Raw genomic sequence first — 60948 nt, 5'->3', positions numbered from 1 at the left:
TGCCTTTTCCTGTTGTGATGAAATAACATTCCCTGTTTTGACAGTCTCTAGCTTTGTGGAATGGAAAGTCAAAATAAACAATGAAGACCACATTGAACATGCTAATACACCACCTCAAATGTTTCCTTAATTCCTAGGCCTCAGCTAGACAGCTTATCCAAACATTTCCTCCTGTTGACTCCCCCTGTCTCCCACACCATCCTAGGTTACTAGTTTTTAGATAGGAACTTGCAATACACATCATACAGATTGAAAGTGGAATTTCATTAGCACAAACTCCACTATCATAATTGTAATCTACAGCAAATGAATACAATTAAGCACACTACGGTCTCCTCTGAGCTCCCCCCTCCTCTTGGCACACAAACTTAAGCTGACACCAGGCTCCTGTATAAAACTAGCACACTGTTCAGTGCAATAGAAGCAGGTCTACAGGGCTACACTCAGCAGGACCATGTCACTGCTTCTCCTTCAGCTGCTAGTGCTCTCACATCTTGGAGCCACAGAGCCACAGGTAGACTCACAGCAAAGGAAAAGCAGAAGGCCATTTCAGCGGCTTTTCTACCTGGACAAAAAGCTGCTTGAGAGTCAAAGTTTTCGTGAGCTGGTGGGGGAAAACCCAGTAGCTGTTGAGGAAACCCAGGGACAACCAAGTTTTTTTGTAGCAATTCCACAGACAGCAGGAGAGAGTCAGAAGCAAGGGGAGAAAAAAATGTCCAGATTCATCCTTCCTAATGCAGAACTCTATGCAGACCAAGATGTTAGAACCTGGACAGCACCCAGAGAGGTCTCTCCCATGGAAAACGTCTCTCCATCCCACTATTCCAGCAAGAGGGAGGTTGAACATACCTATAGAAAAGATGCCAAGAAATTCTGGGACCACTTCATGTTAAGGAAAAATTCAGCTTCAGAAGAGGTTGTCCTGCCAATCAAGACTAATGAAATGCACCAAGAAACCTGCAGAACCCTGCCTTTTTCTCAGGTAAGAACAGGTGTCCAAGGTCAATAAATGTGTCCTTTTTCCTGCCTCTTATAATCAGCAAGTAAACATGCATGGGTTAGTTCATTTGCTAAGACAAAGGGCCACACACTCCATAAGCTCTGAGAAAGACTAGAAGCTTTATTTTGATGAGGCAGACTGTGAAACCGCAGCACTGGAAAGCCACACATTGTTTTCAGAGTTATTTATTCTCTTTTTGCAATGATGTTCTGACCTAGCCTGAGCAAGCAGGGAGGTGGTCTATACAACACATATACATCTATAATGTTTCTATACATGAGTTGCTATACATCTCTCTATATATGTACATATGTATAAAAAATGTGTCCCAGAACAACAATTGACAGGAGAAGCTGGTTGATTTCCTACAGCTAAGCAAATTTTCCTGTCTACTGTATTAATTGAAAGACTGATGCATATATCTAATTCCATACTAAGAATGTTGGAGAACAGGTAAATTGTCCCATTCCCAGATGAAGCCATTCAGTCATGCTGTAATATCAAGGCAAGTAAGCAGTGTAGACAACAGTGCTGTTTTCCTCATAAGGCCGTATGTATTCTGAGCATTCTATCAACACTGTGACTATAAGTTAAGGATCACTTTTTTTTTTTTCTTTTTTTTTTTTTTCTTTTTTTACATCCCTAAATTTATTTCCTTGGCAGACATATATGGCCTAGGCACATGTACTGTTTTACTTTTTGTGTCAGCGTAATATGGCAAGCTTTCTCCATGATGGCTGCAGTTATGCCAATATCAAAGAGCTAACTTCAGTCTAGCTTTTCCTGGTTTGGGAATGTGACATAGTCCCTCCTGATACAAGCAATTATTACTCTTGCAAATCAAGAAAATTACAGAACTTGAATTACACTTTAAATATTTTATATATTTATTTTTTAACTGCTAAATAACATTATATTCATCTCCCACATCAAAATGAATCAGGATTACAGCTGAATTTAGCTTGTGGTTTATCTGAAATAATATTGGTACAAAATGATGTTTTAAGTCCTGCAAGTGGGAAAGACTGCTTAACCATGTTGGAAATGCAGAACTCAGAGACCAATTGAAAGGTAAATCCACCTATTGGATTTCTCCCACCAGTTCACAAAGGCTCTGAGTTGAGCAGAATTTTTTTCCTGTGTTGTTCAATCTAAAAAGTGCCCATAGGAGTTCCAAAGTTTGGTCTTTGTTATTTTTGTTTTGTAAAACAGAAATCAGTCTTGTATTTTACTGCTTGATTGCCATCAAAAATAAACATTTTTAAAGTAAATGTTCAGAGAAAAAAAATGGTTCTTATAGAATAGTAGTTTGGAGTTATGCTTTTTGATTTGTTTTGTTATTTTTGCCTTCATGCTTTCAAGTAAATCCCACTGGTCACTCATGTACCAGAAATATAGACTTAGTACTAAATTATATTAATGTATCACTGCTAATACTGTGATCTTCAAACTGTTTTCTGTTTCAGGGTATAGCTCATGAGAGCTGTGAGAAGGTGATAGTACAGAATAATCTGTGCTTTGGAAAGTGTAGTTCCTTTCATGTTCCTGGTCCAGAAGATCGTCTTTATACCTTCTGTTCTCAGTGCATGCCAACCAAGTTTTCCATGAAGCGCTTGGATCTCAACTGCACCAATTCTGTCCCAGTGGTCAAAGAAGTCATGATTGTGGAAGAGTGTAAATGTGAGATTCAGAAGATTAAAGATCCTGTGCTTGAATCTCGACAGTCAGATTTGCATGAAAATGCACACGAGCACAACTAACCTGTTCAAGGTACCTCTCAAGTCCCTGATCATAAGAATTTGCCAATGGGAAAAAAAAAATAATCAAAGAACTTCAAAGGCTTTCATCACACAGTTACACCAAAATATTAAAGATGTAAATTTCTACATAAACTGCCTCTTTGCTTCAACAATAACTTTACCTAAAATTTAACAGATGTTTCCTTGCAGTTGTTAAAGAAATGGAGATGGAATTTTTGGGTTTGTGCATAAAGTTTTTACTTTAACAAGGGAAACCTTCTAAAGTTTTCCAACCTTCCTATAACTACTAGCATCCTAGGATGCTAGCAAACAACAGCTGAAGAACTAGCATGATGATTTATCTCTACAAAAACCTAATGTAATGGCTGTTCTACATTGCCTTTGCTTGCAGAGACTGCCAGTATTGTTCTACTGAGAACACATAGGAGGCTTTAGTCTCTTCATTGCAAAAACAGGTCCGTTTTTATATCAAGATAGTGACTGGAGAGTGTAAAATATAAATGGATATAAGGCAAAAAGAGAGCTGTGATGAGTTAGGGTCATTCTGATTGCTCCCAGCTGGAGTTCAGTTTCCAGCAAAAACTAACACACCTCACAACTTACATGCTTAGTAGTTGCGAATGGTTTGCAAGTGGTTTGCCATAGAAACCCCTTACTCTCTTTTTACACACCTGCAGTTCCTCTGCATGTATTTTTCTTGAAACTTTCATACAGTAGAAGGAGGAAAAAAAAAAAAAAAGAAAAATATAGACTTCCACAGAAAGCACCAGAAATTAATGTATTTCCACTGTTGTTATTATTTAAGTTCACTGTGGAAAGGCAATGCATATTTTCCTGTTAGATGAATTTCAGTGTTGGTGGTGACAGCCAGATAAAGTTTAAGTAGCATTCTCAACAGCTAAACTAAAGCAGAAAACACATTTGTGTGATCGAAAATCTGCAAAAGGATCTTATCAGCATGCTGATACCTGTATAGGTTTATAGGAACACCAGAGAAGGCCTTCTGTTAGAAAAGGTCTGATTCCAGTCCTAGCCAGTACAGACAGCATGAGTAGCTGTTAGCTGAATTGCTGTCTTTGCTGCTTTCTCCAGTTGCTTCTCCCTGGACTTGTCTGGCATCCCAGATTCCAAAAACTGGACCATACTACTTCTAACCAGCTCCTGTAATCCTCTGGGAATCTGCTCTAGTGCTACTGCCACACTGTCAGACCTGGGCCCCTCTTATTAAACTATCCACAGCTCTTTCTTTGGGTATTGGAAATCAGTATTTGTATAACTGGTGAATTCAAGGGTTTGGTAAATGATTCCTTTGTGTATGAATTGTGCTGTGACCAGAAGTATCTTAATATTTTGTCCAAGTTCATTGTGGATTTAGAGTGATCCGCTCATTTTTAATTTTACTGAAAATTGCATCTGAATGATATTCTGGTACTGAGTCTGAATGGCCGCAGTAGCAGTTTGCATGTTACATGCAGTGACAGAACTGAAGACTAGTATATAGTTATATTTCACTGTATATAAACCTGATTCTAAATAATAAAAATTGCCCATTAAAACTAAGCAAAGCCTTCTGTCTGTCCTTTTGCACTAAAGACTAATGTGTAAACTGTATATAGCTGTTTGTATGTTACAGTATGATATATAATGTTATTTCAAATAACAATCTGTTAAGTTTTTACCATCCTTGTATTGAATGTATTACTCCCAATAAATACTTATTTTTAACTTATTTTAATATATATTCTAGCTTTATAATACTGATCGATATTCTTAGGATGCCAGCTGGTGAAAGGATTCAGAAATCTGCCATCACATGCTGGGCTGCATGGAGCATAAATGGGCTGAGATTATGAACAACTTTACTATTTAACCTGAAAAAGCTAAATTTTCTGAGGCTTCTAATTACTGACATTTAAAGCTGCATGAATATACAGGAATCTTTGTCTGCATTTTCTCTTTTTCTTTTTTTTAACGCAAGTATGTTTCAGACTTGATACTTACAGAGAACCACTTTGAAGGTAGGACCTATGCTTCCAATAAGAAGGTAATTAAAAAGAAAAGTCATCTAGTCTTTTAATTTTGACATGATTGACTGCTAAAATGTGACTTTTGCATATATGAATGGCAGAACTGAAGTTATATTTTAGACTGTAAAGAATTCAGCCTGATTTTTAAAGCTCCTTCTGTGTACTGAAGATTACTGTAGTCAAAGAAAGCTATTCATGTAAAGAGTCTGAAGGAGTAAATTCTTAGTGTGAATTTGCACAGCTTAAAAGGAGGTGAAAAGAGGTAATGACAGCTGTAGTAATTGCTAATTAGATTAGTGCTGTAGGTTTTTTTGGATGAATGTTTAATTAACCCAGCAATGACTGGTTGCATGTAATTAGCACAGCATTCTGCAAAATCAAGAATGTGTTAATTGGATAAGACTTCTCAGCCTCTAAAAATTCATTATTAGGAGTAAGTTGTGCCTCAAGCTAACAAGATTTTGTTCTCTCAGCACAACTGTGATGGCCTCTACTAGTATAATGATGTGGGTCAGAAAGGTGAGGGGAATGACCCGTATCTGTATATGGATCCTTCCTGCGGTAATGCTATTATAGCAGCAAACCTGCATGACTTCACTTCAGTTGTGTGCACTAAGAGGTTGCACGCTTCCTGTAATTAAAACTTTCCCACTGTATCTATGCTTGCAGTGGAGTACTGTAATGTGACCTCTACGGTTCAAACCTAACATACAGAACAAGACTAAGCTATAGCTACAGAGCTGTCAGAAAGCTCACCTCAATCTGAAGTGAAGTCTGTGCATTTCTGACATTTTATTTGACCTCCTGGACATTTTGAAATGGATGTGGAGTTTCTGTTCTTTACATTGGAAATAATTGAGGAAAAATGCTGTTTATTCTTATTGCTTAAGAAAATTATATCTTCGCTGTATGTTATTCTTTATAATAAGTGTTTTACAAGGTTGGCTTTAATGCCTGTAACTACATCAAACACCAGAGGGTAGCTCTTAATGAATTCTACTGAACCATAATTTCCAGGAAAAAAAAAATCTCTGAAGTTGCACTCAGTACTTTGTGGTTGGTACTTTGTCCACTACACTTAAGAAATGTTCACAGCAAACCTCATGGCTGTCAGCTAACAAGCTTTAGCATGTTTCACTGACAGGTGGTGAAATCTCACGCCGTACTTTCTCCTAAATTTATGAGCTCCTCACTGGAATCACAAGACAACAAGATTCCTTGCTCCGGGAAGAGCCCCCTGCCAGTCTCTGCAGCTGGATAACCACATTGTATGGGGCAACTGGGAATGTGTGCTGTGCACGGGAAAAGGTGTGGGGTTGAGGCTACCTGGGGTCCCCCATCAGCAGGCCTGTGTTTTGGGACTTTGCCAGTGGAAACAGAAAATACGTACTGATAGTGAATTACAAGTATTTCACATTTTCTGTCTTGCTAACCAATCCTAACGCCTTGAACATCTGGTAGGCAGCTACTGATTTCTGCTCCCTTTAAAGCTCACCCTGTCAGCTGCCAGTATTCCCTTTCCTCAAATGAGAAAGGAGATAAAAAGATGCTGCATTTGGCCCACTGCAAGAGTATTGCTAAAAACACTAAATCTCTATATTGAGAACAAAGTCATCCTGTTTACAGTGCCTCATGATCCATGGCACCAGCAAAACGCACTTCAATTTAAACAGTGAAGAACAGATCAAAAGCTAAATGGAATCCAAAACAAACAACCCCCTCCCCCAAAAACCAACCAACCAAAGCAACCCCCCCAAAAAACACCATGACAAAACAAAAACAAAAAGATGCCAGCCTTCACGATGGCCTTTTCTGGGGAGTTCTTCTTTTGCCGGTTTAGGATTTTGCTATTAGCAGCCATTTACTCTCTGCTGAAGCTGGTTCAAATGCACCTCACAGTCTAATAGCTATGGAGACATTCATCCCTCCTGTCACCCTGCCTGAACTCCTAGCAGTAAGCCCTGGAGGGAGAGAGGGCTTAGAAGAGCTAATGTTACAGCAGGGGAGCTCCTGAGGGGAGCTCCTCATGCCTTCGGAGGGCTGGGTGAAAATTAACCCCCTAAATTAGACTACTGCCTGGTTTAGTATAGACTTCATTTAACCTCTCTAGGCTGGGGGATTCACCGTGCCTACAACTGAGGCAGAGGGATCAGAAAATGAATCTGGCCTTTCATTTCCCTTGCGATTAGGTCAGAAATGGAGAGAAAATGGAGTCCCTGAAATGCATGACTAAAATATTCCAAGGGATGCTGAGTGGGAATAATTGAAAAGGTTTTTGTTTGTTTGTTTTTGAAAATGGCAAAAGGAAAAGAAAAAAATGCATTGTGCAAATTTATAAGATATATTCTTTTAACTTTTAATGCTTCATCCTCAGTATGTGACATTGTGACTGACAAAAGCTTCTGGGCCAGGATCAGGGCAGGTTTCATTTCAATGTGGCATGTGACTAATAAGGACCTCTGTCATGCACCAGAAATGTGGACCTTCACGACATAAAGAATTTGGCTCCTTCTGAAGTTTACAAGAGTCTCCAATTTATACTAGCAAGGTTTCCAAGGAAGTGAGCAACAAAAATGGTGCCAAAGAAAAGAAGTGGCAGTAACAAACTGCACAATTTAGGAGGATCCAGGAAGGTATGTACTGTTGAAAAGGCTGATTTATTCAACCCAGGAGATACCTGAACACAGATAGCCCCTACTGCACATCGATCATAGGGTACAATTGGACACAAAATGAATCCTGGAACACAGCCTTATGAAGCAAGGGACTTGTAAGCTGTAAGAATCCAGGGAGTCATAGTGCATACCTCTCTCTTGCATGTGCTCTCCGTAACAGAGCATCAGCTGTTCCTGCACATGGCTTGATTTTAGCATGCTGATTTAATATTTACAGAGTGCCAATAAAATTTTTATGATGACAGCTGGTGGCTCCTGTGGTAATTTATAAACAGCAACAACAACACAACACAGACATCAGAAACTCCAAGAGGAATTCTACACTATTGTGCAATATTCTCCACCAAAGAATATATTTCTTATTTCACAGACTTTTAATAATCTATGTGTAATATGTCCATGTTGGACTTTATGTAAAGTCCGCATTATGCAGTTAATATTTCCCCTAGGTTTAATTTTTTTTTTTTTCTTCAGAATGGACTTGGCTATAAAGACTCATCATTACCTATCACAGCATCTGAAATAAAATGGATCTAGATTTGCTATTGTGGTAACAGTGTTGGGTAATTTCTGCATTTGGAGCCTTTGCAAGTCAAACTGGGAAGTCAAGCACATGATTGCCTGCTTTTCTACCTGCATTGTGCTACCCCAAAAGAAGTATTAACAAATGGGAATTGTGCTGATGGCTGAGCTTGAACAGGCTACTGTTTCAGTACATGTTTACTCTGAAAATGCGTATGTAGAAAAAATACAAGTTGCCTGACCAGACTACAGATCCAGTGACTGGTCATTATCAGCGTGTCATGACAGATCTGCCAGTAACTGGTACTTGATTAGGAGATGCTACTATTATTTTTTACTCTACAGAAAACTTCCAGCTGTTCAACTTTTCCTCTGTTAATCCTTCCATTTTATTTCCCAAGTTGTTTTCCTTTCCTCTCCGTGTTTTTCCTCCCATCTACATTCATCCTTCAAAACACTGGAATGTTTCCATAAACCATTTATTATGTCTTTTCCACATATATCCCTGAGCGAAATCTGTAATGGAATTTACGAGGTCTTTTATATACAAGTGAAATCCGTGATGGAACAGACAACAACCTTTCCAGAAATTGTTATCAACGTCTTATTCAACATTGGCCGAATGAATCAGCCAATTTTCAGTGTGGCCTGTTCCTATGGCTGCCTTTATTTCACCTCTGTTATCAAGTTTTAGGAAACAAAACAAAACAAAACAACAAAAAAAAACACATTATTAAGAGCAACCTCTTCTCACAGCACTACCCCCCCCCCCCCCCCCCCCCCCCCCCCAAGGCGCGCATGCGCGGCGGCGCTGGCGGCGGAAGCGGAAGGTGGCGCTCCCGGCTGGCGGCGGCGGACCCCCGCGGTTGCCATGGAGAGCGGGAGAGCGGGGGGCGCGTGAGCCCCTCTCTCCCCCCCCCTCCCTCCCCCCCTTCCCCGCGCGGCCTCACCCGACGGTTGGTTCCGGTGGTGGGGGGGAGGAGGGGGGTCCGCCGCGGCCGTTACGGCCGTTAGGGAACGTTACAGACCGGAGGGTGGCCGCTTGGGGGTCCCGGTGGCCCGCGGAGCCGTTGGGGGGGGGGGGGGGGGGGAATGAGGGGCGACCGAGGCTGGCGAGGCTGGGCTGTCGGCGGCTTTACGTGGGGTGCGCCCCGTGCTACCGGCCCCGGACGGCGCTTGTGCCGGGGTTAAAGTGGTTTTTATTTATTTATTTAAATTATTTATTTATTTTATTCATTTATTTATTTTTGCGAAGCGATGAGGGTGCCTCTTGCCCTTGAGGTGGTAATGGAAGAGGTGCTTGGGTTTTGTTAGCCGGCAGGCGAAGGCGCAGTGCCCTCCGACCCCGTCTGGTTTCACGCTTTCAGTTTCCATCAGCAGTGATTTGTAGAGTGAGATTGTAGGTCTTCAGACACAGGACCTGACCAGTGATGTGCTAAGTAATACGTATTATCTAAGAAATTGTATATAATCTGTCCATATGAGGCTGTTTGGTCAGCAGTAGGTGAAGATAATGTCCTCGTGTTTGTGGTAAGTAAGGGTGTAGTGCGTATATACCGACAGCCCAACCCCATGTGGTGCTTGGCAATCGCTTAATGAATGCAGTATATGTTTACAGAAACACCTTGCAAGGTTTTATCAGTAGTAAAGAACTAGCTGGGAATGTCATGCCTACCTTAACCAACCTATCAACAGCCACCAAGTAACTGTATGGTGCAAAGGCCTCTCTTAACAGTCATTTATTGCATGAATGCGCAACAATAGGTATGTGGGGTTTTGTCACGGCAAGAATATGCTGCTGCTTTTGTTAGCTGGTTATTCAGATACTAGTTTTGTTAAGCTGAAGAGCTGCAAAAACAAATCTTGTCTGATGCAACTCTTCACAAAACTGACTTCTTAAATATATAGTTGAAAAGTAATTTAGTCATTTGGTTCATGTCCATGTTTTTTTTTTTCTGGTGAATTGTATTTTCAGTTTTGTAATAGTTATTTTAGACAGTAATTCTTGTAAACTACAGAAGATGTTTGGAAAAGTTGCAGATGTAAAACCACAGGTGGATCCACAAGCTGGGGGGGAGCCTGTTGATTGGCACATCCTTGCTTTAGCTATCACAGATACTGTAGGAAGTTTCTACTCTCTGTTCCTTTTTCTATGTAAATGGCTTAAAATACACTCTTTAGAAAGCAGTGTTTTTCTTACTCTGAAAGGGTATTTTATAAAGGTTGGTTTGTATGGGGTCTATTAAATCTCATTCTGCAGTGAAAAATACTATGAGATACTGACCTGTGTGAACGTTTGTTTAAGCATTTGTGGAAAAGTTCTGGAAGTGATTTTTCACAAGTCTTACTTTTTATACTGAAATAGAAGTCCAGTGCTACTTGTTCAGCTGAAATGAGGCAGAATGTACAGGATCTTGGTGCATCAATGCAACAGCCATAAAACCTGCAAGAAGCAGGTTATCACCAGAGCTGGGTGTCATGCTTCTTGAGATGAGAAATTGAGCAGTACTTGTTTCAAGTTTATTTATGAAACTTTTCTAAATAGGTGTTGGGACAGTCTTGGTGCAAAACTTTATACTTTTTTTTTGGAGGGGGGAGTTTGCATTCAGGTGAGCCTGTTAGAGTAATCTCTACTTAATGTTTCTGATTTGTGCAAAGCTTTCTCTTTTTTGGGGGAGTGACTTTCTGCCTTTCTGATTCATTTTGTAGTCTATTACTGAGCGGACATCACAGTACAAGTCGTACTGTGAGCAAATACTGAATTTATGGTACTGTTAACTGAACTGGGAAGAAGGAAGAGGGTTAGGAAAAAATGCTCTAAAGGCATCATTTAGTAAAAGTGTTTGGAAAAGCAAAACAATTCTTGACTGTGTAGGAAGGACTTAGTCATCTTTTGATAAATTTTGATAAATCTGAACCTTTTTACAGCCACAGATACTGTTTTCTTTCAAATGTTTTGTGTCTGAGACATTTATTTAGAAAAGATTGTTATAAATTCTGGTAAAAAAAGAAGAACACAAAGCCTCCAGTGTAAGTGCTGTGTTTTATCCTAAATTATTTTGTTGGAAAAGTTTTAGGCATGAATACTGGATTTCTAGATGTAAATCAATTGTTTCTTTTCGAATGATTTTTTTCAAACCAGCTCATAAAACTTTTTTTCCTCTACGTACTCTAATTATTCTTCTCAGAAATGGTGCATTCTAAAGAACTGGCACAATTGTTTGTGATCAGTCTTCCTTCATTTGGATATAATTTTTAAGTGAAAGAATGAATATATTTTTTTTAAAGTATGTTTTAGGAGTGAAGGCTACAAATTTACCTTGTCTCTGAACTGAATTAAAATCTTACCTTTTCTACCTAGTCACTGGAATACACATGTGTTTAATACTTTTCCGCATACAGGTTAATGTATATATGGTACATCAACAAAGGGGAAGAAAGGAAAAAGCTCACTTTGCTAGAGGAAGTCTTTATATTAACATCATTTATGCAGGATTGCTGAAAGAAGTATAAAGAAAAATAGGAAACTTAATTTGTCATTATAATAGGCAAGCAGGAAGCAAGTGTATGACAATTTAATGTAACTGAGATATATTGACAGTAGTGCAGTTTTCCGTAGAAATGTATCTGAATTCTACCATCTTAAAATCTGTGCTAAAATTGGGAAATAGCCTAGAACTGAAATTAGAAGAAAGCTATTTAGAATCAGTGTATCAATTCAGACAAGAGAGGCAAAGGATCTGCATATCTGTGTAAGTAGCTTGAAAGGAAGCTCTGTTCAATGATGAGAGGTATGAAGAACAGTGTAGAAGGTAATCCATTATATTCCACCTTTCAAAACAGTGATGAGGGTCATCTGAGTATCGCTCTCTTTTCTGTGTTTATTTCAGAAAAGATAGAGAAGAGAAGGAATCCAGAGATAGATGATGAAAACTGTCTCTTCTTTTACTGAGAATGGGTCCTTCTTTTGCATAGTTCCAAATTCGTGAAACTTGCTGACATCGAAGGTATGGTTTTGTCATTGCTTGTTTTTATTTATTTAATACAAAATTAAATAATGTCATGCATGCGACAATTAAGTCATTGAGCAGTAAGAATTTGGGACCATTTTCCATTATAGGCATTTCTATTGTTTTCTCTAGAGCATCTCTCATGTTATACTTAGTAGGCCACTCAGAAGCAAATATTTCTGTTGTTTTATCTGTCTATTTTGTTCCCTGAGATGTTATTTCCTCTTCTGAGGATAAGCCATGAAGTTCTGGAATATCTACTGTTCTGGTAAGATGGAAACTGAATGGATTCCTTTGCAGTCAGCAACGTTTCAAGCTGCCTGCGGTTTTATTGGCCTCTGTTTTTCTGTCTACATGATTTCCCCTTTGTAAATCCATTCTGACTACCACCAATCACCTTCTTGTCCATCCTGTGTTTAGAAACAGTTTCCAGGACTATTAGCTCCACCTTCCAAGGGATCAGGGTGAGGCTAAAAAGCTTGTGGTTTCCTGAATCTTTCTCCTTGTGTTTAAAAATAGGAACGTCACTTGCATTTTTGAGTCCTCGGGAACCTCTCCCATCAGCTCAGACTTTCACAAGCGATTGGGCATGGTCTCACAATGACACAGGACTACCTCCCTCAGCACGTGTAGTTGCATCCTATCAGGTCCCATGCAGTTTGTTTAAAGGTTTCTTAATCTGATCCTCCCTCCCTAAGGGTAAGTCTCTTTGGATCTGTACTTTCCTGCTGCTCTTAGAGGCCTGGGATTCTGGAAAGCAGGTCTTACTCATAAAGACTGAAGTGAAGAAGGCAGTTGGACTTTTTCTGTGGCCTCTCAGCAGGCACCCTGCCCCATTCAGCAGCAAGCCCACATTTACCCTGGCCTTCCTTATGCTGCTGATGTACTTGTAGAAATCCTTCCTGTTGACCTTCACGTTCATTACCAGATTCAGCACCAAATTCAATTCCAGTTCGCTTTCCTAATCCCAGCCCTGTATACTCAAATGTTGTTTCTGTATTCTTCATGGGACACCTGTTCTTACTACCCCTTCATATGTGCTTCATTTTTATATCTGAGTTTTGTCAGGTACTCCTTGTTCATCTGTGGAAGCTTCCTGCCACTTATGACTGGGCTCCTGCACATGGGACTGGACCATTCTAGAACCTGGAGGTGATTCTTGAACCTGGACTCCTCTTCTCTACAGGATGGTCTCCCAAGGGGTATAAGGTCCCTATGCAGTCCAAAGTCTGTTTTGAAGTCTGGGATTGTGATCTTGCCGTTTGCCATATTCCCTCCTTTAAAGTCATCAATGCCACCATCTCTTGGATATCATACCCAAAGCCATGCCTGACCTTCACATTCCCAACTACTTCTTTGTGAATATGAGGTCCAACAAAGCTTCTCCCAAAGTTGGGTCCTCAGTTGACCGTGCCAGGAAGTTGTTGCCAGGACACTCCTGAAACTCATACATGTAAAACTGCTGCTTCACCCTTCCAGTATATACCAGGATGGTTCAAGCTGCCCATGTGGACAGGGATTTGTCAATGTGAGAGCTTCTCTCAGCTTTCTGGAGAAAGCTTCATCTGTTTCTTCTTCTTTATCAGGCAGTCTTTCATAGACACCTTCCTGAATGTCACCCATCTTGGTCTTCCCACTAACCCTAACCTGTAAGCTCTCTGCTGGCTCAGTGTTTGCTCTAGGTAAGAGCTCCACAGATTCGTGCTGCTATCTCACATAAAGGACAATTCTCCAGCCTCATCATATCACAGAATCACAGAATTTCTAGGTTGGAAGAGACCTCAAGATCATCGAGTCCAACCTCTGACCTAACACTAACAGTCCCCACTAAACCATATCCCTAAGCTCTACATCTAAATGTCTTTTAAAGACCTCCAGGGATGGTGACTCCACCACTTCCCTGGGCAGCCTGTTCCAATGCCTCACAACCCTTTCAGTGAAGAAGTTCTTCCTAACATCTAACCTAAAACTCCCCTGACTCAACTTAAGCCCATTCCCCCTCGTCCTGTCACCAGGCACGTGGGAGAACAGGCCAACCCCCACCTCGCTACAGCCTCCCTTGAGGTACCCATAGAGAGCGATAAGGTCGCCCCTGAGCCTCCTCTTCTCCAGGCTGAACAAGCCCAGCTCCCTCAGCCACTCCTCATAGGACTTGTTCTCCAGGCCCCTCACCAGCTTCGTCGCCCTTCTCTGCACCCGCTCAAGCACCTCGATGTCCTTCTTGTAGTGAGGGGCCCAAAACTGAACACAGTACTCGAGGTGCGGCCTCAGCAGAGCTGAGTACAGGGGGACGATCACCTCCCTAGCCCTGCTGGCCACACTGTTCCTGATACAAGCCAGGATGCCGTTGGCCTTCTTGGCCACCTGAGCACACTGCTGGCTCATATTCAGCCGACTATCCACCATCACTCCCAGGTCCTTCTCTGCCTGGCAGCTCTCCAACCATTCCTCTCCCAGCCTGTAGCTCTGCTTGGGGTTATTGCGCCCCAGGTACAGGACCCGGCACTTGGCCTTGTTGAACTTCATGCAGTTGACCTCAGCCCATCGGTGCAGCCTATCCAGATCCTCCTGCAGAGCCTTCCTACCCTCAAGCAGATCGACACACGCACCTAACTTGGTGTCATCTGCGAACTTACTGAGGGTGCACTCGATGCCCTCGTCCAGATCATCGATGAAGATATTAAAGAGGACCGGCCCCAGCACCGAGCCCTGGGGGACGCCACTAGTGACTGGCCTCCAACTGGACTTGGCTCCATTCACCACGACTCTTTGGGCCCGGCTATCCAGCCAGTTTCTAACCCAACGAAGCGTGCGCCAGTCCAAGCCAAGAGCAGCCAGTTTCTTGAGGAGAATGCTGTGGGAGATGGTGTCAAAAGCCTTGCTGAAGTCAAGGTAGACCACATCCACAGCCTTTCCCTTGTCCACCCAGGGTGTCACTTTGTCATAGAAGGAGATCAGGTTCGTCAAGCAGGATCTGCCTTTCATAAACCCATGCTGATTGGGCCTGATCGCCTGCTTCCCCTGCAAGTGCTGCGTGATGACTCTCAGGAGGATCTGCTCCATGAGCTTCCCTGGCACTGAGGTCAAACTGACAGGCCTGTAGTTTCCCGGGTCTGCCCTCCGGCCCTTCTTGTAGACGGGCATCACGTTTGCTAGCTGCCAGTCAACTGGGACCTCCCCCAATAGCCAGGACTGCTGATAAATGATGCATAGTGGCTTGGCCAGCTCCTCTGCCAGTTCCCTCAGTACCCTTGGGTGGATCCCATCCGGCCCCATCGACTTGTGCACATCCAAGTGCCGTAGCAGGTCACCAACCAGTTCTTCGTGGATAATGAGGGCCACATCCTGCTCCCCATCCCCTTCCACCAGCTCAGGGTACTGAGTATCCAGAGAACAACCGGTATTGCCGCTAAAGACTGAGGCAAAGAAGGCATTGAGCACCTCCGCCTTTTCCTCATCTCTTGTAACTAAGTTTCCCCCCGCATCCAGTAAAGGATGGAGATTCTCCTTAGTCCTCCTTTTTGTGTTGATGTATTTATAGAAACGTTTTTTGTTATCTTTAACGGCCGTAGCCAGATTGAGCTCCAGATGAGCTTTGGCCTTGCTAATTTTGTCCCTGCACAGCCTCGCTACATCCTTAAAGTCCTCCCTAGTGGCCTGCCCACTTTTCCAAAGCTTATAAACCCTCTTTTTCCTCCTAAGATCAAGCCACAATTCTCTGTTGAGCCAGGCTGGTCTTCTTCCCCGCCAGCTCGTCTTTGGGCATGTGGGGACAGACCGTTCCTGCCCCATTAAGATTTCCCTCTTGAAGAGCGCCCAGCCTTCCTGGACCCCTCTGCCATTCAGAACCGCCTCCCAAGGGACTCCACCAACCAGTGTCCTGAGCAGCTCAAAGTCAGCCCTCCGAAAGTCCAATACAGCGGTTTTACTGGTCCCCTTCCTGGCCTCGCCAAGAATAGTGAACTCCACCATTTCGTGGTCACTCTGCCCAAGACAGCTCCCGACAATCACATCCTCCACCAGTCCTTCTCTGTTTGTGAAGAGAAGGTCTAGCGGGGCGCCACCCCAGTAGGTTCACTAACCAGCTGCGTCAGGAAGCTATCTTCCACGCTCTCCAGAAACCTCCTAGACTGCTTTCTCTGGGCTGTGTTGTGCTTCCAGGATATGTCAGGGAAGTTGAAGTCCTCCACAAGTACAAGAGCTGATGATTTTGCAACTTCTGTCAGCTGCCTGTAGAACTCCTCATCCATCTCCTCATCCTGGTTCGGCAGTCTATAGCAGACCCCGACCAGGACACTGGCCTTGTTGTCCCTGCCGATCCTAACCCAAAGGGACTCGACCTTGTCATTCCCAGCCTCGAGTTCTACAACATCAAAAGACTCTCTAATATAGAGAGCCACACCACCACCCCTTCTGTGCTGCCTGTCCCTTCTATAGAGCTTATAGCCAGTCATTGCAGCACTCCAGTCATGAGACTGGTCCCACCACGTCTCCGTGATGGCAACCAAGTTGTAGCCTGCCTGCTGCACGATGGCTTCCAGCTCCTCCTGTTTGTTACCCATGCTGCGTGCATTGGTGTAGATGCACTTCAATGCCAGTGTGTCTTTCATAAAGAACTTGTATCCATCCGTGGCAGCACTCCAGTTGTGTAAGCTTGTCTCCATGATCTGAGTGAGATTGCAGTGCTAGAACTGCATGCAGAACAACTTTTTGGTCTTTGGGACTCATCTGTTCCTTTATCCCTTCTCCATCACCTGCAGGATGAAGGAGATACCACCTAGCCACCAGGCCTTGGATGTCGTCACCTGAGCAATGTTGTCATGTCTGCTTGCTCCTGGTCTCTCTCACCTGGCTGTACCTGTGGTGCTCATGTAGAAGAAGAGCAGCTGGGTGTAATAGTTTGCGGGGCAGGCTGCTGGCCTCAGTAACAGCTTCTTTGTGGTATTGTGGACCCAAGCCCTTAGCAAGCAGCAGATCTTGTCAGGTGACAGGTTGGGTCAGTAGAGGCACGTCAGCCCCAGCAGCAGGGAGTTTCTCACCACTCGATCTTCTTTGACCCATCCTGCTTGCTCTGCCATGGTACTTGGGCTGAGCCAACCCACAGGTTCATTTGGACAGAACTCGCTGCTTTTGCTTGCTGCCGGGTCCCTGGGGAACCATCCATCTGGTGCTGGAGCTCATAAGCTCCCAGCCTTCTCCATCTTGGATATCTCCATTCCTAGCCTGACAAGCAGAGGTGTGCTGCCTGTGCCCCTTCTCAGTGCACATACAGCTGGGGGTTAAGGCTTGTTGTAGCTACACTGTCTTGAAAGGGATCTGGTCCATCTCCTTTTCAGTTCTGCTGTTGTTGTATAGTCTACTCACCTCTTCCCACAACTTCACAGCTTGATGAGACAGATCCTCCAGCACACATTCAGAGTGATGTAAAATGTTATTTAGTTCTAAACCTGCTGATTTACAAAGGTAACTCACAATAGAGTCATATTAAGAACTATCCGATTCAGGAGTATAAAAAATTCTATGTTATTTATATGTTTAGAGACTATTTATATGTTTAGATATGTGCTACTACTAATACTGTGTATATAACAGACTTTTATGCATGCATGTTACATACAGTAAAATTAAAAAAATCAAATATAGGACTAAAAGTCTTCCTTTTTTTCATAAACTTAAAAATGGTTTTAAGGGTACAGAACGATGTATTCAGCATACAATACAGGTTTATAACAAATGTTAGCAAATTTTAGGGTAAAAGTGGCAAATGCACTGCTATACTTGAAAAAGAACACTGTTGCACTAGAAGACAGCAATGAACAGGTGCATAAACAGTGAATAAATGTGTGAAAACATCAGTTTATTCAGGTCTGTGTGTAGTTAGTTACCTAGAAAAAGAAACAAGTTATTAATGAAACTTGTGGATAGGTAGTAATAAGCAGAGAAGTTGTGAATGACAACGAGAATGAAACAAAAACTCCCTGGAAACAGGTAACATCTGACTGATAAAGGAGGTGAAATTCCACTGTAGCAAAAATAAAGGAATGAGAGGAAATCCATCTAAAATGAGCAAGTTCCCTGAAGCCCAGAGGTAAGGGAAACTGCTGTTCAAAGGAGAGTGTCTTGGATAGAGTGTAGCCAGTGTTTTATGTGTGTGTTGTGACATTAAGATACTTAACATGAAGGCAGCCTAACAAAAAATGTAAGTAATTCTTCCCTTGAAGGTTCTGATGAGTGGTGCTTGCAACATGCAGTGCTGGGAAAGAGCAAAAAAAACCACCAAACCATCATGCTCTGAAGTTCATATTCATGGGTTTTCTTCAGTCTAAAATTAATAAAGAAACAACTAACCAACCGAATGAAAAACACAGCATGTTAAACTGTCAGAATGGAAACTTCAGTATCTTAAGTGTGATTAATAGTGAGAAAACATAACATTTTGTTACACCTCTTAAAAACCTACGTGAAAGATGTTAGGGTATTGTGCTTCCTTTATATGTTAGATTGCTCTAAATGGCACAAAAGAGAATACTTAGCAGTGAAAAACAACAAAATTATAGGTGAGCCTGTGAAAATTTTAGCATACAAGCTTTTAGAAAAATTGTCTTAATATGTATCTGGGAGAATATAACAGGTAGGTGGGACAAATCCTTGTATAAGATAAATTATTCCATGTGTTTCCTGCAGCCTTTTTATTTTGATGGGAGACTTCTTTAAATGTTAATCTCATTTGCCACTGCCAGCTGTCTGACCTTAGTTGCTTGCTTTTTCTGTTACTTGCTTTTTTTTTCCATTGCTTTTTTTACTTGCATCTCGATGATAAATGTTGCTTTTTAGTGAAATATAACTAGTTAATGAAATCATAAGATAGTTCTCTTCCCTCTATATACTGCTCATATACTATATGAACAGTATATGTGAAAAAAAAATAAATTTTGATTTAATTCCTTAAATCATAAATTGACTTTTTTTTTTTTCCATTTTAATATATGTAGACCCCTGTAGGTTGAACAATTCTGGTTTCATGTACTTTGTTTGTTTGTTATTATCTCTCTAGGATCACCTTTTCTTCTTGAGTGTGACAGATTGTTACGTGTTTGTGTTCAATGGGACTTCGAATTCACTTTGTGGTTGACCCTCAGGGTTGGTGCTGCATGGGCCTGATCATCTTTGTTTGGCTGTACAATACAATCTTCATTCCAAAAGTCATCCTTTTTCCTCGCTATGAAGAGGGACATATTTCAGCTGTGGCAATTCTGTGTAAGTCTTTTTTTAAAGTAACTTAGTCCTTTTTTCTACTAGTAAAAATAGTATCTTTGGATAACAGTTAACAGGGTAGAATATGAAGGATAAGAGCACAGGGACACATTCTATACTTCTGTGTTATCAGCAGTTGAGACGCTCCTTTCAAAGGTATTACAGTAAAGCTCATTTGTGTGGGAAGTGGGGAGAAGCATTAACGCGCCTTTGAAGTCCAGTAGCTAGAACGTTTTTACTGGATTAGCTACTAGTGTAATTATGGAAAGTTGACAGACGTTAAGACTCATAGCCCTTTGTGTTCGTCAGAAGTTAGAGTGAGAGTTCTGTTGGTTGAATAGCTGGGTTTTGCTAGACATGTCACATACCCGTTGGTAGGTAAGCTAATATGAATTATGCTAATAGGATCTGCTGAGGAAAAACCTTATAACAGGAGCCAGCTTTTTGGTGAAAATGGACCATTGGAAATGTCCTCTCACGTGGAGGCTTTGAGGTATAGAATAGCTGGCATGTATTTTATAAGGCAGTGGAGGAAATTCTTGACATAAGTGAGTAAGTTCAAAGTGTCATCCTGCTGCTGCTATCAAAGCAGTGTTAACCACTACTTTTTCTTTCCCTTTTCAATTTTAGGGAGTACTCAATATTGTAGATCATACAGCACCAAAAATATATCTGTTACTGAATGAGAAGACTGAATAATTTCTAATTCAGTGCTGGAATACCTACATTTTTGATGTAGTGTAAAGCAGTTACCTTACACACCTCTGAATAACTAGCACTTTTCTACTGGAGACCAAAGCTGAGAAAATTAAGATACGTGTTTCAAGACTTGGATGGTCCCTACAATATAATTCACATATAGCTTCCTAAATGTTAACATGTTGAATAGTAGTAAGATCTGTTCAGATGGTGATTTGTTTTTGTTGGTTTTGTGTTGTGTGTTTTTACTTTTTTGGTGTGTGACCAGTTCTATCATGGTAAATGTCTTAGTAACTATGTAACTGTGTCATTGCTTTATTTGTAATGTTTCATAGGTGGGGATATTTTATTTTGTTGGGTGGAACAAAATCACGTACTAAAACAAGTGCAAAAATGTGCTGTATATATCTCAGAATTTAACTTTTCTTTTAAAATGGCTTTTTTTTTTGTAATAATCTTGTAAAAGCAAGATGAAGATTTTGGTAGATTGGAAAGCTACAGCAAAGCTCGGTATAATTTTGAACTAATAATTCTAACCTTTGAATGTAACTGTTTCTTTAATAGAAAGGGTAGTAGTGCTACTGCATGTAAAAAAAAAAATGTTTTTTTTTTTTAATATGTCATTAAGTGCTTCTTACAATCAAAACATAGGAAAATGAGGATGGAAAGTTCAGTAAGCTTTGAATCTTCGCCAGGATGAGGCTGAGCTGTCTTTACAATTGTGGAAAGTTTTTTTGTTGTTGTTTTTTTTTTTTTTTTTAAATGGGCAGAGACTTGTAAGTGCATGCTGTTTCTTGCATCAATGCTTGAAATAAAACTTTTGACCCCCAAGTCTTGCTATTCTTGTATGTCCAGCACTCATGGAAGATGGATTAGAAGATAGGTCCACCATAATAACGGCAAATCTGTTGGGGTTTATGAAGGAAGCTGAGGAAATGTGCTGTTTCCTAGTAGCTGGAAAGCAAGACAAAGAATTCCTTTATACTTGCCAACTCTTTAATTTCTTTTCCTGGGTATCTGTGGCTAGCCAGTGAAAAATCAAGTAGTGGGCTACCTGGAGCTGTACACAGATGGTGCAAAATTGTACCTCTTGTGTTTATAAAACCCACTGGTCAAGTATGTCTGACAGGATACAATTTCCGTTTGGGTTTCACACTGGTTCTGTGAAGCACTGATGAACAGCACAGAGCAAATTCATGATCTTAATGCATCTGTGAAGTGTTATGCTGCTGACTTGTTAAAAAGTTGAGGGTTTAAAGCTGTCCCTAAATTTTGAGACCTGATATATTTGTAAACCCAATTGATGGGAATTCATTGAACGGATGTATAATTTGATGAAGCTTGTACATACTGGTATAATCATAGAGTCATAAAGGTTGGAAAAGACCTTCAAGAGTACCTAGTCAACCATCACCGTACTACAATATCACCCACTAAACCATGTCCCTGAGCACCATGTCCGGCCTTTCCTGTGCACAGCTTTCCAGCCACTCTGCCCCAAGCCTACAGCGCTGCATGGGGTTGTTGTGGCCAAAGTGCAGGACCTGGCACTTAGCCATATTGAACCTCATCCCATTGGCCCGGGCCCATCAACCCAACCTGTCCAGATCCCTCTGCAGAGCCTTCTTACCCTCCAGCAGATGGACACTTCCCCCCAGCTTGGTGTTGTCTGCAAACTTACTGAGGGTGCACTCAATTCCCTCATCCAAGTCATCAATAAGGATATGAAAAAGGACGGGCCCCAACACTGACCTCTGGGGAACACCACTGGTGGCCGGTCACCAGTTGGATTCCACTCCATTCACCACCACTCTCTGGGCCAGGCTGTCCAGCCAATTTTTAACCCAGCAAAGAGTATGCCTGCCCAAGCCAGGCCTGCCAGGTTCTCCAGGAGGATACTGTGAGAGACTGTGTCAAAGGCCTTGCTGAAGTCTAGGTAGACTACATGAACAGCCTTTCTGTCATCCATCAGGTGGGTCACCCAGTCATAGGAGAAGAGGTTGGTCAGGACATGAACCCATCCTGACTGGGCCTGATCCCCCAGTGGTCCTGCGTATGCTGTGTGACTGCATTCAAGAAGACCTGTTCTTCTAAAGGTCATCTAAAGATGACCTTTACTGGCACCAAGGTCAGGCTGACAGGCCTGTAGTTCCCTTGGTCCTCCTTATGACCCTTCTTATACATGTAGATGGGTGTAACATTAGCAATCTACAGTCATCTGGAACCTCTCTGGATGACTGTGACCATGACCATAATGTCTTTTTGATTTTTTTTTTCATTTAAAAACTAAATAAATCACACCTATTTTTAAAATGAGCAACCTGGTCTAGTGAAAGGTGTCTCTGCCTGTGGTGTCTGTGTGTGTGTGGGAGGGTTGAAATTAGATGATCTTTAAGATTCTTTCCAACCCAGACCATTCTATGATTCTGTGGTTCATTTTGCCTTCTGGATAGTGGAAAAGCAATTATCTTTTATATAATTAAAGACTGTCATGGGTTGCCTGCACAAAGGTACTGAAGTGGTTTTTAATTTTTTGCAGAGAGATTTACACACTTAAGTGATTACTGTTGTTTTAATGTATTTAAGCATAGAGGATATTGAATATTTATGCATAATATGTACAAATGATTGTTAGCATATGTAAAATACTGTTGTCCAATGAGAAAAAAAAAATATTGTTTCACATTTACCTGCTTTTCTGAAATTTTAATATGTTTGAAGTAATTTAAGTCTGATGTGTTAACCCTCCTGATTTTCTCCCCCCAAAAAACAGTAACAAATGATCACTTGTTTTTTCAGGTTATTACTTGTGTTCATTGTTTTGTATAGCTTCATTAGTAAGAGCCTCAGTAGCTGATCCAGGAAAGCTACCTGAAAACCCAAAGATTCCAATTACAGGTACATTAAGTTGTTTCTATATAGTTGAATAAAACTTACTTTAATGTCCTCAGAATAATTGGAAATCAATTTGATTTTGTAAGATTTAATTGAAACCACAAGCAATCTCTGTTGAAGACTATATTGTTTCTGAAATGAAAATCAGTATAAATCGCTTTTCTGACCTTTAAACTTCTAGCACTTTCTGCTGTGTAGACTCAAAACTTCTTTTTAAAATTTGTACTCCTTTATATGTTTAGTTATGCAGGAACTTATGATAGGAAATCTTTTGATGGGGAGAATTTTGCATTCTATGCTTTCAGACTTACTGCATATACTTCTAATGTTAATATTTAGTATGATTTTTTTGAGATGCTCAGTCATTTTTACTCTACTGCTTTTTTCTCTAAGTGAATTTATGAGATGCTGAAGGTTGTAGAAAGTACAAGTATGCTGGATTTTACTTTTTTTTTTTTCTTTTTTTTTTACACATTTTGTTGCAGTGAATTATGTTTGTATGGACTGTCACACTGGTTACATTACATTGATATCCAGTAGTGACTGTGACAATTCTTCTGTACTTGTGAATGTATTCCACAATTGCTGTATGATGTCTGATGTACCAGAAATGGGAGAGAATTTGAAACCTTTGTAAACCTGCCATGGAGAAAACCAATATTTTAATGAAGCGTTTGATGTTGTTAAGGTGCTTGTATAATGCATAATGCTTTTACACAGCAGTTTATAATGGAGTAGGACTGTTAAAGAACATGAGCTTTGCCACATGAACAGAAAATACTTTTTGAATGTAGAAAGTGTATCAAATACAGTGATGGCTGAATATTTCAATCTTGTCTTGCAACCTGATGCATTCTAGGAGTAACACTTCCCTTCCTCATGGTAGTGAGAATCTGTGGTGATCTTTTTGGAAACATGATCTGTTTAGTCCCAGAACTAATGTTATGATACACACAAACTACACAGGAAGTAGTAGGAAGGATAGTAGGAGTCTTCCTTGGAATAATGGTGTGAAACAGTGATCATGGAAAATCTGCTAACAGTGTTCTTTATGTTCCTGGTAACTAAGCCTTTGACCAAGTAAAAGGAAAGATTGCTTAGACTGGAGTCAGACAAGAGTCAGACCTCTTGTTGCAGGAATAGCAATGTGGAATCTGCAGTCTGAAGTCGAGAATGAAGGTGCTTAATACAGTTACAGACATTTACATTTTTGACTGAACATATTTATCCATTTCCCAGCAAAATACCAGGACCGTTACAAACAAGTTCTCTTTGTGCAGAAGTGTTTCTTTTAGAGTATGTTTGAATGTTCTCCATCCTTTGATCCTCATGTTTCAGCCATATACAGAAATGATACTTTGTAGGTACTTCTGAAGGTGGGACACGTAGGCTTGACTGTGATAATGTTATTACGATTTGATGTGTGTCAAATCATATTTAATGCATATCAGGAGTTTGTCCTTTCTAAAGTAGCAATTAGGTTCCCTGGTATTCTGTGGATTTACAACAAGATGTATTTTTGTATGGTATAAATTGCATTCAAAAATGAGGTTGAGGTGTTTCTGAACTCTGCTGTTAGCTACCCTATTAGGGAGTGACACCTTTGTGACACTGGATTTATGGGAACAGATTGTAAAACAATTTCCATATGGCATTATTACTAGTTTAATGATCTCAGATATTGGGCTTCTGTACTTCCAGTGTCCAAATGTTATTTGTCAGCAAGAGAGACAAGATTAGAGCTGCCAGCAGGTGGCTCAGAAAATGCTAAATTTATTTTCTTTACATTGTGAGAATGTATTATCATACAAAATTTCAGAATGCTCTACTGTAAAAACTAAGCTTTTTTTTTTTCCCTGGGATTTAAGAAATTTCTCTGCATCAAAAAAGATTCTAGTTAGGTAGAAACAGCCATTCAAAATATTTACAACTCTTAATCTTACAGCCCAATTATTACAGTGTTGGTGTCTTTTGTTTCTCATATGAATACAAACTTTTTGACTATGTCACTAGAATTCTTTTTTTCAAAGGCTTCCTCTAATTTCAGTGACCCAATTTGAGATAAATAAAAACTAAGCTAAGAAATAGTAGCTCCTGTTAGTTTCAGCTAGTCAAGTGAGCTTTAAGAATCTCATGTTGGGCATTGAAAACTAGTGTGTATTTTTAAATAAAATTCTATCTTTTATCTGTTTTTTAGTTGTTTTTTTTTTTTTTTTTTCTGTATAAAATTCCATGTTGAGATGTATATCTTAAAATGCTTTGGGGTAGAAGGTGCTTCAGAAGCCTTTGTTGTGTATTTTATTTTAGTTGCCTATATTTGACAAATACAAGTCTTTCTTCAAGATTTTGGAATGCTAGGGAGAGTGTGTGATGTTTCTATTTAGCAGGTGGGTTTGTTTTTTTTTTCAGAATAGACGTGTAAGAAAATAGAGTAATGCTTTTCCTTGTTTGTGTGACAGTTTTTGTGCTATAATAATTAATCATAAGAAATATATAGGAGGAGAAAGATTTTGGAGAAGGAAATTAGCACAGAACTGTAAAATTGCTACAGTAACATTTCACTTTAATTAAGGTGATAGTGTGTGGGAAAAAATATTTCTTATATGCTGCTCATCCTACTCATGTCATAGTAAAAAAAAACTGTTTCTCTTTGAATCACTTAAATACATGTTTGACATAAGAATGCTGGACTGAGTTTCAGTCTTTCTAAGCTATCTTTATATTTTGCCACAGAACGAGAATTTTGGGAATTATGTAACAAATGCAATATGATGAGACCAAAGCGTTCACACCATTGTAGTCGTTGTGGACATTGTGTGAGGAGGATGGATCACCATTGTCCATGGTAAGACTAGGGCATTTATTTATCCTAGCAATCTACCCTTGGTTTAGTATATTATTTCAAAGTTCATGGTCTTGACTACTGCTTATTTGTTTGCTTTCTTTCTCAATAATGCTTTTTTATTTATGCATTTAGAGCAAGGTAAGAACAGCTTTGTGACTTTCTCATGCCTACAAGAAGAACTGACAAAAAGGACTGTTGCAGTGTAGCATACAATCATTAACTAATTGTTATGTACTATACAGTCTTGTAAAGTTCACATATTTTGTTTAAAGAATTGCAATTTTTAGTCCTTAAAGCTGATATTAATATAATTAATTTGTACATTGCATACGAATTTATTTGTTACAATTTAGTTTTTTGGTGCTGGAAAAAATATTTTCTGTAGGAAATAAAACTATATGTATTGGATTGAAATAAAAGATTACAATTTCAACAAATGAGGGGATACTGTCTGTAATAATGAGAATAATTCATCATTTTTAGATAGTTTTTGGTTTTTAGTTTAGTGCATGGCTGTGCTGGATAGAAAATGTTATTGCTGTATACCAAAGGCCATTTGTCATGACTTCACTTCTGTGTGAAAGTGAAATTTCTTCTTGTAGTGTTCCTTAACTAGTTTCAGTCAAAATAACTAATCTGGCTATGATTCTCTGTTTAACTCTGATTGTTTATTGTTTAAAATTAAAATTAACATTTCTCTCAGTGGTTCTGTGGTATGATTTCCAGCAAGGCAGCAATGATGAACTCCAGAGGATAGGATTAAGGTCAGGATCCTCCTTTGCTGATTTAGCCATTTTTCAAGCTACCTTTTTTGTCTATTGCCAGTTCAGAAAATAGTGCTGGTATAATACTTTTGTCATTATTGCTTAGTGTGGTACTGATGTCTGTGCTAGTGCTTGTGCTAGAGCTACCACACTTGCATGAAATTGTACCTCTGAACAAATTTCATGCATCAGTGTAACTTCTGTGAAGCAGACTAGACTTACTTTTTGGATTTTTAAGTTAGTTTTTCAAGATTGCTTGTGATTACTTTACTCCTTTATGTTGAAAGTACTGCAGAAAGACTTTCTGAATAGAGATGCTTGTTTTCTGACTCCAGTGTCTTGCATTCCTTCCTAAGTCAAGTTTATTTATCCTTGGAGTACCCTGTGATCACATTTATTTCAAACTATTCATTTACATTTCCAGTTCTTGGGCTATATAGCTCACAACAAATAAAATGTAATGACTGGAAATGTCATTATTGAGTATATTATGATGATGTTAATGACTGATAATATTAATGTGAGATTTTGCAGACATTTAAGAGTCAAGTTTTACCTTGAGTATTATTACGTAGACATATCTCTGCTGTAGGAAGGTAAAGAGAAATATGTCTCCTGTTCTAAGCAGTATTTTCAGTAATACATCCTAGGCCTTAAGCGATTGTGTAGGCATATCCTTCTTTACAATAACTGCCATCTCCAACACAAAGACCACCGCTTTGATTAAGAAGGGAGTGGTTAGTCAGTACTTGGCCCATACATAGTCACACATTCTCTTACATAGAAATGGTTGTACTCTGTTCATATCATAACTGCAGTGTTAACAACCTTTATATTTTAGTCTATATTTACTTTGTTTCTTTGCAGGATTAATAATTGTGTTGGTGAAGACAATCATTGGCTGTTTTTACAGCTGTGCTTCTACACTCAAATTCTTAGTTCATATACGCTGATACTTGATTTCTGCCATTACTACTACTTTTTGCCTCTGAAAAAAGATAACGGGGTAAGAATCTGTTTTCTATGTGAAATGAATTAATAGCTAATACTACAATATAATTTACTGTGGTATCTAGTTACTAAACATTTCTGCTTGTCCACTTGTCAAGAGGAAAGAGAGTTCATACACATGTATATTAAATGAAGAAATTGATTTATGCTAAGTAACAAAATATTCTAATATGGAGTATAATTTCTAAATGTTAAAAATACATTAGGGAAAGGAGGACAAAACCAGCTAAATTCATTTAGAAGTGATCAGTGAAAAGTAGGAAGAAGCAAGCTAACTAACTGCTTTAGTTTTATTATATTTTCTTTTGTCTTTCTCCAAAGTAAATTTTTGCAGAGTGTGTTTTTTCTGTCCCAGGTCCCTACTTGAAAATGATAAAATTGCCAGAAAAAGATGAGAACATAAGACTGTTCTGGAAGGATAAAAATGCACATTTATTTTAAAGCAATATTTTGTGTTCTTTTAAAAAGGTCATGTGGGTCAAGGAATAATTAAGTTCAGTTTATTTTATTTGGACTGTATGCCAGTATGGTATTTCAAGGTCTCGTCTTCAGCAAAATGCAGAGGTGAATTTATGCATCGGAATAGGGTAAAAAGGTGTTTTTCACGTTCCTCAGTTGCGGAACTAAAGTTGTAAAGTCTCTGTATCTGGTGTTTATTTATGACTGTTATTTGTATTCTGTAAGATTCAGAATATTCAAGAAGTTGCCTTGTAAGTTGCTGAGTCATTGAAAGTGCTAGAATAGCAAAGCTGATACTCTTTGTTTTGGGGTGAAAAAAAAACACTAGGAGATCTTGCTCATAAAGAAACAAAAACTTCTTCCTAGAATCTGAAATGAACTTTATATTTGTCCCAGACTGTGCAAATACAATCACACTAAATAGGAAAACGTAAAATACAATTTTAAAACATTCAAAATTAGGTAACTGTAACTTTCCAGGTATGAAAAGACTACAACCATTCCAGAAATTTGTAATGTACGCTAAATGTTATTGAGATTTTTTTTAAATACTGGGGTATTCCTTTTTTTGTTTGTTTTTATCATCCCCTGTTGAGGTGACACCCCAGTATTCTTTCTGCTGGTGACATCACACCCATTTTCAAGTGTGCTGGAGGCTAGTTCCAGGATGTTAGTAAGGCAGGTACCGTATTCCATTTTGTTGAACAACTTAAATTTCCTATCTTATTTTGTATCCCAAATGATGTAAAATCAGAGTGCTAAAAGTCCTGAAAATTTGTACTTCTGTAAGGGAATAAGACATAGCCATCCAAGCCTCCTATTTGCTCCCTTGTCAGTCTGCAGTAGATGTGATGTTCCCAAAGAAGCATATGTGAATATGGTATATTGAAGTAGAGCTGAAAAATGTAAGAAGAATTTGCTTCTTGGATCATTTAGAACTGAAAAAAGTGCTAATCTGATATTCATAGATATCAACTTTGTATTGCAATGAATTTAACAAAATAGATTTTTTTTTTCTCTGAAAAGAGAACATCTTCATTCTGATGAAATTTCCTATTTTATTTTTTTCCTATTTCCATTTCCTATTTTATTTTATTTTATTTTATTTTAATTTTTCATCTATATGAAATTTCCATTTATATGGTTTAAAGGGCTCTAGAAACATGGGAAACAGAAGAATTTGCTGGCTTCTTGGATCATCTTTCCATAGATACAAACATTTCCTGATCAACCAAGGCAAAGTTCTTGCTGTGGGTTAATTCAGTAGGCAGCTAAACTCTACACAGCTGCTTGCTCACTTCTGCCCAGTGCAAAGTGGAAGAGCATCAGAAGGTAAAAGTGTAAAAACTCATGGATTGAAACTAAGACAGTTTAAAAGGTAAAGCAAAAGCTGCAAAGCAAAATAAAGAATTCATTCACTACTTCCTATCAGCAGACAGATGTTTATTCTTTTCCAGGAGAACGGGGCTCTAGCACATGTAAGGGTAACTTGGGAGGACAAATGTCATTGCTCCAAGCATCCATTCCTCTTTCATATTTTCCTCAGCTTTTATTGCTAAACACAACACGATATTGGTGTGGATTATCCCTTTGGTCAGTTGGTGTCAGCTGTTCTGGCTGTCTCCCCTCTCATCTTCTTGTGAATGTCCAGCCTATTTGCTGGCAGGGCAGCATGAGGCATAGAAAAGGCCTTGACTCTGTGTAAGCACTGTTCAGCAACGGATAAAATATCGGTTATCAACACTGATTTGTATCAACACAAATCCAAAACATAGCACCACATGAGCTGTCATGAAGAAAATTAATTCTACCACAGACAAAAACAGTATACATTTGTGTGTTAAAATGAAGAATTTCTCACTTCATTTCCAATTTGTTGTCTGGAAATGGGCTTTTTATGTTTATGTTGTTATACATGCATTGAGAGATTTGAGGAAGCCAATTTGATTTATATTAGCTAAAAGGAAGTTAACAGGGATGTGGAATTGCAATCTTTCTATATTACTGGTTCAAAATTTCATGGCAATATGTGTTGGGTTTTTGGAATCTTAACATTTTTGAGAGGTGACGAAATGTAAATACCTTTGCTTTTAGTTTCAGTAGCTTTGCAAAATACTTTGCTGTTTGTATATTAGTTATTTGTTAACTAGTAAATTTGTTACCCTAGTACAGTTCTGGATAGGATCATCGTAAACTACTGTCTTTCCGTGTACAGAGATTGCAAGTTTCAAGTGCAAAGAACACTTAATGACTTTGTAAATACTGAATAGGGCATTCTAATGCTTATGTAAAGTGTTTCATTTTATAAAGATAAGGATTTTGTATGGCATAGGCAGTGCTTCTTTAATAGAGTAATTTCATGGTAGAATATTTCATTTTTATTGAGTCCTGTGAGTGGTATAACTTGCTTTAAGTAATTACACCATCTTTAGATAATCAACACAAGTTGTGTCTGTTAGCATTGTTATTTAAAAATACAGTATAAGGGAACCAATTTTTTTGCTTGGAGACTAGTGTATGTAGGAAAAGAAATGGGAAATCATACTTCAGTCAGTCTGCAAACTCTTTATGGTAATAATAAATGGTTTTGCCAATGAATACATATTAAAGTTTGTTCTTGATAGCTTAAAACGGGTTTAATTTCAAGTCTTTAGGAGACAGACCTACGATTGTTTTTTAGTATCTACCCTTTAGGGGAAGTAGAGATTAGGAAAGTGAGTGCTTCGGGGTAATTATTTTAACTGAGCTTACTGGAGTTACCTGAATAATGGATCTGGTTCTAACATTTGTCTACCTAAATTTACACAGATTCACGAGGGGGGGGGGGAGGGAAGTACTGTTTTGTTTTAGTTGTGTTGTTTTTTTATTGATCAGTTTTCATTTATGGACACTTCAAATGACAGTGGCTTTTGGAAAACCGGATCTGTGTTACAGTGTATGACATACAAACATACAGAAAGATTAGTAGACAAAGCAGGTCTGATCTTTTCAGACCTTTGTTAATAGTGTTTGGCTTTCTCAGTTTTTAAGCTGCAGGACTGGGGACACACATTGAAGTTTGAAAAATTAAAAATAATTTGGGGTGTAGTTAATACTTCTGCCTGGAAGATGACATCAGAGCCCCATTAGGCTGATTTTTTTTTTTTCAAGTTTAGCTAAGAGTTTCTTCTCGTATAGCTTAGGGCACAGAATCAGTTGTCAAAAGTGTCTCTTTTGATATCAAATGAACAGTGAGACAATTTGGTTTCTATTGGTTAGGCTTTTAGGCAAGCATCCTGCAAAGTTCTTTCAATCTTCAAATACTAATTAAGCTTGAAGTACCACAGAATTCCAGAGACTATAGAAAGGTACATTCTACCTTTCACGGAAGTGCTTTTCACTGGAGAAACTTTGGCTTTAACAAAAAGCGGGTATTTTCTGAATTGACAGGGGCTAGTGTTTAGCACAGATTCAAAAAATGATATGTTTTTTTTCTACACAGCCATCTGGAATTAGCTTACTTCCTGCTCATTAAAAACGCTTGTGATTTTTTTGGCTGTGTGCCTTTATCTCTCAATTTTTATTCTTTTAATATAAAATAGTACACAATACAGAAGCTATGGAATTAAAACTGCTTTTAATGCTGTTGTGAAGTAATCATTTTATTGCAGTACTGATTAATTCATTACAAAAATATCACTGTATGCTTGTTAGCATTTCATCGCAAATGAAAAGTTTTATTTGCATTTTAAAGCTTAAGTAAAAAAAAATAATTAAAAAATAAATAAATATGTAAGATAAAGTTGTTAGCTTTAAAGCTAATGCAGGAAACCACTTCAACAGAGAGAAAGTATTTCATCTTTAGGTTTTATATACTATTCTTGGCTCTTTTAATTGATGTACTGTCAGAAAGATGGCTTGTGGTTATTGCTTCTGTTTGTCCAGCAGGAGGAGTACCATTACTACTAGAACAGAAGAAAATAATAATTAAATCATCTATGTGAGATAAGACAGCACATTAGTTCCTCTTTAGCTTTGTTTTTTTTTTTCAGAAGTGTATTCATAATAAAGATATCTACAAAAAGGTTTATTAGAATGAAGATCTATTAATTCATTATTTTAATTTTAATGTGAGTGAATTTTCTCCCTTGCACCTCTTCTTCCTTTTTGTTACTGCAAAACCTATTGTCTGCATGTTTTTTGCTTTTTTAAAGCTGACAGCCCGGCTTTGTTCTGTATCCTGTACTGTTATTATGGTAGCTAAGTTGACTGACTTTATAACCATACTGAGGCAGACATCCCATGTGTTTGAACCAGAGACTAGATAAATAGGTTATCATGTATTACATGAGGCTTCTTATGTACCCCTTTTCTAAGAGAAACATGAAATATCTTACTCTATTTGTTAGAAATTATTATATGTATATCATATTTCACTAAAGAAGCAAGATGGAATAAATGAATATCACTTTGTAAATGGAAAGTTATGAGGGTTTTTTGTTGTTTTCACTTTTTCTTCTGGAGCAGATACCATACTCCTGGATTCAAAGAATACCGTAAACCCTTGAAAATAACAAAATAACCCAACACTATAAATGGCAGGGACATCTGAAATGTTTTCATGTTTTTTTTTGTTGTTTTTGTTTTTGTTTTTTTGTTTTTGTTTTTTTGTTTTGTTTTGTTTTGTTTTTGTTTGTTTGTTTGTTTGTTTTAAAGCAGGGTAAAAAGAAAGTTGAATTTTGAAGCAATGATCTTATCATTTGTTATGATCTTGAGCTGACACTCATTGTTTTTGACCTCTCTGTTGTATGGTGACATAAACATAAAGTAACAGTCTTTACAGTCAGCATTAGCATTTGTCATAGGGATCATCCATGACTGCTGCTGAATGAATGTACAGTGTATGTTACGTCATGGGGCTGAGGTTGTTTTGCACTCTCCCATGGACTTTGTGTTTTCTGTGGAATGTTTTAGTATTATGCTATTAACATACAGATGCTAGATCCCATGGTTTGTAATACAGCCCTCAGTGTAATCCTACGCTTTACTATTCTGTGCATAGTTTCTATTGCAGGCATTTCTATGCATGTGTTTTAATAAGAAGCTGAGGATCCTTGCAGTTTTTCTGTATGGGTAGAAGAGCTAATACTGTATACTAATTTCTGTATGGCTAGTGGGAGCTAAAAACCTGATGTAACAGGCGACAAAGAGAGGGGGACAGGGCTGCCTAGGAAGCTGAAAAACAGTGGCAACAACCTATTTCACTGAAGATTAGACAAAGCCATTAGACTGTGGTGTATGCAAAAAGGAGAGAAGGGGGCCACCTGAAGTGCTGCTTTTATTGCTAAACCTGTGTGTGTTACATCAGTGGCCTTGTCACTGATGTCAGCCTGGCCCGGTATGGAAGAAAGCTGCTGTGGAACAAAATTCTATTTTGCCAAGAGAGAGTTTTTGTGTGATTATACTTGGTTGCTCAGTCTGTGTGGTTCTTTCTCTGAGCAGAAATAACGTGATTTTTGGAGAGTCAGGGGGGCAGGATGTCTCAGTACTCACATTACACTGACATGGGTGAGTCTTAATGGTGTTTGAACAAGAGGACATCTCGAAAATACACTGAAAGAGGGATTAGTTAATTATTGAGTAGTCTTGAGTGTTGATGTATGATAGTTTTGACTGGTTTTCTTAGCAGCGGATGATGCTTTTGTCAGTCCTGAGAAAGAACAATGAAAATAAATTGGGGTGAATGTTTATATAAAGCATCATCATCCTAAATATACAATTAGTGTCGTTGCTGTGGTTTAAATTAATTTCTTTTAACTGTTCTCTTACCTACTTTCATGGAATTCTGTTTCAAGGTAGAATTGTGAAAACAGCTGTTACTAAGGTCCGATTACAAGAAGACTCTGTGTTTCTGTAGGAAAATACTGTCGTCTGTACAGAGTGCTAGACTAGGACTCAGTATTGATTTCCAGGTCATCGTTGCCTCGCAGACTTTGGTTCCACTAGGGACATGTAATGGCTGGGGGAAAAAAATGTTTACAGTGTCACCTCTTCTCTTTAGATTTTCAGCAACCCCCCTTCTTCTGCTGTAGATGAATTTTTCCTTTAGGTAGGAAGGAAGGAAAGATAGTAGTATTCCTAGTTCTTCAGTATCAAAAGTTTTTTCTTTTCTGTGTCTTGGGTTAGAAAGGTCAAAGGGAAAATGCTAACTGTGTTTTTTACAGTAAGATTTTCTTCAGTATTGTGTGATGTCTTTTTTTCCTACTGAAGACCATGCTGAAGAGAAGGAAGTCCTTTGGAGTGTTGGGATGCTAAGAGATGTGTTGTTACAAATATTTTTGTGCTAATGGGGAAGTATGATATTAGATCCAGAATGTGACTGCACTATTGGCAGTCACATTTTAGTGTTTTCTGTCAAGATGAGTGTGAATACATTGAAACATTTCAGATACAACAAAGCAACATACCTATGAGGAGAAAATGTTTTATACCTAGTAGAATGTGGTGTCTTACCTTGTTTTTCTTTAAATGTTTGGAGAGATGGTTAAAAAAGAAAAAAAAAATCAGCATGTCTGGTTTTGAGATTATTTAACTTTGAATTAACTTGGCAGAATGAAAAAAAAAAAAAAAAAGGAAATGATGGGTGTGTTCTGTACATCTGTAAGAAAGGACATTCCTAATAAGAGCTGCCTTAACAGTTCAGAAAAAATGAGTGGGTTTTGCATTTTGTTTTTGTTTTTAGCTGATAGTTGCTGGTATCTTCTTTTTCAGTAATTGTTGACTTTAGTAGCCAGTATAAACGTTTTCCATGATTTGTATTTTGAACATTCAGGGAAATAACTTAAACATAAAATCAATTTTTTAAAAAATATAATTTGCTGTTCCCTGTTTAATTAAAATCCCATATTCTGATTGTAAGAGTTCCTCTTCTTAGGTCCTAGTGGCTGAACATAAAGAAGGAAAGTTCAAAAGCAGTAGGATTTTTTTTTTTCATTCAGTTCATTTTTATATTCTGGTTGTAATTTAAAGTTTACTTAAAAGGTTTTAATAGTTTCCTGCTGTGATCTCGCTTTTTTAAGTGGATGAACAGATGTGTACATTCAAAAGACAGCCCTGAGAACATAATCATAACTTACAAATAAGAGAATGGATGTGTTAACTCATTATCAAAGGGTAAGATGGGGTGTGAACTTGCAGTAAGTACATCTACAGTAATTGCCATGTGCAAATGTTTTCCTGTGTTAAAAATATGGTGCATGTGATACAGTAAATTCATAACCTCTTCTACCCTGAAGCAACCTGGTTGTGCACCCATATCCAAAGTCATAAGCAGCCACTTGAAAATAAGATTTAATAGGTGAAGATAGGTTTGTTGGATAATAGCCAGTATTACAGTTAGACCAATTGAATACAGACATTGGATTTTATAGGTACTGTCTTTAAGCTAGAAATGTAATTATTTTTATTATAAAAGAGATGGTATTAAAAAGAAACTTGTGTCTAGGAGCCAAGATATAGAAGCCTTACAAATTAGACAGTTTAACAGAATGGCTTTCTTATATTTTGGAGCTTGCGTGTAGCAATCTGACACCGTTTGAGGTGATAAAATAAGGAATAATGTGTCTGAGCTTAATGTATTCCCAAACCTTAAATACCCGAATGAGGTATTATTAGCAGTACGACACACACACACAAAAAAACAAACAAACAAACAAACAAACTGTTTACATGTATAAATAAATGATTGTTTTATAATTTTAGCACATAAATATATCAGTAATTTGCCACATACCTCAAAATCCAATGTTTGTCTCTAGCTGTAAGTCTTCGGGTGCAGCTCTTATCTGGTATTACCATTCAGTTCAAAGACTCTAATAAATTTTTAAATGCTAAAGTCTTTCTCCTTTCTCTCTCGTTCTAGGATGTTTTTGTATTTAGACATGAACTTGCTCTTCTAAGAGTATCTGCCTTCATGGGCCTAATAATGTTAGGTGGAATAAGTGGACTCTTTTACACTCAGCTAATGGGTATTTTCACTGTAAGTATCTAATCTCTTAATTTTAGAGGCATATATTAGTTTTATTTTCAATAAACATATTAAAAGTAAAAAAGAAGATTGTATTTAATGGACAATAGAGAAGCGTTTCTGCTATGAAGCACCTATTTGGTATGTGCTTTGTCAAGATTTCTTCTCGAAGGAAGTCTTAAGAAGCCTTCTAGGAAACAAGTGTGTAGTAACTCACCAATCAAGGGAATTTCCTGATTAGTATTAATAAAATTAACCTTACATTGTCCTGGATTGATAAAGTGTACAAGGTATGTATTTCCTGAGTTTTGATTCTCGTTTTTATTTTAAAATCTTATATGCGGTGGTCTCTGGCTTTGTGACAGTGAGGCCTGCTGATAAATCATGGATTCTGAGAACACAGACTTTTTGTTAAGTATTTTAATAAATAAGTTTCCTTTCATAACTTTTCAATTACTAAGTTGTGGAATGGGATTATGTATTCTGACTGTAAATTGTTACAGTCCAAATGCATATTCTATATTTAAAGGTACAGAAAAAAACTCTGTTTGGAAACGTTTTTCAGTTAGATGAATTTGATAATTTAATAAATATAAGAAGGAAGCTTTTGTTCCTGTAACATCCCTTTCTGTACATTAAAAATGAATCACCACTAGTGAATCCTTTAGAATTATATCGAGAATCCAAAGAATTATTTAAAATACTCCAGTGTTCAACAAAGAGAGTATATTAGTCAGACGTGGACATATCCAAAACAGTGTATGATCTAGCCTGCAAAACTTTTTTTTAGAAATAGTGAAGTATAAGATAACGGAATCTTTGTGACTACATCTGACTGAGATTTGCCTGAGATTTCATTTTGGTATTGTCATGGTTTACACAGTATTAATGTTTTAGGTGTATGATGGAAAAATGCCTAAGTGTATTATGTAATTCCTTTGTATGGAATAAAGGACCAAAAAAAAAAAAAAAAAAAAAAAGCTGCATAGTTTTTACTTCTGTTAGATAAAAACATATTTATTGTTTTTGTTGCTTCCTGATTTTTGTGTGTCTATAGCACTACTGTATTTTTGGCATCTTCTAGCTGCTCTAACAGACTACTTCCTGCACTTCCTCTCAATCACAGGTCTGTTCACTTTTGTGCCCCGTTATTGTGTCTGATTTCTGTTCCAGGGTCTAGCTGACAGGTTGTCACCTCCCTGTTTATATGCTGGCACACAACCTTTGTGTCCCTGTACATTAGTTTTTCTAATCCCATACTATGCCTTGCTAGGTATCTAGTTGAAGTGCTGCAGACGTCTGGATTCTGCTTCTTCTCCCTCTAGTGGGAGAGGCAGAAAATCAAGGAGCATTAATGTTCAAATGCTGAAATGTGGATGTCTTTTGAGTGTCTGTTAAGTGGATGTAGGAGAAGGAACAAAAAGCCATGTGTTTAGCACTATGCTAAAACACAGAAATGATGCAGGAGAAAATGAATAAAACAGAAACCTCCAGTTCTGTTCTGTGTGGACTAAATTCTGGCTATGGCCATCAGCATCTATCCAGATACTGTGAGTATACATGAAACAGTAACTGAGTGAAACTGATTGTCACACATGCCTGAAACCTGGGACACTTCCTAACACTGTTAGGCTGCCACCAACATTTCGGACTGTATAAAGTGCTGAAAAGTCTTTCTCTATGTCAGTTCTCTACTATACTGTAATGTATGTCCCATTGCACCTAGTGAGCTGTCTACTACTGTGGAATGGATATGAGCAAAAAATAGTATTTTCAAGTCCAACCTTCTTTTATGTGCTTAAATCATATTTCTGTGGATTGCAGAGCTGCGCTATACCTGAACTGTCTTGTCCTCTTTGTCAACCTACTTCAAACAAATACACCACAAAATAATTTCAGATGTGGATGGGCTCTGCAGTAGGACCTCTCACTGCACCCTTCCTGTAGTAGAGGAACTATTGTGCTTGCTTTTTATGCCTGAGTTTTTAGGTATGGGATTGCTTGCAGAAGTAGAAATCCATTATTGTGATCCCCGTTCACACCATGTGACTCCGTTGCACTGACGTCTAAAAGAACCTTCCAACCTATACTATTCAATTATTAGTCGTGTTCAACTGCTCAAAGTAAGCTGCGAGCTGCCTAGAAGGGGTTATTCAGTGCCATGCTCAGACTCCTCAGGTGTGTATCTCCAAACACAAATTGCACAGCATCCGTACTTCTGTGTTTGGATCCTCTGTAAAGAATTCCTCTGCAACCACTTTCAGCATGGTTGAGGGTGTGAAATTGGTGACCTCAGATGTGAGTGAACTGCCCTTGTAAGCTGCTGCTGTCTTCTGTAAGTTGTGGGTGTCTGTGGCTACACCTTTCTGTGGTGGCTAGAGAAATTGCAGGCACTCTGCACCCCAGCTTTAGTGTTGTTTTAGGGTTGTTAACTTCTGGACCACTGCAGAGGAATGGATGTGTAAAAAAGCAAAGTTACCTGCCCACACACAAAAGGCTTTTTCTTCTGGTTTCTCAAGATACATACTGGTGGTATTTGTTTATATGGAAAACAAAAACCGTACAGCTGAAAGGAACCATGGTCACAATTGAAAGTAGAAGCAATGGATGATGTTACTTAGAAGGATGCTGCTGAAACCATCACTCAAGTTTTTGAACCTTAATCTTTTAATGCTTTCCAGATCTTTCCTGCTTAAGTGAAATTGGTGGCTATGTACATTTTGGGTTATGTTTGGTTTTCTCTTGTTTTGGCAGTCACTATTCCACCCCCCCCCCCCCCCTTTTTTTTTTGTCAGTCACTGGTCTACAGAAATTCTGCATTTGTTTTTCCAGACATCAAAGTCAAATAGAAACCTTTAACATAGGATTTTTAAGTAAGCAGGATCCTGATCCCCTTCAAGTTACTGTCACCATCTACAACTGTAATGTTGTTAGTATTTGAGCCACTTTACTGTGTGCCTTCAGAGTGCCTTCAAAATTCTTAAAAGCTGCAGTTTGATTAGGGTGTGTTATCTTTGGTAAATTTACTAGTGTTCACCCACCCCTACATCTGAGTGGGAAAGTGTCTCGATGGAAGCAATGCTTTTCAAGTTCTGGTACACATCAATATTTAGACACATGATAATTCCAGTTTAATCAGTCACAAAGAGTTTAGCAACCTGTCATATGGGGAGCGGTCATAGAGGAAGATGCAAATTTTCATAAGATTTTCTCAATTGATAGAATGGATTTTATGCTAAATGTCCAGATACTCTTCCACAAAATTACCCTTTGTCTTCTGAAGGTACCCTGCCTTTTTCATATCCATGCCTTTTTTCCATACCAGCAGCATGATCCTTTTCTTCTTGTTAATTCTTTGATGAATATGGAATTGGCAGGAATAAAAAAATGCAGTCGTTTTGAGGAAATCTGCTAGTCAGGCATCTGATGAGGTTGTGCTTAGCCTGCAAGCTGTGTCAGAAAATCTGTCTGTACAGTGTTTGATTGTTAGTGTTGTAGTGTGGAGATTTGCTTCCCCTGTAAGCACTTCCCAACAATTTCGGCTAGTCATTGGAAAAGGCAGATGAGAGGGCAGCAGGTGCACATTGCACAGACAGTCCTCTGATGTGTAGAACTGCAAAACAAAATGGGTGTACCTGCCCCCAGTTCTGAGTGCACAATGTTGAGAAGTTTGTGTCCTCTAGAAGCAACAAGCTGTGATCACCTAGAGATAGTAATGTGTCCATTGTGTACTTTGTGGAGTTGCTGTTCAGGATCTAGACTTCCTGTATAAACTAAGCAAATTTTGGCTGTGGTGAGCTCTATTTAAAATAATGAATTAATTATGAAATTAGGCTTAATTTAGTATAAGGTACAGATCAAAATTTATGTAACAGAGGAGCACAGTCATCAAAGACTAGTAGTGCAGATTTGAGGGTAATTTAGAGAAAACTCAAACACTTGCAGGCATAGACATGCACAGTTAGAGCATTCATGTTACATTAATTGCTCTGCAGCAGTTCTTGAAAGCATGCACTTTAGAAATTGCTGAAGGTACGCAGATGTGTGCAAGAGATGTTGATGAGAATATGGGCCTTTTGAAAAAGGTGCAGCAGAGCAGCAGCTCTGTTTTTCATACTCGTACAGAAAAGCAGATAAACATTTTCTTGGTTCCTGCATTTGCAGTTTAATATCAAACCAAGATTAGTTCCACAGCTTCTGGATAAAAGTTGTTTTTAAATAATAGGGACAATCAACATTGCAGCTCTATGATCTACTTTGAATGATATATATGACATTGCTAGATGAACCTAGTGAGTTCAAGTGTTTGGGATTTTATCTTTGTTATTTACCTGTATTTCAAATTCTGTCAAAATTGCATTTTTGGAAGGACAAATAGACTCAGGATTTATCTAACTTTGAACTTTTTTTGTAGGAAAACTTTTTCATTCTCCATAATGTAAACTTGCAGGACCATCATTTAATTTTCCAGAAACCAATCCCGTAGTTTCTGTTTTGTGTCACTGAACAAAGTAATACAAGCAGCTAAGGCTAATTTTTTTCAGGAATGTTGGACATACCAATTTTAAAAACACACAGTTCCCAATTTTCCCATATCTTGTTCATATATAGAAAGTTTTCTGTTTACTGTCAGTCCCACAGAAGCAACTTGGGATTTGAAATTGTAATTTTCTTCCTTCCTTAGCATTATGGGTAATGAAAAACTAGTACCTGAAATAACACCTTCTTGCTTCAATATTTATGGATGGTTTCCACATTATGATGGTTCTGCTCAAATATAAATGATTGGTATGTAGCCTAATTATGAAGCAAGATAAGTATACGACTTCAGAGCACCTCTACTGACTGTTCATGTTTACAGAAGTAAAATTGCTATCAGTTAACCTTTTTGCCACTGCAGTGAGACAGGTAAAATTAAATGTATGGAATGAATTTGCATGAAATGCCCTTTGTAGATGGCATATTTCTGAGCAGAGTTGGTCTTTGCCAACATGAGCTATTTAACAAATTGAGTTATCCGATCTTGACAAGCTGTATGAAAGATCAGGAGTTTTTGTAAGATTTTAAGTAGAAATACCGGCATTTTCTCCTCTTTGATTTATTTAATTATTTTTTTTTTAAGTCAAAACTGTTGTCTAACTCATGTAATGGAAAGGATATGCCCCATATAGTTCCAAATGTTTGAAACAGGGCAGTACCTAAAAATAAGGACATATATTATGAAGTGCAGGTGATTTATTCTGCTCTGTGTGCTTGTCAAATACAGTGTTGCTGTGCAGTTGACTGAACTTCTGTGACTGTCATTGCATAACTCTGTGTTGTAACAGTAGATCCATTATGTAAGAGTTATTAAACTAAGAAAAAATGTGTGTAATCTTCTGTTATCCTCTTTCAAGTGTGTTCAACAGATTCTAAGATGCTTGGAAAGAGTGTTCTCTCAGGCAAAAATAAAAACATTTTAACTTGTGTACTTGTATTTGGCTCTTGCATGAAGGCTGTTCTTAATGCTGTACTACTTGCAAAGTGACTAGCAGACCGAGTTACCTAATATGCAGTAATCTCTCTGAGTATGTAAACCACCTTTTGTATTGTGGTATTTCTGCTGGGGTATCATGAGTATGCTATTTATATCTCATCTGGAGGTCCAGGCAACCAAAGAGCAGGGGAGGTGACTTCCCATAATGAGAGGAGAGCAGCTGGTTGGCAAAAACTGTCCTTAGAGGAACTTTTGACATGAATTATTGTCATGAAGAGAGGAGCAGCTGAGGTTGCCACTTTATACGAGATTAGTGCTTTCTCCCTAGAAACTAGCATATGTGAAACACCCTTTTAGCAGAACAGGCACATGTCTCTTTTCATCCTCCTGCAGTTGCTTTCCCAAAGCTATATTTGGCTTTACTCTCATGATCATCCTGAATTTTAGCACTTCTTCCTCATATACACCAGATCTCTCTTGGGTAACGTATTTGGATACTTTGGAGAAAGAGAAGGCTAAGATCTCTCTCATTCAGAACTCTCTGAAATGGGGAGAAAGTCTAAGATCTTTATTTAGAAGATACTCTTCTTAAAATTTCATTATAAAAATTAGTGTTCTTACTTAAAATTTTCTGAAGATCTGTGTGGCATTTTCAGCTATGAAGACAGCACAGTCTGATGTAATTTCCAAAACTGACGATGTATTTATATTGAAGGCCTAGTTATCTTCCATGCCTGACACTCGCTTTTTCAGTCCTCTATTCCCTGTAATTGCTTGTTCTGCAAATATAAATTTTATCTTCCATAATAGGAAATAAGGCAGTATTCTTAGATTCGTAGGCAGCACAATATTTTTCAATGGCTACTTCAGAAGCAAAGGCAAGCATAGCATAAAACAGTAGGTTAAAAATAAATAAATAAGATTATATATATATAGTTCTGCTACTGAGAATATCTTTTTATTATTGGTACCCCTTACTTCAGACTACTTCTAGCTGGAACACTCCCTCTCCCATGAGAAATCAATCATTTCTCTCACCTCAAGCAGTCACAGAATCACAGAATTGAAGGGGTTGGAAGGGACCTTGAAAGACCATCGGGTCCACAGAGATAGAGGGAGATATTTTATATATTTGGTGGCTTGTCATAAATAGTAAAAATAGTATTTATATATAAACTATTGCTTTCTTGAGACTGTTCAAGTTCAGAAAAGTTTTAAAGTTTTCACAAAAAACATCCAAAGCATATGCAGACTTATGTAACTACTGCCTATGCCTCTTCATGGCATTGTACTGGAAAGACAAATGCTGCGTTTGTGTAGAAAGAAGTATCTTGCATTTGTATAAGAGCAAATCTTGAGGAGCAAAATTTACTTCATTTTATTTCCAGTTACTTTTTTTTCTGTAGTTATTCGCACGTCAAGTAATAAAATTTAATTAACAGCTAAATTAAGTATTATCCAGAAACATGCTTCTTTTCTCAAGATGTTATTTTCTTTTTCTTTTTTTTTCTAAACAAATGCTATGTCATTTGATATTTTTTATATGCAACAGGTATTTGTTTTCCTAAAAGTAAAGAAATAACCTATTCATTCATTAATAGGAAAAGGCATAAATTCACCTGGGGGGAAAAAAGAAGTATTTTTACCAGCTATAGATTCTTCCAAGTTTATTATTGCAAGAGGGAAAGAGCTGTTACCCAGGATCACTTAAAAAGGAGGAACTGTCAGGTTCCTTGTGTGTTAGTACAAAACTAGCCCTGGCATTTGCAATTGTCTCTTTTGCTCAGGTTCTACTTCCGCTTAAAGAAAGTATTTCTTTATATCTTTCACATCACTTCAACTGTTAAAATGTTAATTTTTTATTTTTTTTTTAATTGATACAATAAGGTTCTGACATGTCAGTTATGTTTGATCTATGAAGTATTATGGTAATACAAGTATTTAATAATATGGCATGGCCTATAAATAATGGTTTCTCTGATTATTTTGGTGTGTTCCAAAACAAACACTTTTTCACACTTTTTCCACATCTAGTGAGGTTTTAAGTTGCACAAGATTAAGTAGCATTAAGTTGCACAATACTAAGTAGTATACAATTTGTTGACCTCTTTTAAGGCTGGTGCCTTTTGCATATGAGAGGGTTTCTTTTTTCTCAGGCTCTGTGCAGTTCTTTACTTTGTGGGCTGCCACCTGTCTGAAGCAATCAGCCACTTCTCTCTTTCTCTTCCTCTGTACAAAAGGAAAATCCCATCTTCCCATGGATGGTGGAAGGTAACAGGATAATCAGTTCAGTAGTGATCCTCTGATGTCATTGTGGAAGCCCTGTAAAAGCGGATTATCTGTGACCCAGATAAAATAATTAGAAATTACTTGGACACTTACAAATAACGGATCTACTAATCTCATTTCCAAAGTTAAAAAAGGTCTGTCTCTCAACATAACACTACCAGATGTTTCAGTTAAACAGCATCCTTTGCAAAGACTAATCTGAACCCTAATTTTAAAGGATTACCTTTGATTGTTTTTTATTTTAAACATTAAACAGTTTGTGTTTCCATTTTTCCATATGTTCAAATAAACTATTTATATAGAATTAAATACATTTCCTTAATTTTTCCAACATAGTCCATAAAATATGATTTTCTGTGCATTTAAGTGTCAGTACTGTAGAGAAATACTTTTATTTAAAATTGTTTAGTAATTAACTTGTTTCTTTGGGGCAGAACTATGTAATGGATGGGCTTTTATAAATATAACAGATAACATGTGTTCTTTATGCAAGGTAGCATATGTATTATCGTAAACTAAGTGGACAGTGACTTTATTAATTTAATTAATGCTGCCGGGGTTTCCTGTTAATTAAGGGTTTGAATGGTGTACAGTGATATGCCAGTATCCTGGAGCATCAGTGCTGGGTGGATGTGGTAGAGAAAAATTTCCCTTCATTTGCCTTGGGGAGGATGGAAAGGAAAATAGTTTAACAGCTGGTGTTCAACAGTCTGTCTGGTGTACAATATGATGCCTATCCACATAAATTTTTCCCTTCGGAAGTATTTTTAAATGTTGATATTTATTAAGGACTATCCTTTGTTATTGTTGCAGTGTTTCTCCTTTCACCTTTAAGTAGCAAATATATTACAGTAGTATTTTCATTGTAGTAAACAGATATATTTCAGCATGAGCATCCTAAATTAATAATAAATATATTTTAACTTTTACTTGCTCTGGCTGATACTTACAGAGAGTCAGGAACTTTTTTCTTTTTGATCGTTTCATTCATTTTCAAAAGAAAATAAAATCATTTTAACAAAATGGGAAAAAGATGGAAGTTGTACAAACTAAAGTTTTGATGTTTTTATCCCAAAGGAATATTTTCAAGGAGTCAGTTTTCTTTAGGAGTATCATTTCATTTAATAGCATAATGCAAAATGAAGTGTAAATAATGAAAATACAAGTGAAAAAAATAAAATTCCCTGTGGAATCAGTTAGACAAAATTTTAAGAGAGATGAAATGCAAAATAATGAAAATGTATTTGGAGTTAATTTTATGAATAAAACAAAGTCTGTTAAATTCTTTACATATTTTGTAGTGTTGATCCATTGCTTTTTAATATACAGCAAGCACAAGTGACGTAGTTGTGCTAAAATGCCTTTTGTCTTGAAAAATAAATATCTTATAACTAAAAGTATTTGTAATCACATCTTTAATCAGATAATCTATTAAATACTCTTTGATTAGTGAAGTAATAAGGGCTTTTCCCGATTTTTTTTTTAAACATGGCAGAAATTTAATCAAAGAACTATTAATCCTCATAATTAAGTTAGCATAGAAGAAACTGAGATTGGAAGGGGAAATCAGGATTCCCAGGCCTATGTATTCTTTACTTGGTTGTAATAAACTATAAAATAAAAAGTAATTGTAGAGAGAAAGCTGTATGTAAACTGTAAACCCAAATAATAATTTGAAATTAGAGATAAAATGGGAAATATATTCATGCAAATATTGTCTGTCTGTATCTGCTTTGTTCTTATCCCTTCTCCTTTTTCTCTCTCTACCTTTAATCCACCTATAGGTAAATCTCCTATTAGAAGACTGCGTAAAGTCCTATAAATTAATTGGTCAGGAATTAATCACGTCCTGGTCATTGAATGAGATTTTGTTAACAGTATAAAGTCTTTTGAACTTCTAACTTACTTTTCTCAAATAGACTAGGAAATGGTTTAACTTTTTAAATTGATATATCCTGCCAGTTTTAAAAGTCTATTTACTTACCATAAAAACAAAATTCTAATTTCTTTTAAAAATCTCTCTTATAAGCTTTAAATGTAAGAATAAATTCAAGTGTAAAACATCCATAGCGGAAAAGGATCTCATCTGGTTTAGATCACTGCATGGTTTTAGCTTTTAAGATTTTTAGAGAATGCTTTTATTGAAAATCATTATTTACATTAGTATTAAAGAGTTGTATAACTTAAAAAAAATAGTCAAAGGCATTTTATACTTTGCAGAGAAACAAAAATGTCATACAAAAAATATCTTTTTCATCACTCAAGGAAGAAGGCCTGTTACAGCTCAATTATTTTTCTAGATAATAAAAGAAGTTCCTTTGAACAATTAAAAATAAGTAACTTATAATAATCATGTCTTAGAGTTCTCAGTGCTGAGTACATTTTGTTTAATACATGGGTTGTCAAATTAAGACATGAGACCATTAAAATGACTTCTGTGTGAGGAAGGTCAACAGCTAGCCTTGCAAGGCATTTTTTTCTTTATTGTTTTTTTCTTAAGATGATATTGGTAAGTATCAAGAGAAATAATACATGTGTTTTGTCATGTATCTTGCTGTCAAACAGACATCAGCACTGAGCACACCACAGATTTGAAATAATATGAAAAAAAAGAGATCTGTTTGTATAATCTTCTGTGCAAATGTCCTCCTAATTTGTTGTTATATATTTTCTTTTCATTGAGTCATTTAGTAATGACGGATTTAATAATGAAAAATCTACTTAACAAAATTCATCAGAGCCTAGAAGAGCCTAGGAGGAATATTCCTTAGGTATAATGTAGCTTCATTTTTCATTTTGCACACAGTTTAAGAATTTAAAAATACAGAAGTAATTTTCAGGCTGAATTTCACTAATATTGATAAAATTCATCATACTTTCTTACATGAGAAGTCAAGATTATGAAAACAATGTTGAAAAGTGGCTAAACATAAAATCTAAATGTAATTAGGGCCAATAGGGGAAATTTCTGAAATATTAAGTGATCTTTTTGTGAAGGTCTCAATATTTGGTATTCCTCAAATGCTCACCTGTCATATGCTTACGAAGATGGAAAAGATGTTAAGTAGAAAGAATAATAAACTGATAGATTGTTCAAGATAGAATGGCACTTCCACATAACAGCAATGGCTGCAAATCCTGGAAGGCTTGCCAAGATTTGTTTGTTTTTCCTCTTTCTGCATTGCCGTATTTTCTTTCTGATTCTTATATATTGAGTATATGCAAATACTGTATTAAGAAAGCATGGCTTAATGCTTGCCTTCTTCAAATGTGAGTAATAAAGCTGTATTTCTTACACATCACTTTAAGCAAGCATATAAGAAAAATTGAACCAGAGGTTGTGGCTGCGTGCTTTGGAGTTAGTCCTGTGAGTTACAAATTACTGCTTCTCCTTTGGAAAATATGAATCAGAGAAAAATATTCTTTCCATGTGCTTGATCTATCATAAACTGGTTCACGATGAATTACATCCTATAGCACAGTTTGTTAAAATACTTTCTTAAAAACCTCTTTTTTGAGGCAGGTGGTTATTGCTTATTAAAAATATAGATGTGGAAGATCTCTTTCTCTTAGTAGGTAGCACAAGTGCATTCATTTGCAAATTAATCTTAAATTAGTCTGCAAAATTCAGTCAGTACTCTTATTGTCTCTTCATAACGGTCTTAGCTGTTGTAATAGCTTACTTAGAGCAGGCAAGCTGCTTCTAGCAGTAAGTCCTTAAGGCAAAAACCAACCAACCAAAAAAACCTACAAGATTCTGTATCCCATCAGAAGAATCTGAACCCTTTGCTCTTTGTCTCTCTTTTAAAACTGTATGTTTTTAATAATTTCTGTGTTTACTTCCTCTAATTTCTTTTGTCTTTCTCATTAAGGTATGATTTTTTGTCCCTAGTTGCTTTAAGGTGCTTGTCAGTGGGTGTGTTTCTCTGAATAGCCAAGTGCAGGAACAATTACTTGTTTCCAATCTGGATGATGACATTTGGGGTCCAGATGACCCCTAATGTGAAATGAATTAGATCTTGGTTAGTCGATCTTGTCTTGTATGAAATAGGAATTTTTATATTTTTATTGAAGATAGATATTACTGGGACTCAATAGATAACGCCATGTTTATTCATATGAAGTTATTTTCAAAGTCTGGATGAGTAACAACTTCCCAAAAGATTTTAACATCAGCATTAGGGTGTGAGTCTTAAACAAAACAAAACAAAGAAGTTTGTAGCAGTGTTCTGTTTCTATTAATAGTAATCCAAGCTGATAGTAGATGCAGACAGCCAAAGCCTCTTAGGCTGAATGTAGTAATGCTGGTGTTGTAACAAAACCTTCATTTACATTAAATGCGTAAGTTCATGAGATGTGTTAATAAACAGAACACTTTGTTATTCAGAAGAATAGGGGTTATTCTGATCCTCCTTTTGGTCCTCCTTTTCTTCTCTGAAAGAATTCATCTCTCTCTCCTGTCTCCAGAGGGGCTGCTGAGTTTCCTGGGGTGCTGTGAAGTTTCACTTTCATGTGAAAAGGTAAATTGGTTCACTGTCCAATGAAAATATATTTCAAATAAGCCCAGCTGTTTGGCAGTGGATTTTTTATATATATATATATATTTTTTTTTTTTTTGGGGGGGGGGGGGGGTTGGAGGGAAGCAGTGAGGGGAGTTCAGTTTCTCAAGTTAGTCACCAGCATTTGTTAACTAGCTAAGCTTTGGAGAGAGGTGATTCCTCCCATTCCTTCAGCACTAGTTCGCAGCTTTTACAATGTGTAAAGATTTTGCTTGTTTGTTTTTTAGTTCTGAAATGGTATCCCAGAAACAAAAGATTCACTGCTTAGTCCCAATTCCTTTACTGTAAAGCTAAAGTAGGAAAAAGTAGTTTCTGTCATTTTAATGCAAGGAGGAAGGAGTATTTTCTTTGACTTCCTATCCAACTAAAATCCTTGGTATGTTTTAAAGGTGTGGAAGTTTGACAGGCATTTCTTACAGCCATTTTCTGCAGTTCCTATTTTGGTGCCTCCACTTAGTTCATTAATGTAATGGGCTGCATTTTTGAGAGAAGCAAATTTTGAGGAGCATCTTTCAGGTCTTACTGCCATGATAGCTACTAAAAAGAAACAGCACTCTGCCCCTTCAGAATCCCCAAACTGGAAATTCCTCCAAAAAATCTGAAATACAATGTTTTAGATAGCAGATGTAGTGAAACAGATCAAAAAGCTGTAGTTCAAGTATTATTCTGTTATGTTATGGCTGCACCCAAAGCTATTTAAGGTTCCTTTTGTGCAAATATAATGTAAATTGTGATAGTTAGAAATCAATTGTAGCATGGACTAGTATACTGCTGTTCTTTGAAATTAATTAGAAATCATTGCTTTCAAACATAGTATTATTTTATACTATCAGTTAGAGAGCTTTGAGTTGACAGGAGGCTAGTTCTTAGAGATGGGATGTTTTTGCAGTTATGGAAGGAGCATGCCATGAAACCACTGTTAAAACCTCACTGAAATGTCATGGAAGTAATGTCCGTGCCTATTTGCCTGTGCCTATATTCAGAAAACTGTGTGTGATTTTTTGTGGTCAGCAAAATGTTTGTCCTGACAGGACTGGACAAAAAGCTTGCCCAAGGAAGCAGAATATTCTCTGGCTGTTCAGTCATGTCCTGATGTAGCAAGGAAAATGGCTTGTGTCTTCTAATGCTTTCTTGCAACCTGTGGAAGGTGATGGGAGGGAAGGCAAGCTAATATACTAGACAAGCCCATGAAGTAGAGAGGAGAAGCAGTTTATCTATGGGAATTGGAACAACAGACATTATTTACAGTCTGTTGCCTCCAGTCCGGTCCTCTCTCACTTCTGAGCAGTTCAAATCCACCTAATGATGGTGCCAGAATGGATTTATATAATCTGCTGTGGGCATGTCTTTTCTGCAGAAACAGGGAAGAACTTTGAGAATAGGGGACATCTCTCCTTTGCCACAGTGAGTGTAGAATTCAGCTGATAGGCTGTGGGGAAGAATTACATATTTTTGCAGTTTAGCAAGCGGTAAGGGATCCTCTTCCAAAACTAATCATAGTTGGGAAGTGGATTTAGAAGATAAAAATTTAACAAGGGGAGTTGAGACCACCTACATTTGGTGAGGTAGGGAAGCAGCTCACTTTACATTATATCCCACTAACATTTCACCATTTCTCTCCAAACATTTATGAAAGAGGGTAGCAGAATCCCAGCAGTGCGCCGATGGCAAGAACAATCAAGGAACACAGTATGGTTTTATTGCTAGGTAGTGTTTCCAGATGACTTAATGAAGTCGCAACCTAATTAAACCACATCCCTTGTGTCTGTGTATGGCTGGGACAATAGACACAAGCTCTCAGTTTCATTCAAATGCTAGTGTAATCTGACAGGTGCATTATGTACATGCCTAAATCAATGAACAGTGAAGGGAAATATCAAGCTGCCATGAAAAGAAGGTGGAACCATGAAAAATATTTACTGTATTTTGGACCCAGTGAATAATTCTGGGACATAATGAATTGTGCCTGTGCTTGAAAACACTAGTATTAAAGAATCACAGAGTCACAGAATTGTAGGGTTTGGAAGGGACCTCAGGAGATCATCAGGTCCAATGCTACTGGAGTTAAAATTGAAGAGATATATGTGTACAAAGCAAGCTTTTTCATTAAATATGTAGTGTGAAAGTGAGAGAAAAGTACCACTGCTTGTAGTTTTAAAAGTATAATTTTGTGATTACCTAAATTTAAATTGATGTATTATTTATAAAGCTTTGTGATTTTATTAAATCCGTCCTGTTTAAGAGTATAATATATGAATCTAGTTTACTGCAAGAGTGTCTTCAATCTGGATACGATTTAGTTTTTCCTTAAAAAAAAAAAAGTTAAAAAAAAATCATTTTTATTTTTAGTGTTTACCTCTAGAGGCTATGGAAACAGCTGGTTTCATCTTAGCAGTGCTGCTTGTATTATGATACTTACGAAGATGGTTGTTTCAAAACTTCTTACTAGTTCCTACTATTCAAAATACTACTTCTGTTAATAGTTCCATTTTACTAAGTTAAGGTATAAATGTATTTAAATTCCTGTGGTTATCTCAGTGGACTACTCCAAGTCAGGAATGGGTGCTTGTGAAAAGTATGGCAAGAGTTTACTTTGTGTGCATTACTTCTAAATGTCACATGAATTAAGTGTAATATGTCTATTTATTTTAGCCATAATAATGCTGTAAATTTTTGTTGATATTCTGTGGTGTGTTCTACCATAGTATAATTACACAGTATAGTGTTACATCATGTTTGTAAAAATCATTTAACAGATTGAATGAATTTGTTGTGCATATAATCTCACAGCTGTTTATAGCTAATATAGAATAATGAGTAATATGAGTAATATATATGAGTAATATGTAACCTACTGGACTGATGCCAAAGCAGTGTATGCTTACAATCAATTCCCTGCCTTATTTAGTTGCTTTCATAATAACATATTAACAGTGAGGAATATAATGAAATAGTATTTCATTCTGTTTTCTTTTCTTCAACAGGACACTACGAGTATAGAAAAAATGTCAAACTGTTGTGAAAATGTGTAAGTGCTGTAAAATGTCTGCATTTATTTGCTGAAGGAGTTTTGCTTTTTTAACTGTGTGAGAGAAGAGGAACCGAAGGCATTGTTAAGATTATTTTGCATGTTACTGTGTCCTGTACTTCCTATCTCTAGCAGTAGCTCTCTAATCCTTTAATATTAGTTTTATACAAAGCAGCCTCACGTTATTCATTTTCCTTCTTTATCAATAGTAAGTGAAGCTGTATTTTCTTTCAAAAGTACAGGTCGAAAATCACTTGCTACTGTGTTCTTTACATACATTGCATTGATCCTGAGGTTCTCCTCTGCTTCAAAAGTTACCTTCAGTTGATTGATGACATAGATAATTTCTATTTTCCAAAGTTAAGTCTCAGCTGCAAGCCATAATGAAAGAAAAGCTGTATTTATGGTGCTGGGACACAATTCATCAGAGTCCAGTAATGGATCCCCAGCCAACCTGTATTGTTTTAGCTGACTGAAGTGCACCATGGGAGTGCTGTCTTTCACTAATAATGCTGTCTTCTGTAGATCGAGGCCCCGAAAGCCATGGCAGCAGACCTTCTCAGAAGTTTTTGGCACTCGCTGGAAGATCCTGTGGTTTATTCCTTTCAGGCAGAGGCAACCACTGCGAGTTCCCTACCACTTTGCCAATCATGTCTAAACAGATGGATGGTGGGCACAGATGGGTCCTCCATGCTGGAAGTGTGTTACAGGTTTTATGATAATAGGACTATGACAGTCTTCAAGTCAATTAAAAGCCACCCACCAATCATAAACATCACAGAGTGCCCCAGGCTTTATTTTAATAGTGGTCTTGATTCTGTTCTGAAATTATTACAAGTTGTATGTTCAAGTTTAGGCATATTCACTTTCAAATTAGCTTTCCAAAGGGATTTCTGTTGTCTTTGAGGTTAATAGCAAAAACAAATGACTGGAATGCAGTTGTACAGTGTTTGATAATACTGGCTCTTTTGTTTTTTTACTTCGGTAGGAAACACTGAAGTTTACACTGATTGTTAGCTTTTCCACTAAGTGTCTTATTGATTTTTATTTTTTTTTAATCGGTAGGTCTTTTTAAATAATATTGAGGTCTTATTTTCTGCAACATATGTTTAAAATTCACTTATACTGCCATTTATTTGTGATGCAAAGTTTTAATCATGCAACACTGCACTATAAAACAAAACATTTAAAACAGACTTCTTCCTAAACCTTTCTCAGAAGGGTTTTTATAAATTCATGTATATGTATCTGTTTATATAGAGAGATCTTACAATTATCTTTCTGCATAAATATGATCTTAGTGGAAAATACTTGTGTCTTAATGTCAACAGAAGCTATGAAATGTCACAGGGTAAAGTATGCAGATGGAAAGCATGCTTTACACAGTATCCCAAGGATTTCTTTGCAATAATTCAAAATAAAATAATAATTTTAAAAGTTGTAGGGTGCAAATGTGAGAATTATGATGTTTTTAAAATGCAGATATAATTAGCATAATGTACTGTAAAGAATAGTACATTGTCATTAGAACGATAAACATTTTATATTTTTTATTCTTTAGTCATGACTAGCTGCAATTAGTTTAAGTGTTTGTAAATGGGGAGCATATATGAAAATAATTTAAAATATTTATATATAAATACAGATATTTGCTAGTAATATGTCTGGTAAAGATTACTAGCTGATTTAATAGGGTATTATATTGATACATAATAGCTTATTGTGGGCCCTTTCTGTACAGAAATAATTAACCAAAGAAAGCATTCTGAAGGTTACATGTGGTAAAATGACAATGGTTCCTAAGCACTGGCTTGACTTTGCTCTATCTGGAAAATATATGTAGTTTATTATAGCCTTGTGTATCTGTACAAATACCAGCATGGGATATTTGTGATTTTTGAAAGTTCTGTGAATTTTCATGAAAAACTCAGAGCTGCAATGTTTTAAGTTATGCTGCTTATAGTGTTTCTTGTCTTGTCTAAATGGGCTAGGATCCACCTTAAATGACAGCCAAGCAAATAGATAATAAAAAGGCACAAAATCAGCGTGTACAATATATAGGCTGAATTTGGAGAAAATTTATAAATGGTTCATTCAAAATGAATGGCTAGCTTTTGAATGCTGTTCATAATGAATTTTTAGATCAGCTCTTAAAATCTTAATAGAGTCATTGCCTGTGCTAGGTGTTCATTTATTGAGTTAACAGATTTTGACGATGCTTTGAAATTGCCAAAATTGCTCATCTTAAAAATCACTTGAATTTTTTGTAAACTTCTAATATTTGAACTAACTTCACTTCTCCTCTCTTATAAAATGAATACAATGCGTCATTTAAATTTTGAGCCTAATATTCAGCTATTCTTTTTTTTTTCACTGTGTTTGTAGATGTGAGTTTAGAATTTAAGATGGTATTGGCAGCAGTATGTAAATGAAGGTGAGTTTCATGAAAAGTGGATGAAAAGGCTGGACTAGCACTTGAAATTAACAAGAATGTGTTTATACATTCTAAAGTAATGTCTGTATTCACTTTTTTTTGGAAGGTATTCAATTACTGTAATCTCTGCAAAGCACATAGAGGAGAGACTGCAATAATAGCAGTCAGTTTTGGCTTATATGCCAATATTTAAATATGTGTCATAAGCAAAATGTAGTGTTTTTTTTTTTTTTTTTTTTTTTTAAATCAAATTTCAAATTTCATAGCAGATCATAATGCTTTGATGCTTATTAAGACATACAATCAAGAATGTAACTGTTCTTGGTATGTTCATTATGGGGGTATATAATTATTCTTTCTGATTTCTAATATCATCATCTCAGGTAATTTAAGTATACTTGGAGAACCAAATCTGTAATCCAGAATCAGCTCAGTAGTTGGAGCCTCAATTATAAACATTGTATATTTTATTTTTTTTACATGATATGCGTTGAATGTTATCCGCTTTGCGGGGATAAAAATCCACACGAAGTCCAAATGTGTACATTGTTCTTAAGAAAGAGGAAGTGTGAAACATAAAAAAGTCATGGTAAGGCACAGATTGGGGAATAAACATGCTCTGAATGGACTACAAAGTATACGTACAAACATCCGTGCACTCATGCACATGATTAATAGTTAATGATGAAGAATGTTTATGCTTGGACATTATAAGGTATTTTGTCTTCCGTAAGAAGACTTTAGGGCTGTAGTCTGTCAGCCTAGTGCTCGAATGTGGGGTAGAGCCTTTCCTCTCTTATTCTCAAAGTGCCCTCTTTTGGTCATATTATGCAACAATAGTTGAATCGTGGCCTGGAGCATGGACGGGCCCAGCTGTCATTCTTCATTATTGCACAGGAGTTATCTGGACGAATAATTGAATGATTTGGGCGTGTGTCTGTGCTAGTGGTCAGATTAACGTATTAGGACTGGACTGCATCTTAAATAAGCAGATAATGTTTTTAGTCTGCCTAAAAGGTAGTGTAGCATGTGGGATTTTTTCTAGAAAATTTTCAGAATTTTAGAATAGAATACAAATAGAATAGAAAGGAATAGACTTTCCTTTCAAATAATATATTATAAATTTAAATTCTAGGGCACCTACTCAAATGACCCAAAGAAGAACCTTGGAGCTTAAGAAAATGATGTATATGAAAATATTGCCTGAATCTGAGATGAAAATGATAAAGTCACAAAGTCACAATTTCTCAAATGTTTTCATATTGTTAGATTTTTGGGGGTAAATAAATTTTTCGTAGACTTCACTCATAACATTAGGAACCAACATAAATATTATTTAGGCAGCTACTTTATTTTTTATCCTAATTTTGAATGTGTGGAGGAGAGAAGGGAGTGTTTGTATGCACAGTCTTGAGAAGGATTCATGAGTAAGAACCTGAGAACCGAGTGGAAGGAAAGATTTTGAACTAGGCTTCCTTCTGCTTGTCTTGAATCTACAGTGGGTGAGTGTGAAGGGAAACTCGTGAATGTGTAGTGGAAATGAAGATGTGACTAAAACAGGTGCTTTGATTCTTTAAGTGAAATTGCAAAGAGCAGGTGTTTTGCCGTTTATGTATCCATGCCATCATTATTCATCTTTCATTGTTCATCATACAGATGTCTGGTTTTATTAAGCAAACTATTCTTCTAAGAAATAATGAAATATGCTTTGTTTTGTCCTGTAGCAGCCCACTGTACTCCAATGTAAGCGGAGTAACGTAAGTGGGGGAATGTAGGTGATTATAGTAAGGATTTCAGCAGTACTGTGAAAGAGATTTTTTTTCAAGTCCACTTTACATTCAGACAAAACATGATAATAAGATGGGTTTCTGGTAACTTGATGTTGTTAGTTAACATAAATCACGTTTTATAACATGTCATATGCTGTATTTGGCTATCCTTCCTGCCAGCAGTACATCACTTGTAGCAGAAAGCTGCTGTCATGCATTTGAGGTTGCTGTCACTTCAGTGTATTTTTTAACTTGGTGGTCTCCAACCTTTGTCTTCACCATGCAATTCATTTTGCTGCTGCTCACAAAACAAACAAACAAAAACAACAACAACAAAACAAAAACAAAATGGTAGCTTTATTAGAACAGCTGTATCACAAAGATAAAGCTTAATACTGTTGGTTGACTCTTCTCATTTTCCCAACTAGAAATATCATTGCATTCCTTAGAAGTGTTTTCTTTGTATGGTGGAGTCTTGATCTTTCTGGACAAAAAATGTTACTTATTCTACATATATTCCAATCAATAATACTGTATTAGTACTTCTAAACTCTTTCTAGGATAAAAACTATATGTATTTCCATAGAATCTGCTTCTGAAGGATGAGTTACATAAAATGATGTGGATATCTATTAGTAACACCTAGTATTTCTCATTCAATCCTGTAATTCTGCAGTTGTGTTATGTATGTAAGAATAATAAATTGATTTTTATTAACATTGTGTATAAGAAATACATTTTTATTTACAATCTTGCAACTGATTGAGAGTTAACTGTCAGAATACATAGGTACTATTCTGTTTTGTTTTGTTTTGTTTTTCTTCCAAGAAACTACAAGCTTTTGCCTGGCAGCAAAATCTCTTATCTGATGTTGAAGTCTGTAGTCAAAGATTTGAACCCAGTGAAGAGATCCAACTAAACATTGTACGTGTCCATCAGTGCTAATAGAAAAAATATTAGAGAGCTTTGTATATATGCATATAGCCCAGCATATGAGCTTCTAAGGTCCTGTCCCTCTTCAATCAGACCATTCCCTACTGAAAGATTATTTGTGTCCAGCCTTCAATATAAATTGCTTATAGTATATACCAAATAGCCACATTTCTAGCTCTGTTAGCTCTTAAATAATGTTGCATCAGTAGTGGGCATGTGGTACAGCTTTTCAAGTCCTAATAGGCTTCAGCTTAGTATGTTCTCAACTGCCAGAGGTACAGGCTCATTTTACCATCCTTTGAGATCATATCATGTGGGGTGCTAACTAGTGTGAAGTCATGAAAGACCTTCTTGCAATATGTCCCAGATCTCTAGAAGCTTAGTTTGCACTTTGTCTTAAGCTTAAGTTTGTGTAAGTTAGTTTTTCTGTTGATTAACTGATTTTTAGTATTAATAACACTGAAATTGTTGTGTTTGAAAAACAGAAACTTAGACTTAAAAATAACCTCGGTGGGTGACTTAGAGGTTGAACCTGTAGGTAATATCTCCTATAAAATCAGGATGGTAATAATTTCTCATTATGTTCTGGACATTTTGTTCAATGCATTTGCTGTGTGACACAGTATTTTAGTAATGTGGGAGTGAGAATGTTTTCAAGAAGCGTTTGCTAATCTAGGAAAAAAATTCTCCTTGTGAGAAATTTTCCTTCTGATTTATGTGAGAGATCAGACCTTTCAAGGCTGTAGTCATCTTCCCAGTCAAAATCACTTCTGTTGTAATTAATTCTGTGCAACATAAAAGTTAATGCTTTGAATGAGTTCTGTTAAAACTTCTCCCACAGCTGGGAGTTTTCTGTATTCCTTAAACATTTTATATTTAAATCAGATTAGTTTTTGCTTTGTTGTTGCTTGAGTCATCATCTTCTGACCTAAGCCAGTACATGCAATGTTCTGGAGCAGGCACAGGTATATATTTGCAATCAGAGATTCATATCTCTTCCGTCAAAATATTAGACCAGCTATGAGACTTGAATTCGCACATATTTGAACTTTTTAAAAGTAACTGTAACCTCCCATGGATCAGTCTTTATTAACAGACATAACTGCTTTAAAATTTATGTTCTGAGCCGTTCTTCAGGTATTCATAATTTTTTTTTATTCATCAGTTAATATTCATGGTTCATAAAAGACCAAGTGGAATGTCACAACAAATTTGATTGTTTTCAGGATACAGCAACTTATAATATTGATAAGGCCATCAAAATAAAGATGCAATCCTATGCTTCACAGTCATTAGCAAATTGCATATAGAAAATACATTATAAATACTTATCTATAAAAATATTACAAATCTTCTATTGTGTAAATTAAATTATTTGAAAATTCAAAATTAGAGAACACAGGCATTTCAAAGATTGATTTCATCACTGTTTAAAGTTATCTAAAATAGATGAAAAGTGACAAATTCCTGCTTGGTATGCTGTTTATATCAAAATAGAAATACTATTGCTACTACCACACAGTCTGTCAGGCACACCATTATTAGCTGTTTTATATATTTATAAATATATATATATTAAGGTTAACAGCTATAATAGTTAAGAGTGCAGAAGATATACTGACAGTTGTTTCCTGCATTAATAAAGACAAAATTCATTATTTCTCTTACATAAATGAATTGAATGTAATTCTAAGTTATTCAAACTATCTAGACTTCAAAACTATTAGTTGTAGAGGTGCCTCTAGAGATTGCCTTCGGGAAGAATCACTACTTCTAAATACAGGGTCCCTACTCATGCAACATAGTGCATTACTTAAGAATGCGCTGTTCTTCTAAAGGTTTTTGTACTACTGTCTTCAAGGTTCTTTGACAAACTTGCATCTGTGAGCTACATTAGGCCTAGGACTTCAGTCCTGCTGAAATTGGTCAATAACATTTTGTGTCCTCCTTGCCCAAGTACGGTGGAATGAATAAAGTCAGCTGTTTCCACAAGGATCATATAAGTATTTATTGCCTGGAAGAATAATTCAAATTTACATTAGAATGCATGCTTTCTCAGCTAGAAGGTACCAAACTTAAATTGTAATACACATGCATTTGTGGGTGAAAAGGTATTTCTGTGTGCATTTTCTAACATATTGTAGATCACATTACAATTTATAGATGGAAAATTATCACTCTGTATCCTTCACAGCTTCAATCTGAGTGCCAGGTAGGAAAATAATACTACTTTTTATAAATTATTAGCCTGAATTTTGTAATTCACTTCAGCATATGATTGAGTCATACTGATCTTTGGTTAATCTTGACAGTTTTCAAACAATTCTGAGTAATGTTTACTTTGAACTTACTGAAAGTTATGAGGTCTAATACAGGTTTTGCCAGAATGGGTGATGTATGAGGTGAATGGCTGAATAATATCAAAACAGGAAAACTTACCCTGGTATTATTTTAATCAAATCTTGTATTGTCTTTTTTCTTTCTTTCATTCTTTGGTTTATTCATGTAATATTTCTGTTTTTCTTTTATGTTTGATTTAAGTTTTGTATTATTTTTCATTCCTATTGAAATTTCCTATATATTGTATTTTTAGAAATCTTATTTTTAAATAATAAAAAAAAAAAAATATTTTCTCCTCTGAGTTTCATTAATATTATTTTAATGTTGTGTAGATACTTTGTTTATATTTTCCAAATCTGTTTTTAGATTTTCACAATTCCTTTTTAAACGACTGTTACTCAATAGTTTTACATCAAAAGATAAAGCTATAATCCCCATTGATAGCTTTGGAAAACTGAAGCCTGATAAATCATTTAATAGTTAGGAAAGTGCTTATCCTCTTTGTTGTTTCTTATTAAGTGAACAAATGAGTGTTGGTGAAAGCAAGAAAACCTGATCTGTTTTTCAATAGGAGTGTCTATCAGGATGACAGCACTAGTTACAGTATTGGTAGATTTCTTGCTTAAATAATTGAATAATGTAAATGTAGTTATACTGATGTATTAACCCTTCCACATTTTTTTTTGCCTTCTGAACTCTCATATGTAATGAAAAACAAGCAAATATGTAAACTGTACTGATGGGTGAGTACAAGCACATAAAATCAAGACCTATTGTGGCACATTTATGCCAGGACAGTTGTCTGAAGGACAGTTCTTAAGTAGGAACCTTTGTTGTAGATATAACATTTTTATAAATTGCCATTTGCAAATTGAAAATAGAGAAATAGGTTTCCAAGGATGATTATGAAAGATTTAATACATCGTACAAAAACATACAAGCCACAGATTCTAAAAATATGTCTATCTGAGCTAGTTAAAGGGATCTGGATTGGCAGCCTTTTTGTTTTGTACAAATGCAAATTGGTGCCAGAGAAGTCAATGCAGAGAGGGTTCCCACGTTCAGGTCTCACTCAAATGAGACGCTAGATTTAGAGATCTAAAGAGACGTTCAGAACTATTAGTAACTAGAGAAAAATCCAGCAGAGAGGAAATAAAATAGAGGCTGCAGGTTCTGGCATGAGCAGTAGACTCAGCCATAGCAGAAATGAGAGCAGGGAAGATTTTGGAGACCTGGGAAGATCCACTGCAAGAACAGTGAACAGAAGAGAAAGGCCAGTGGTGATGTCTGCAAGGAAAAGATTAAAATAGCTGAATTGTAACACTTCGTGAATAAGGGAGTACAAACTACATGGTAATGTGGCACAGGACTTGCATCTTCTGTTTCAACCCATGAACCGGATTCTGGTAAACGGTAATAAAAATCACTTTCATACAGATCCTCCCACAACAGCATAAAACCAACCTGTAAAATTCTATGTTCTGTGTGTATTCCAGAAAAAGCTGTTCCTGCTTTCTGCCAACAATTTTGGTTTCTCTTGTTTGCAATTTCACTGGGCCTCTTTTCCCCACATAATAATTTCCAATCTGGTTGATCTCTACTAAGAAATTTATTTATTTTAGTATTTGCAAATTAGATACAACTGAACTGTGTGTCTGCCTCCTTTTTGGTGTGTGGAAACAGAGATCTATTCCGACTTGCCCGTAAAAATGTGTACACTGCAATATTTTTAATGCCTAAAGCTCCTGGAAGTAATTCTTGATGTGTTTTGTCCTTTTATAAACTGAATGAAACAAAGTATTCAATAGTACTTTCAGTCTATAAATTCATTTTAAGAGACTGCCAGGTAGTGCAGATGAACAAATGCATGCAAACACTGCTGTAGGCTGACCAATTACCCATATGAGCTGCAATTATATTAGCGTGCAAGGGCAATTGGAGGGAAAATTGGACCCTGTGGACATCCAGCTGAGTAAACAGGCTTGAGGAAGGATGGAGGATGTGTTAGGTTGAATAAAATACAGCCAAGCTAATTTGAAGAAAGAAAAAAAAAAAAAAAAAAGAGAGAGAGAGAGAGAGAAAAAAAAGGAGAAAAAAAAAAAAAAAAAAATACCACAATTAAAAAAAAAAAAAAAAAAAAAAAAAAGACCAGAATTTGTATCAGTCACAGCACATTCTTCGTATGTCCTCTGGT

At 36.9% G+C, this 60948-nt stretch overlaps 2 protein-coding genes across 2 annotated transcripts; both read left to right on the top strand.

Moving 5' to 3' along the window:
• Nucleotides 1-454: 454 nt before the first annotated feature.
• On the top strand, nucleotides 455-2760 carry CER1 (cerberus 1, DAN family BMP antagonist). Its single transcript, XM_032205640.1, has 2 exons — nucleotides 455-982; nucleotides 2467-2760. Exons 1-2 carry the CDS (start codon nucleotides 455-457, stop codon nucleotides 2758-2760), a joined length of 822 nt encoding a protein of 273 aa, XP_032061531.1.
• Nucleotides 2761-8822: 6062 nt separating this feature from the next.
• On the top strand, nucleotides 8823-53933 carry ZDHHC21 (zinc finger DHHC-type palmitoyltransferase 21). The gene is made up of 9 exons (XM_032205705.1): nucleotides 8823-8940; nucleotides 11875-11991; nucleotides 19049-19251; nucleotides 22747-22845; nucleotides 25576-25687; nucleotides 27319-27457; nucleotides 35822-35938; nucleotides 51235-51278; nucleotides 51804-53933. Exons 3-9 carry the CDS (start codon nucleotides 19098-19100, stop codon nucleotides 51934-51936), a joined length of 798 nt encoding a protein of 265 aa, XP_032061596.1. The 5' UTR covers nucleotides 8823-8940; nucleotides 11875-11991; nucleotides 19049-19097; the 3' UTR covers nucleotides 51937-53933.
• The last annotated feature ends 7015 nt before the right edge of the window (nucleotides 53934-60948 follow it).

This window comes from Aythya fuligula, chromosome Z (assembly GCF_009819795.1).
Source record: "Aythya fuligula isolate bAytFul2 chromosome Z, bAytFul2.pri, whole genome shotgun sequence".
NCBI lineage: Eukaryota > Metazoa > Chordata > Aves > Anseriformes > Anatidae > Aythya > Aythya fuligula.
The sequence above is the reverse complement of the archived record's forward strand: the minus strand, read 5'-3'. Positions and strand labels throughout refer to the sequence as shown.

What these genes read in the sequence shown, in the direction of transcription:
- CER1 (XM_032205640.1), top strand. Translation starts at nt 455, where the DNA reads ATGTCACTGCTTCTCCTTCAGCTGCTAGTGCTCTCACATCTTGGAGCC. An exon ending in GAACCCTGCCTTTTTCTCAG is followed by an intron (nt 983 to 2,466) that starts GTAAGAACAGGT and finishes TTTCTGTTTCAG; the next exon opens with GGTATAGCTCATGAGAGCTG.
- ZDHHC21 (XM_032205705.1), top strand. Translation starts at nt 19,098, where the DNA reads ATGGGACTTCGAATTCACTTTGTGGTTGACCCTCAGGGTTGGTGCTGC. An exon ending in TTCAGCTGTGGCAATTCTGT is followed by an intron (nt 19,252 to 22,746) that starts GTAAGTCTTTTT and finishes TTGTTTTTTCAG; the next exon opens with GTTATTACTTGTGTTCATTG. An exon ending in ATGGATCACCATTGTCCATG is followed by an intron (nt 25,688 to 27,318) that starts GTAAGACTAGGG and finishes GTTTCTTTGCAG; the next exon opens with GATTAATAATTGTGTTGGTG.